General features: G+C 47.8%; 1 pseudogene; it reads right to left on the reverse strand.

Moving 5' to 3' along the window:
- Positions 1 to 5,738: 5,738 nt before the first annotated feature.
- Positions 5,739 to 48,004, reverse strand: LOC147092260 (uncharacterized; annotated as a pseudogene).
- Between the last annotated feature and the right edge of the window lie 24,085 nt (positions 48,005 to 72,089).

Genomic DNA, 72,089 nt, shown 5'->3' on the forward strand with positions numbered 1-72,089 from the left:
GGGAGTAGTGGCGAAAGTTTGTTTTTTGGACTGGAGGAAGTTACACAGTGGTGTTCCCCAGGGGTCGGTTCTAAGATCACTGTTTTCCTTGATATATATTAATGTGGTAAACCACTGTTTGTATTCCTGTTTGTCCTGTTTGTATTCCACTGTGTACATGCCTGGACATGCCTCGGCTGACTCCTCCCACAGGTCCTAGTATAAAGGTGACTGCTCCCCAGCCCTTTGTATCCTGGACCGGTCGACCACGCGAGGCAGACCTCCATTCTGTTGTTAATAAAAGCCTTGAGTTACTCTTCTAACTCTCAGTCTTTTATGAGTAATTGATAGCGCATCAATTTTATTAACAACATTTTTATAATGGAGAAGATCCTCACACCAGCATGCCTGGACTTAGATCATCGGGAGGCGGACTCATCCACCAAGTTTACTCACTGGCTTAAGTGTTTCGAAAAATTCCTGACCGCCTCCGAAGCGATCAAATCGAACGAGGACAAACTGGATGTCCTGACCTCCAAAGTGAACCACTGAGTGTACTCGGTCATCCAAGACGCGACCTCGTACGCGGACGCTATCAAGCTCCTCAAGGACCAGTACACGCGCCCAGTGAACGAAGTGTACGCCAGGCACCTCCTGGGGAGTCGTAAACAACAACCTGGGGAATCGACCGTGGAATACCTTCAGGCACTGTCTTTGCTTGGCCGGGCCTGTGGTTGTAAGGATGCAAAGGCCGCCGTGTACACAGAGGAACTTATCTGGGATGCTTTTGTAGCGGGCCACAGATCCAATTACACCCGACAGCGACTGTTGGAGCAGAGTAACCTCGACCTCAACAAGGCCCCTGAACTCGCACTATCGTTGGATGCAGCCTACCAGGGCATGGATGCCTACTCCTCTGCACCGTGGATGCCGCGGGGAATAACAGCCTGGGACATGGTAGGACCGCCTCATAGCGCCGTGCCACCCCAGCCACACCCCAACAACGGCCCAACTACCGCAGCAGTGTCCCAAGGCCAGACAGCAGTGCCCCAAGGCCAGAAATGCTACTTCTGTGGCCAGGCAAAACACCCCAGAGCGTGCTGCCCGGCGAAAAACGCGATCTGCTCGGGCTGCGGGAAGAAGGGACACAACGCTAGCGTCTGCAGGGCCAAAGCCACCCCGAACCCCAGCAGCGCCGTGTGTGGGCCATGCGGGCCGCCATCTTGGGCCTCCCCGGCCATGTGCGAATCACCGGTACAGCAGCCATTTTGGACGCCTCCAGCCACATGGGGATCATGGACGCCGCCATCTTGGATGACAGCTGGGACGCAGCAGGCCCCCGACACCGCCTCATCTGATACCCGCAGCGACACACCGACCCCTACGCTGGCATCCGTTACACTGGACCAAGCGAGAGCGCACCAACTGGCGAGTTCCACAATGGACATTAAGGTAAATGGTCGCGATACAATCTGCCTTTTTGACTCTGGGAGCACGGAGAGCTTCATCCACCCCGACACGGTGCGGCGTTGCTCTCTCCCAGTCCTGCCTGCGCAACAGCGGATTTCTATGGCCTCCGAGTCCCAGTCGGCGGACATCGGCGGCTACTGCGTGGTGACACTCGTAGTAGATGGGACCGTGTAAGATCATTTTAAACTTCTGGTCCTGCCTGACCTCTGTGCTGCCGTCCTGCTGGGGTTAGATTTTCAGTGTCACCTTAAAAGTGTTACGATGGTGTACGGTGAACCCCTACCTCCACTCACAGTCCGCAGCCAGCAGCTTCCAAATTGCCTGCCGCGCACCAGGTGCAACCTCTCCACACACAGAGTCACTCCCCCACCACTGTTTGCTAACCTCACCCCCGACTGTAAGCCCATCGCCACAAAGAGCAGGCGATACAGTGCCGGGGACAGGGTTTTCATTAAAACCGAAGTGGAGCGGCTCCTGAAAGAAGGGATTATTGAGGACAGCACCAGCCCCTGGCGAGCCAAGGTTGTGGTCGTTAAGACCGGCGAGAAGCAGCGCCTGGTCATCGACTACAGCCAGACAATAAAACGCTACACCCTGCTGGACGCCTACCCACTCCCCCGTATAGCTGATATGGTCAACCAGATCGCGCAGTACCGCGTCTTCTCGACCATTGACCTGAAATCAGCGTACCACCAGCTCCCCATCCGCCCTGAGGACCGCCAGTACACTGCCTTTGAGGCAAACGGCCGCCTCTATCACTTCCTTAGGGTTCCCTTCGGCGTCACCAACGGGGTCTCCGTCTTCCAAAGGGAGATGGACTGGATGGTAGACCAAAATGCGTTGCAGGCCACTTTCCCATATCTGGACAATGTGACCATCTGCGGCCGTGACTTGCAGGACCATGACGCAAACCTCGAAAAATTCCTCCGCACCGCCCAACTCCTAAACCTGACATATAACAAGGAGAAGTGCATATTCCGCACAAACCGCCTCGCCATCCTTGGCTGTGTTGTGGAACACGGAGTCATCGGCCCCGACCCCGACCGGATGCGTCCCCTTATGGAACTTCCACTGCCCCACTGCCTCAAGGCCCTGAAGAGGTGCCTAGGGTTTTTCTCCTATTACGCCCAGTGGGTCCCCTACTATGCGGACAAGGCCCGTCCACTGATCAAGTCCACCTCTTTTCCCTTGACGGCAGAGGCCCGCTTAGCCTTCCACCGTATCAAGGAGGACATTGCCAAAGCCACCATGCACGCAGTGGACGAATGCATCCCCTTCCAGGTGGAAAGCGATGCGTCCGACTTTGCCCTGGCCGCTACCCTGAATCAGGCGGGGAGACCCGTGGCCTTCTTTTCACGAACCCTCCAAGGCCCGGAGACCAAACACTCCGCTGTTGAGAAGGAGGCCCAGGCGATTGTGGAGGCTGTGCGTCATTGGAGGCACTACCTGGCCGGAAAACGATTTACCCTGCTCACTGACCAGCGTTCAGTTGCTTTTATGTTTAACAACAAGCAGAGGGGCAAAATCAAAAATGACAAGATCTTGAGGTGGGGAATCGAAATTTCCACCTTCAACTACGAGATCTTGTACCGGCCCGGGAAGCTAAATGAACCCCTGGATGCGCTATCGCGTGGCACCTGCGCCAGCGCGCAGATCGATAGACTGCGGGCCCTCCACAATGACCTCTGCCACCCGGGGGTCACCAGGTTCTTCCGCCTCATAAAGGCCCGCAACCTGCCTTACTCTATTGAGGAGGTCAGGACCATGACCAGGAACTGCCAAGTCTGCGCTGAGTGCAAACCGCACTTTTATAGACCAGACAGGGCCCACCTGATAAAAGCCACTCGCCCCTTCGAGCGCCTGAGCGTTGATTATATAGGGCCTCTCCCCTCCTCCGACCGCAATGTGTACTTCCTCAATATTATTGATGAGTACTCCCGTTTCCCGTTCGCCTTCCCCTGCCCGGACATGACCAGTGCCACAGTCATTAAATGTCTGAACAACCTCTTCACCCTGTTCGGCTTCCCCAGCTATATCCATAGCGACCGGGGCTCATCGTTTATGAGCGACGAACTCCGTCAGTACCTGCTAACTAGGGGTATTGCCACAAGCAGGACCACCAGTTACAACCCTCGGGGGAACGGACAGGTGGAAAGAGAAAATGCGACAGTTTGGAAGGCCGTCCTGCTAGCCTTAAAGTCTAGGGGCCTTCCAACCTCCCGATGGCAGGATGTGCTCCCCGATGCGCTCCACTCTATTCGGTCACTGCTCTGCACTGCCACTAACGCCACCCCTCATGAGAAAATGTTTGTCTTCCCAAGGAAGTCCACATCGGGGACATCGCTACCGCCATGGCTGACGTCCCCAGGGCCGGTCCTACTGAGAAGACACGTGCCGACCCATAAAACGGACCCCCTGGTCGAGAGGGTCGACCTCCTCCACGCCAACCCCCAGTTTACTTACATCGCATACCCGGACGGGCGGGAGGACACAGTCTCCATAAGAGACCTTGCACCCTCGGGGGCCGCAGTAACCCACTACCCACTACCACCCCTCCCCACGATCCGATATCCAGCCCCAGCAGACGGCAGGCCTTGGCCCCGCGACCCGCTCGACATCTACGAGGACGACACGCCTGTGCCACAGCCTACGCTGGACTCGACGCCGGAAGCTTCACTACCCCTGCCGTCGCCACGCCGATCACAGTGGCAGACATGACCTCCGGAGAGACTCCAATACATTAACATTTAATACACTTCTCCCCGCCGGACTCAATTTTAAACAAGGGGTGAATGTGGTAAACCACTGTTTGTATTCCTGTTTGTCCTGTTTGTATTCCACTGTGTACATGCCTGGACATGCCTCGCATGACTCCTCCCACAGATCCTAGTATAAAGGTGACTGCTCCCCAGCCCTTCGTATCCTGGACCGGTCGACCACGCGAGGCAGACCTCCATTCTGTTGTTAATAAAAGCCTTTAGTTACTCTTCTAACTCTCAGTCTTTTATGAGTAATTGATAGCGCATCAATTAATGACTTGGATTTGGGTATACAGGGCACAAGTTCAAAATTTGCAGGTGACCCAAAACCTGGAATAAAATCAACAATGAGGAGGATAGTGATAGACTTCAAGAGGAGAGCAGAAAAGCTGGTGGAATGGACGGATGCATAGCAGATGGAAATGTAATGCAGGAAAGTGTGAAGTGGTACATGTTGGTAGGAAGAACGAGGAGAGACAATATAAACTAAAGGGTACAATTCTAAGGGGCTGCAACATCCTGGGGTTATACGTGCTCAAATCGTTGAAGGTGGCAGGGCAGGTTGAGAAAGCAATTAAAAAAGTATTCAGGATCCTGGGCTTCATAAATAGAGGCACAGAGCACAAAAGCAAGGAAGTTATGATGAAACTTTATAAAATACTGGTCCGAGATCGACTGGAGTATTGTGTTCAATTCCTGGCACCACACTTTAGGAAGGATGTGGAGGCCTTGGAGAACGTTCACAGTAGGTTAATAAGAATGGTTCCAGGGATGAGTGATATAATTTACATGGATAGGCCGGAGAAGCTGGGGTTGTTCTCCTTAGAGCAGAGAAGATTTAATATAGGTGTTCAAAATCATGAGGGTTCTAGACAGAGTAGATAGCGAGTAACTGTTCTCATTATTGGACGCGTCGAGAACCAGAGGACAAACATTTAAGGTGACTGGCAGAAGAACCAAAGGCCACAGGCGGAAAAACTTTTATACGCAGTGAGTGGTTAGGATCTGGAATGCATTGCCTGTAATGGTGGTCGAGGCAGATTCAATCGTGGCTTTTAAAAGGAATTGGATATGTATGTAAAGGTAAAAACTGCAGGGCCTAGAGTAAGTGCGAGGGAGTGGGTCTAGCTGAAGTGCTCTTGCAGCGAGCAAGCACGGGATCGACGGGACAAATGGCCTCCCAATGTAACGTAACCCTTCAATGATACGATGATTCTGTGATTCAACAGCTTAATCCCAGTTTGCCGGGAACGTTCATCACTTTCTAGGAAGAGGGGATATCCCCAGACCAGGAATACACACAGGGGAGTATGGAGCAGCTGAGGGAGGGAGGAGGTGAACTCAGACAAGGAATACACACAGGGAGTTTGGAGCAGGCGAGGGAGGGTGAGGATGGCCCCAGGTTTAGAATACACTCAGGGGGGGTTGGAGCAGGTGAGGGGGGGGAGGAGAAGTCCCCAGGCAAGGTATATACACAGGCGGATTTGAAGCAGGGGAGGGAGGAAGTGGAGTGGATGGGGAAGGAGTCCATCACACGTCAGAATTGCTCCTTTGGTGTGAGCTGTGGATAGAAGAGATCTGTTTCACCGGGTGATGCTCTTGGGCCAGCCCTGTGTATGGCCTGCGAGTGGGATCAGTGTTTATGATTATATCAAACTGCAGTGATATTCTCAACAAATATTAAGGATTCAAATCAAAAAACAGGTCCCTGGAAAGATCCTGAACAAAGCAGTCCGAAACTGGACAGCATTAGTCCGGATAACATGAGAATATGCAGAAAGACAGGGCATACAAGAGTGATATACCAACCTGTCAAAGGCATAGAGGAGGAGCTCCAACCTGCAGTCTACAAACTGCTCACTTGGCTGGGCGAGTCCCAATGTGGAGTATGTCTCGGTTGGTGGGTCTTTGGGTGGGGTGGTCTCTGGGTGGTGTGGTATTGGGTGGGTGTGTCTCTGGGTGGGTTGCATCTCGATTAGTTGGACCCTGGACAAGTGGATCACTGGGTGGGGTAATATTTGGATTGGTGGGTCCCAGGGTGGTTTCTGTCTCGATTGGTGGGTAGCTGGGTGGGTGGGATTCTGTGTTGTCTGGTGTTTGGATGGTGGTCAAGTTTGGGAGACACAAGGGTGGATGAGCCCCAATTAAAATCATCCCCCTCTCTGGAGGAAAAACCTCTCAGTCTTGTTTCTCCTGTGTGTCATCAACTTCTTTCTTGTCACTCAATCATTTCTTCTTCAGTTCCTCTGGTTTATAACGGGGATTGGATGGTATATAGTGTTGCAGAGAGATTGCCTGTAAATCTGAGTGAGAGAGAGGGAGCCTGGACACGTTCTGTTTCTTTAATAACTGTACTTTGTTTTACTCAATTTAGTTTTGCCATCTAGTGCCGATTATATTTGAAAATTGCCATGAAAAGATACAGGAAATGAACATTTGGGCAAGAGGACTATTGGACAAGATCCTCGCCAGGAGGAGCCTTTCCGTTCCTCCTCCAGCAGGGACTGGCCGAGATCTCCTCCAGAGGCGACTTACTGAGACCTTCTGCAGAGGGGACTGACCAAGACCTCCTCCAGAGGGGACTGACTGAGACCTCCTCCAGAGACGACTGACTGAGACCTCCTCCAGAGAGGACTGACCAAGGCCTTCTCCAGAGGGAGCTGAGCGAGACCTCTTCCAGAGGAAAATGAACGAGGCCTCCTCCAGAGGGGACTGACCGAGACTTCCTCCAGAGGGGGCTGAGCGAGACCTCGTCCAGAGGAGAATGAACGCGGCCTCCTCCTGATGGGACTGACTGAGACGTCCTCCAGAGGGGACTGACCACGACCTCCTCCAGAGGGGACTGACTGAGACCTCCTCCAGAGGGGACTGACCGAGACATCCTCCAGAGGGGACTGACCGAGACCTCTTCCAGAGGAGAATGAACGAGGCCTCCTCCAAAGGTGACTGACCAAAACCTCCTCCAGAGGGGACTGACGGAGACCTCCTCCAGAGGGGATTGACCGAGACCTCCTCCACAGGGAACTAACCGAGACCTCCTCCAGAGGGAACTGAGCGAGACCTCTTCCAGAGGAGAATGAACGAGGCCTCCTCCAGAGGGGACTGACCGAGACCTCCTCAAGAGGGGACTGACCGAGACCTCCTCCAGAGGGGACTGACCGAGACTTCCTCCAGAGGGGGCTGAGCGAGACCTCCTCCAGAGAGAACTGACCGAGACTTCCTCCAGAGGGGGCTGAGCGAGACCTCTTCCAGAGGAGAATGAACGAGGCCTCTTCCAGACGGGACTGACCGAGACATCCTCCAGAGGGGACTGACCACGACATCCTCCAGAGGGGACTGACTGAGACCTCCTCCAGAGGGGACTGACAGAGACCTCCTTCCGAGGGGACTGACCGAGACCTCTTCCAGAGCAGAATGAACGAGGCCTCCTCCAAAGGTGACTGACCGAAACCTCCTCCAGAGGGGACTGATGGAGACCTCCTCCACTGGGGATTGACCGAGACCTCCTCCAAAGGGGACTGACCGAGATCTCCTCCAGAGGGGACTGACTGTGTACTCCTCCAGAGGGGACTGACCGAGACCTCCTCCAGAGGTTGTAAATATAGTAGGAATATAGTTGGGTGATTGTCTTGTGAACTCGCTGCTGTTTCCTGTCGCTTTGTTTAAAGAAGGGACCCAGTGCCAAACCGAGGATCCAGCAGTAGGAAGGATTGTAGCACATGGTGTACAGGATCTCGTTCTCCTCCACGTGTTTATAAACAGCTGTTGCCACCGTGTGATCTTCAAAAAACGTGTTGAAATATTCCTTCCGCTCTTTACCAACAAATCGCAGGATTTCAGCCTTGAAACTGATCTCAGCTTTTTCCAATAAATGTAATGCAGTGGGCGGCTAGTCACTAGCACTGAACATCCTGGGAACAGTTTATGCTGTATTAAACTGTACACAATGTCAGACACCTCACACCAGTCTTCGGGATCTGTGCACATGTGCTGAGGTTCTGTATTTCTCCGATTGTCAGCAAAATCGATCCTGTACTTGAATTCATCCAGACCATCGAATATGAACAGCAAACTCTCTGGGTTCTTCCAGACCTCTCCCAGAAAATTTCCAAAGTAACGATACAGATCCAGGATCAGATTCCTCAGGTTTATTCTACAGTTAATAGCGTTCAAATCCCGCAATTTAAAGCTGTAACCAAATTGAAAGTGTGGTTATATTTTCCCAGTGGCCCAGTCATGAACAATCTTTTTCGTACCATTGTTGTTTTTCCAATCCCTGGCACTCCGCTCACTGCTGCTGAACTCCCAGATTTGATTTTTCTCGGGGAACAACTGCCCTGGCACAATTGATCAGATCGAATTTTCTCCAGTTCTCTCCTGAAATGTTTCTCACTCCAGTCTTCTTTGTCTCGGCCTCTTGCCAGCAGTTCATATTCTACAAGTGTCCGATCTTGAACAGTAGAATTGAGCGTTAGCTCAGCGTATCGATCAACCAGCCTGAAAATCTTAACATTCTCCTTTATTAGGATAGTGTTCACTCTCAGTGTTTCAGTTTGTACCCAGCGTGTTTCCTTGTGTTTCTGTTGAACATCTTCAATTAAAACAGCCAGAACTTTCTTCCTAATGTTAATTGATTTGACTTAAAAGCAATTGCTTAATCCGATTTCAATATTCAGTAAACTGTTGCGAAATATAATTCACAGCTTCAACAGAGGTGTGCGTAGAAATTAAAACTCAGCTAATGGAAACAGCGCTTGAAAATGAACAATGGCCTATAAAAGTTTTATTAGCAAATAACCAAGGATGATGGCGTGCAGTTATGTGGAGGGTCTCGAAACACCGGAGCTGTTCTCCTTACAGCATAGAAGATTAAGAGGAGATTTGATAGGTGTTCGAAATAAGGTAGTTTTTTGATAGATTAAATTAGGAGAAACTGTTTCCAGCAGCAGTAGGGTCGGTAAGCAGAGGACACAGTTTGGACGTGATTGATAAAAGAATCAGAGGTGAAAATGTTTTAATGCAGTGAGTTATGATGATCTGGAATGCACTGCAAGAAAGGGTGGTGGTAACAGGTTCAAAACTAAGATTCAAAAGGGAATTGTATGACTACTTTAAGGGGAAAATACAGGGCTATCTGGAAAGAGTAGGGGACTGGGTCTAATTGGAGAGCTCTCCAAAGAGCTGGCAGAGGCACGATGGGCCAAATGTCCTCCTTTTCTGCTGTATCATACTATGATACTTCTATAAAAAGTTCTACTATTATTGTATCAGGCCGTGTGCAGGTTATCTGGATTATTGTGTTCACTGGGAGAGGGGCAGATTGGACAGTAGTTCCACTGTTATTGTATTAGAGCGTTTGCAGGATGTCTTGGATATTGTGTGAAGTTCTAGTCAGCTGACCACAGGAAGCGTGTTTTTGCAACATTGAATTTACTGAGGAGAATTAGAAATATGGATATAAGTGCCAGGAGTTAAGACAGGGGAAAGTGCATGAGAGTTGGATATGTATTGTTTGTGGGATGAGATATAAGATGTTGACATATTGATCCAAACATTGAACGGAATGCATTAAACTAATGAAGGAAAGAGACTCACAGACAACAAGTATTTAATAATGGATCAAGTGAAATTCTGAAGTGAGGATTGAGAAGGGAAATTGGGGTGAAATTTTTCATCCGAAGGTAACAGAGAGGGGTTTGTTTGCCAGGGAAGGACACGGAAGGGGCAGTGTAAGTGGGGTCCAGAGATTATTGAACGTGTTCATGTGGATATACTGAGAGGAGCAGTAGCTGGGCTGCATAAGAGCATAAGAAATAGGAGCATGAGTAGGCTATTCGTCCCCTCGAGACGGCTCTGCCATTCAATAAGATCATGGCTGATATGATCTTGGCATCAACTCCACTTTCCTGCCTGTTCCCCATAGTCCTTGACTCTCCTGTAGCTCATATAACTTTTTATCTCAGCCTTGAATATATTCACTCACTCAGCCGCCACAGCTCTGTGGGGTAGGGAATTCCAAAGATTCACGACCCTCTGAGAGGAGAAATTCCTTCTCATGTCCGTCTTAAATGGGCGACCCCTTATTCTGAAACTATGTCCGCTAGCTCTGGATTCTCGCACGAGAGGACACATCCTCTCAGCATCTACCCTGTCAAGCCGCCTCAGAATCTTATATTTTACAATAAGCTCACCACTCATTCTTCTAAACCCCAATGAGAATAGACCCAACCTGCACAACCTTTTCTCATAAGGCAAACCTTTCATCTCAGGAATCAACACAATGAACATTCGCTGAACACCCGCCAATGCAAGTGTATCCTTCTTTAAATAAGGTGACCAAAACTGTACGCAGTACTCCAGGTGATCTCTCACCAACGCCCTGTACAGATGTAGCAAGATGTCCCAAGTTTTATACTCCATCCCCCTAGCAATAAAGGCCAACATTCCATTTGCCTTCCTAATTACTTGCTGCACCTGCATGCTAAGCTTTTGTGTCTCATTTACGAGGACACCCAAATCGTTCTGTACCACATCATCCTGTATTCTCTTTCCATTGAAGTAAGATGTTGTAGGAACGGAGGTTCCTATCTGAATAAGGTATTCGACTCGATGAATCTAATCAACAGGTTTTAATGAACAACGAAGTTAACAGGGAAACTATAGGAGAAACGGTACACAGGTCTACTCAGCTTGCTGGGCACTCGACGACTACTGGAAGATTCTGGAAGCTGACGTCATGACGTCATCGCGTGTTTCGCGCAACTGGCGGTCATGTGATCGGCGTCATGATGTCATCACGTGAAGTGCAGGAAAACACAATACAGTACAGTTAACAGGCAGTTTAATGGTGCAGTCCGCAGCTGCACTACACTGTAGTTAAAGGGATTATTACTAATTGTTCTGAGACCCTTGGTGGCTCTGCCACAATGTTGATTTTCTATTATTCCTACCAAAGTGTATAACCTCACATTTTCCACATTATACTCCATCTGCTAATTTTCCCATTCATTAACCTATCTATATCCCTTTGCTGCCCCTTTGTAACCTGCTCACATCTTGCTTTCCCACCTATATTTATATCGTCAGCAAATTCGGCTACACAACACTTGGCCGCTTCATCCAAGTCATTATTATAGATTGTAAATAGTTTAAGCCCCAGCACTGATCCCTGAGGCACCCCGCTAGTTACAGTTTGCCAACCTGAAAATGACCCATTTATCCTGACTCTCGGTTTTCTGTTAGGTAGCCAATATTCTATCCATGCTAATATTTTACCCCCAACAGAGTGAGCACTTATCTTGTGCAACAATCTTTTATGTGGCACCTTATCGAATGCCTTTTTGAATTCCAAATACAATCATCTACTGGTTCCACTTGAACCACCCTGCTCGTTACATCCTCCAAGAACACCAATAAATTTGTGAAACATGATTTCGCTTTCATAAAACTATATTGACTCTGCTTGATTATATTATGATTTTCTAAATGTCGTGCTACTATTCGCTTTATAATGGATTCCAGCATTTTCCCTATGACAGATGTTAAGCTAACAGGCCTATAATTTCCTGCTTTCTGTCTCCCTCCTTTCCTGAATAGGGGCGTTACATTTGCGGTTTACAATCCACTGGGAACTTTCCAGAATCATATGAATTTTGGAATATTACAACCAGTGCATCCACTATCACTGCAGCCACCTGTTTTAAAACCATAAGATGCAGGCCATCAGGTCCACGGGGCTTGACAGCCTTCAATCCCATTAGTTTGTCTCGCACATTGTCTCTGGTTAGAGTGATTGTTTTGAAGTTCCTCCCTCCCTTTTGCCCCTTGATTATGTACTATTATTGGGATGCTTTTAGTATCTTCTACAGTGAAGACCGAAACTAAATATGTGTTCAAAGTCTCAACCATTTCCTTGTTCCCCATTATTAATTCCCCAGTCTCATCCTCTAAGGGACTAACGTTTACTTTAGCTACTCTCTTCCTTTTTTATATATTTGTAGAATCTCTTACTGTGTGTTTTTACATTTCTTGCTAGTTTACACTCATAATCTATTTTCTCCCTCTTCATAATTCTTTCGTCATCCTTTGCTGGTTTCGGTAAAATTCCCAATCATCTGGCCATGCATTATTCTTCACAACATTGCATGCCTTTTCTTAGTTAGCCACGGATGGCTTATCTCTCTGGTCGATTATTTCTTTCAAAGTGGAATATACATTTCTTGATCGTTATGAAATATCTCTTTAAATGTCTACCACTGCCTAACTTCCGTTTTTGTCCCTCTGTCCTTTCCTCTCTCTCTCTCTCCTTCCCTCTCTCTCTCTGTCTCTCCTTCCCTCTCTCTCTCTGTCTCTCCTTCCCTCTCTCTCTCTGTCTCTCTCTCCTTCCCTCTCTTTCTCTCGCTCTCCTTCCCTCTCTGTCTCTCTCTCTCCTTCCCTCTCTCTCTCTGTCTCTCCTTCCCTCTCTCTCTCTCTCTTCTTCCCTCTCTCTCTCTGTCTCTCACTCCTTTCCTCTCTTTCTCTCGCTCTCCTTCACTCTCTGTCTCTCCCTCTCCTTCCCTCTCTCTCTCTGTCTCTCTCTCCATCCCTCTCTGTCTCGCTCTCCTTCCCTCTCTGTCTCTCTCACCTTCCCTCTCTCACTCTCTCTCTCTCCTTCCCTCTCTGTCTCTGTCTCCTTCCCTCTCTCTCACTCTCTCTCCTTCCCTCTCTCTGTCTCTCCGTTTCTCTCTGCTTCCCTCTCTCTCTCTCTCACCTTCCCTCTATCTCTCTCTCTCTCCCCTTCCCTCTCTCTCACTCCTTCCCTCTCTGTCTCTCTCTCCCCTTCCCTCTCTCTCTCTCTCTCCTTCCCTCTCTCTGTCTCTCTCTCCTTCCCTCTCGCTCTCTCTCTCTCTCCTTCCCTCTCCCTCTCTCTCTCCTTCCCTCTCTCTCTCTGTCTCTCTCTCCTTCCCTCTCCAAACGGGGCGATACCGAATTTCTAGCCCTCTACCTCTCTCTCCCCCCAATGTCTCTCTCTCTCCCCATCTCTTTATCTCTCTCTCTGTCTCGCAGTCTCTCTCTCTCTGTCTGCCAGTCTCTCTATCTCTTCCCCAGTCTCTCTCTCTCTCCCCCCAGTTTCTCTCTCTCTCCCCGTCTCTCTCTCTCTCCCCTCAGTCTTTCTCTATCTCTCTCTCTCTATCTCCCTGCCTCTCTCTCTCCCCCAGTCTCCCAGTCTCTCTCTCTCTACTCCAGATTATCCCTCCTCCAGTCTCTCTGTCCCAGTCTCTCGCTCTCTCCGTCTCTCTCTCTCCTCCTGTCTCTCCCTCCTCCAGTCTCTCTCTCTCCCCCCAATCTCTCTCTCCCCCCAATCTCTCTCTCGCTCCCCGTCTCTCTATCTTTCTCTCTCTGTTTCCCAGTGTCTCTCTATCTCTCTCCCTCCTCCAGTCTCTCTCTCTCCCCCAATCTCTCTCTCGCTCCCCGTCTCTCTATCTTTCTCTCTCTGTCTCCCAGTGTCTCTCAATCTCTCTCCCTCCTCCAGTCTCTCTCTCTCTCCCCCCATTCTCTCTCTCACTCCCCGTCTCTCTATCTTTCTCTGTCTGTCTCCCAGTGTCTCTCTATCTCTCTCTCTCCCCAGTCTCTCACTCCCTTCCCCGTTGTGATGAAATATTTCCATTCATCACTGCCTGTGACTGAGATCGGTTTCAGTGTCATTTCCCTTCCCCCAGACCTCATTGTATTGTGTACTGGAATGTGCTGTATTGTATACTGGAATGTGCTGGAATGTGCTGTGTGTAGGGCTCCGCCCATACCTGGCCCCGTTTGTAAGCTAGCTTCAGTCTAGCCCCAATCTCCAGAAGGACGACATCTCTCTCGCTTACGTGTTTCATTCTAAGTTAATAAAAGCCTTGTTTTGTTCTGCTACCTTCGAGTCTCGGAATTATTGAGGCACATCAATTTTATTAACTTATTTTTTCAACACTATGGATCAACTGCTGAAACCCGAACGTTTGGATTTGGATCAACATGCTCCGGACGCATCAGCACGCTTCGGACACTGGTTTGAGTGTATGGAATTCTTCCTGGACAATTCCGCAGCCGTCAAAGACGCGACTGACGCTGCAAGGATGAGACTCGGAATTCTGCGGAATTGTGTAGGCCACCGGGTTTACCACCTCATCCAAGACGCCGAGACGTACCTGGCCGCCTGCAACATCTTAAAGGCGCATTACCAGCAGCCTACGAATGAGGTGTATGCTAAGCACCTGCTCGCCACCCGCGCACAGCGACCTGGGGAATCGGTGGAGGAGTTCCTAAGCACCCTGAAAATGCTTGGCAAAGACTGCAAGTGCCGAGATGTAAAAGCCGCGGTGTACACTGACGAGCTTGTTCGCGATGCCTTCATCACAGGCCTCAGCTCCACTTACATCCGGCAAAGACTGCTGGAAAAAACAGGGTTGGACCTGAAACAGGCTGCGGACACCGCGCGATCCCTGGATGTGGCCCAGAGAAACTCGGACGCCTACTCTTCAGCCCGCGCCGTCCACGCCACCACGTGTGCACCGAGGGCGCCGCCATCTTGGAAGGCTTCTTCCCCGCCAGACAGCCCGACACCTGCTGGGCCCCGCTCTCCCCCCAGAAGCCCTACGACAGCCACGACGCGTCAGGGACCCAACTGCTACCTCTGCGGGCAGCCAAAGCACACCAGAAACCTGTGCCCGGCGAAAGGCACCACCTGCTTTAAGTGCGGTAAGAAGGGGCACTTCGGGAAGGTGTGCAGAGGGAACCCCGCTGGAAAAGCCGCCGCCGCGTGTGCGCCGTGTGAGCGGCCATCTTGGACGCCATCTTGCCCGACCTCGTGGGGTCCGCCATCTTGTGAGCAGACAGCGTGGACGCCATCTTGTATCGATCAGGGCCCTCCAGTGGCATCGGTCACAATGGACCAGACCAGGCCGCACCCGCTATCCAGATCAATGGTGGACATCGAGGTAAACGGGTGCCGGGTTAAATGCTTAATTGACAGTGGAAGCACGGAGAGATTTATCCACCCAGAACTGGCACAACAACTCTCCCTAAAGGTGGTCCCTACTCAGGGTACCATCTCTATGGCTGACAAAACCCAAACATCGACCATTCTGGGTTACTGCACGGTACAATTGTGCGTTAACGGAACTGTATATGATAATTTTAAGGTATTAATCATGAAGAACCTATGTGCGAGCGTGATCTTGGGCCTGGATTTCCAGTGCAACCACCAAAGCATCACGCTCAAGTACGGTGGGTCCCAGCCGCCCCTCACAGTGTGCGGTCTGACTCCCCTGAAGGTAAAGCCGCCTTCGCTATTCGCGAACCTTACCCCTAACTGCCGGCCAATAGCGACCAAAAGCAGGAGGTACAGCCGGGAGGACAGGCAGTTTATCGCGACCGAGGTAGACAGGCTCCTGAAAGAGCGCATTATTGAATGCAGCAACAGCCCGTGGCGCGCCCAAGTGGTAGTGGTAAGGGGTAGCGAGAAGAAACGGATGGTGATCGACTATAGTCAAACGATCAACAGGTACACCCTACTAGACGCCTACTCGCTACCCCGCATATCAGAAATGGTGAACCAAATCGCCCAATACCGGGTGTTCTCCACCATCGACCTCAAGTCAGCGTACCACCAGCTCCCCATCAGACCAGAGGACCACCCGTACACTGCCTTCGAGGCGAACGGACGCCTCTACCAATTCCTCAGAGTCCCCTTTGGGGTGACGAATGGGGTCTCGGTCTTCCAGAGGGAGATGGACCGCATGGTCGATGACCACCACTTGCAGGCAACCTTCCCCTACCTCGACAACATCACCATCTGCGGTCACAACCAGCAGGATCACGACTCGAACCTCGAGAGGTTCCTGAAAACCGCACAAAAACTCAACCTCACCTACAACGAGGACAAGTGCGTTTACAACACCACGCGCCTCTGCATACTAGGCAGCGTGGTGGAGAATGGGGAAATCGGACCAGACCCCGACCGATTGCGCCCCCTACGGGAGCTGCCCCTGCCCAACACTCCCAAAGCCCTGAAAAGATGCCTGGGGTTATTTTTTATTATTCCCAATGGGTCCCCAACTACTCCGACAAAGCCCGCCCCCTCTTGAAAGCATCCTCTTTCCCGCTCTCTGCTGAGGCCCACACCGCCTTCAAAAGCATTAAGCAGGATATTGAGCGGGCCACGCTACAGGCAGTGGACGAGAACACTCCATTTCAAGTGGAAAGTGATGCGTCTGACTTCGCCTTGGCGGCCACCCTCAACCAGGCGGGGCGGCCCGTAGCTTTCTTCTCGAGGACCCTCCAAGGGCCCGAGATCAGACACTCCTCCGTGGAAAAGGATGCCCAAGCCATCGTGGAGGCAGTGCGCCACTGGCGCCACTACTTAGCCGGCAAACACTTCACCCTACTTACAGACCAGCGGTCGGTAGCGTTTATGTTCAATAATAAACAGAGGGGGAAGATTAAAAATGATAAGATTCTTAGGTGGCGGATCGAGCTCTCCACCTTCGAGTACGACATCATTTACCGGCCAGGGGCCCTTAACGAATCCCCTGACGCCCTCTCACGAGGGATGTGTGCCAGCGCCACCGGGAATCGGCTACAGACCCTCCACAACGACCTCTGCCACCCAGGGGTCACGCTGCTGTTCCACTTCATAAAGTCTCGTAACTTACCCAACTCGATTGAGGAAGTTCGGTCCCTGACCAGGAACTGCCGCACTTGCGCTGAGTGCAAGCCTCGGTTCTACCGCCCAGATAGAGCCCACTTAATCAAAGCAACACGGCCCTTTGAGCGGCTCAGCTTAGATTTCAAGGGCCCCCTCCCGTCCGTCGACCGCAATGTTTACTTCCTGAACATTGTGGACGAATACTCCCGGTTCCCATTCGCCTTCCCCTGCCCAGACATGACCAGCGCCACGGTCATTAAATGCCTCAACAGCCTGTTCTGCCTGTTCGGTATGCCGAGCTACATCCATACGGATAGGGGGGCGTCCTTCATGAGTGAAGAGCTACGCCAGTACATGCTGTCCAGGGGGATCGCCACGAGCCGTACCACCAGCTACAACCCCCGGGGTAACGGCCAAGTGGAGCGAGAGAATGGGACAGTATGGAAAGCAGTCACTCTAGCTCTAAGGACCAAGGGCCTCCCTATCTGCTGCTGGCAGGAAGTCCTCTCGGATGTGCTCCATTCAATACGGTCGCTATTGTGTACGGCCACTAATACCACGCCTCATGAACGAATGTTTGTCTTTCTCCGGAAATCCACCTCAGGCGTATCCATGCCATCATGGCTCTCCACCCCAGGTCCGGTACTCGTGCAAAGGCATGTGAGGGGCCACCAGACGGACCCTCTCGTGGAGCCAGTACACCTACTCCACGCCAACCCCCAATACGCATATGTCCGGCACGCCGACGGAAGGGAGGACACCGTGTGCATAAAAGATGTCGCCCCAGCCGGCATCGACAACAACCACGGCAATAGCGGCAACGACGATCACAGCAACTCTTACCCACGCACTACTCTTTCATCACCCCCGGAAGAACAACGACCAACGGCACCCCCAGCAACTACCCCTTCAACAACCCTGGCGGCACACCCGGCAGAGACCCAGGAGGCTACCGGGGACACCCAGCCAACACCCACGGCACCGCAACATCCACGTCGGTCGCAGAGGACTATCAAACCCCCGAACAGACTAAATCTATAGAAGGGGTGAATGTGATGAAATATTTCCATTCATCACTGCCTGTGACTGAGATCGGTTTCAGTGTCATTTTCCCTTCCCCCAGACCTCATTGTATTGTGTACTGGAATGTGCTGTATTGTATACTGGAATGTGCTGGAATGTGCTGTGTGTAGGGCTCCGCCCATACCTGCCCCGTTTATAAGCGAGCTTCAGTCTAGCCCCAATCTCCCGAAGGACGACATCTCTCTCGCTTACGTGTTTCTTTATAAGTTAATAAAAGCCTTGTTTTGTTCTGCTACCTTCGAGTCTCGGAATTATTGAGGCACATCACCCGTATCTCTCTCTCTCTCTCTCTCTCCCTCCCAGTCTCTCTCTCTCTCCCCCGTCTCTCTCCCCCAGTCTCTCTTTCTCTCTCCCCAGTCTTTCTCTCTCTAACCAGTCTCTCTCCTCTCTCTCCCGCCGTCTCTCTCTCTCTCCCCAGTCTCTCTCCTCTCTCTCCCCCCAATCTCTCTACTCTCTCTCTCCCTCTCCCAACTCTCTCTCTCTCCCCCAGTCTCTCTCTCTCCCCCTGAGTCGCTCTCTCTCTCCCCCTCTGTCTCTCTCTCTCTCGCTCCCAGTCTCTCTCTCTCCCCCCCCAGTCACTCTCTCTCTCCCCCAGTCTCTCTCTCTCTCCCGAAGACTCTCTCTCGCTCCTCCAGACTCTTTCTCCCGCAGTCGCTCTCTCCCCCAGTCTCTCTCTCCCCCCATTCTCTCTCTCTCTCCCCTCCAGTCTCTCTCACCCCCAGTCTCTCTCTCACCCCTGTCTCACTCTCTCTCCCCCCCACTCTCTCCTTCTCCCCCCAGTCTCTCTCTCTCTCTCCCACTCTCTCCCTCTCCCTCCACTCTCTCCCGCTCCCCCCAAGTCTCGCTCTCTCTCTCTCCCCATCTCTCTCTCTCTCCCCTCAGTCGCTCTCTCTCTCACCCCCACCCCTCCCCCCGGTCTCTCTCTCTCCCCCCCAGTCTCTCTCTCGCGCTCTCTCCCCCAGTCTCTCTCTCTCTCTCCCCGTCTCTCTCCCCCAGTCTCTCTCTCTCTCCCCCTCAGTCTCTCTCCCTCTCTCTATCTCCCCATTCTCTCTCTCTCACCCCTGTCTCTCTCCTCTCTCTCCCGCAGTCTCTCTACTCTCCCTCTCTCTCCCCGTCTCTCTCTCTCACCCCCAGTCTCTCTTTCTACCCCTCAGTCGCGCTCTCTCTCCCCCCTCAGTCTCTCTCTCTCTATCTCCCCAGTCTCTCTCTCTCCCCAGTCTATGCCTCTCTCTCTCTCTCCATCTCTCTCTCTCTCCCCCCTCAGTCGCTCTCTCTCTCCCCCTCAGTCTCTCTCTCTCTCTCTCTCTCTCTCTATCTCAACATTCTCTCTCTCTCTCCCCAGTCTCTCTCTTCTTTCTCCCCCAGTCTCTCTACTCTCTCTCTCTCCTGTCTCTCTCTCTCTCCCCCAGTCCCTCTCTCTCCCCCTCAGTCGCTATCACTCTCCCCTCAGTCTCTCTCTATATCTCCCCAGTCTCTCTCTCTCTCTATCTCCCATTCTCCCTCTCTCTCCCTCTCTCCCCCAGTCACTCTACTCTTTCTCTCTCCCCGTCTCTCTCTCTCCCCCCAGTCACTCTCTCTCCTTCCCTCTCTGTCTCTGTCTGTCTCTCTCTCCCTACCCCCTCTCTCTCTCCTTCCCTCTCTCTCTCTGTCTCTCTCTCCTTCCCTCTCTCTCTCTCTCCTTCCCTCTCTCTGTCTCTCTCTCCTCCCTATCTCTCTCTGTCTCCTTCCCTCTCCCTCCCCTCTCTCCCTCCCCTCTCTCCCCCTCCCCCTCTCCTCCCTCCCCCACTCCCCCACCTCCCCCCTTCTCCACCCCCTCCCATCCCTACAACCCTCTCCCTCCCTCCCCTACCCCACCTTCCCTCCCCCCTCCCCTCCCCCTCCCTCCACCCCGCTCCCCCCTCCTGATCCCCACCTCCCCCCCTTCCTCCCCCTTCCCCTTCATCCCCCTTCCCCTTCCCCCCAGTCGCTCTCTCTCTTCCACCCAGTCTCTCGCTCTCTCTCTTCCCCCCAGTCTCTCGCTCACTCTCTTCCCTCAGTCTCTCGCTCTCTCTCTTCCCCCCAGTCTCTCTCTCTCTCTCCCCGTCTATTTCCCCCAGTCTCACTTTCTCTCTCCCCCAGTCTCTCTCTATCTCTCTCCCTCCAATCCCTCTACTCTCTCTCTCTCTCTCCCGTCTCTCTCTCTCCCCAGTCTCTCTCTCTCCCCCTGAGTCGCTCTCTCTCTCCCCCTCAGTCTCTCTCTCTCTATCGCCCCAGTCTCTCTCTCTCTCTCTCCCCGTCTCTCTCGCCCCCTCAACCGCTCTCTCTCTCGCCCCAGTCTCACTCTCTCTTTCCCAATCTCCCCCTCGCCACCCCAGTCACTCTCTCTCTGCCCCAGTCTCTATCTCTCTCCCCCAGTCTCTCTCTCGCTCTTCCAGTCTCTCTGTGATGAAATATATTCCATTCATCACTGCCTGTTTTCTGTGTCTTGTAACTGCCTGCTTTCTGTGTCTTTTCCCTTCCCCCAGTCCTCATGTATTATGTATTGGAATGTGCTGGAATTGGTTGTGTGCAGGGCTCCGCCCATACCTGGCTCCTTTGTAATCTAAGTCAGTCGGGCATCAGCCTCCTGAAGGAAGGCATCTCTCTAGTTTACGTGTGTTATGTTCTAAGTTAATAAAAGCCTTACTTTTGTTCTGCTAACTTCGAGTCTCGGAATAATTGAGGCACATCAATTTTATTAACTTAAATTTTCAACACTATGGATCAACTCCTGAAACCCGAACGTTTGGATTTGGATCAACATGCTCCGGACGCATCAGATGCTTCGGACACTGGTTTGACTGTATGGAATTCTTCCTGGACAATTCCGCAGCCGTCAAAGACGCTACGGACACTGCGAAGATGAGACTCGGAATGCTACGGAATTGGGTAAGCCACCGGGTTTACCCCCTCATCCAAGAAGCCGATACGTACCTGGCCGCCTGCAAAATCTTAAAGGCGCATTACCAGCAGCCTACGAATGAGGTGTATGCTAGGCATCTACTCGCTACTCGTGCACAGCGACCTGGGGAATCGGTGGAGGAGTTCCTAAGCATTCTGAAAAAGCTTGGCAAGGACTGTAAGTGCCGAGATGTAAAAGCCGCAGTGTACACCGACGAGCTTGTTCGCGATGCCTTTATCACAGGCCTCAGCTCCACTCACATCCGTCAAAGACTGCTGGAAAAAACGGAGTTGGACCTGAAACAGGCTGCGGACACCGCGCGGTCCCTGGAGATGGCCCAGAGAAACTCGGACGCCTACTCTTCAGCCCGCGCCGCCCACGCCGCCACGTGTGCGCCGAGGGCGCCGCCATCTTGGAAGGCATCTTCCCCGCCCGGCAGCCCGACACCGGCGGGGCCCAGCTCTCCCCCCAGAAGCCCTACGACAGCCGCAACGCGTCAAGGACCCAACTGCTACTTCTGCGGGCAGCCAAAGCACACCAGAAACCTGTGCCCGGCGAAAGGCACCACCTGCTTTAAGTGCGGTAAGAAGGGGCACTTCGGGAAGGTGTGCAGAGGGAAACCCGCCGGAAAACAAACCGCCGGAAAACCCGCCACCGCCGCGTGTGCGCCGTGGGAGCGGCCGTCTTGGACGCCATCTCGCCCGACCTCGTGGGGTCCGCCATCTTATGAGCAGACAGCGTGGACGCCATCTTGTCTCGATCAGGGCCCTACAGTGGCATCGGTCACAGTGGACCAGACCAGGCCGCACCCGCTATCCAAATCAATGGTGGACATCGAGCTAAACGGGTGCCGGGTTAAATGCTTAATTGACAGTGGAAGCACGGAGAGTTTTATCCACCCTGAACTGGCACAACAACTGTCCCTAAAGGTGGTCCCTGCTCAGGGTACCATCTCTATGGCCGATAAAGCCCAGACATCGACCATTCTGGGTTACTGCACGGTACAATTGTGTGTTAACGGAACTGTGTATGATAATTTTAAAGTATTAATCATGAAGAATCTATGTGCGAGCGTGATCTTGGGTTTGGATTTCCAGTGCAACCACCAAAGCATCACGCTCAAGTACGGTGGGTCCCAGACGCCCCTCACAGTGTGCGGTCTGGCTACTCTGAAGGTAAAGCCGCCTTCGCTATTCGCGAACCTTACCCCTAACTCCCGGCCAATAGCGACCAAAAGCAGGAGGTACAGCTGGGAGGACAGGTGGTTTATCACGACCGAGGTAGACAGGCTCCTGAAAGAGCGCATTATTCAACGCAGCAACAGCCCGTGGCGCGCCCAAGTGGTAGTGGTAAGGGGTAGCGAGAAGAAACGGATGGTGATCGACTATAGTCAAACGATCAACAGGTACACCCTACGAGACGCCTACCCGCTACCCCGCATATCAGAAATGGTGAACCAAATCGACCAATACCGGGTGTTCTCCACCATCGACCTCAAGTCAGCATACCACCAGCTCCCTATCAGACCAGAGGACCGCCCGTACACCGCCTTCGAGGCGAACGGACGCCTCTACCAATTCCTCAGAGTCCCCTTTGGGGTGACGAACGGGGTCTCGGTCTTTCAGAGGGAGATGGATCGCATGGTCGATGACCACCACTTGCAGGCAACCTTCACCTACCTCGACAACGTTACCATCTGCGGTCACAACCAGCAGGATCACGACTCGAACCTCGAGAGGTTCCTGAAAACCGCACAAAAACTCAACCTCACCTATAACGAGGACAAGTGCATTTTAAACACCACGCGCCTCTGCATACTGGGCAGCGTGGTGGAGAATGGGGTAATCGGACCAGACCCCGACCGATTGCGGCCCCTATGGGAGCTGCCCCTGCCCAACACTCCCAAAGCCCTGAAAAGGTGCCTGGGGTTATTTTCTTACTATTCCCAATGGGTCCCCAACTACTCCGACAAAGCCCGCCCCCTCTTGAAAGCATCCTCTTTTCCGCTCTCTGCTGCGGCCCACGCCGCCTTCAAAAGCATTAAGCAGGATATTGAGCGGGCCACGCTACAGGCAGTGGAGGAGAACACTCCATTTCAAGTGGAAAGTGATGCATCCGACTTTGCCTTGGCGGCCACCCTCAACCAGGCAGGGCGGCCCGTAGCTTTCTTCTCGAGGACCCTCCAAGGGCCCGAGATCAGACACTCCTCCGTGGAAAAGGAGGCCCAAGCCATCGTGGAGGCAGTGCGCCACTGGCGCCACTACCTAGCCGGCAAACGCTTCACCCTACTTACCGACCAGCGGTCGGTAGCGTTTATGTTCAACAATAAACAGAGGGGGAAGATTAAAAATGATAAGATTCTTATGTGGCGGATCGAGCTCTCCACTTTCGAGTACGACATCATTTACCGGCCAGGGGCCCTTAACGAATCCCCTGACGCCCTCTCACGAGGGATGTGTGCCAGCGCCACCGAGGATCGGCTACAGACCCTCCACAACGACCTCTGCCACCCAGGGGTCACGCGGCTGTTCCACTTCATAAAGTCCCGTAACTTACCCTGCTCGATTGAGGAAGTTCGGTCTCTGACCAGGAACTACCGCACTTGCGCTGAGTGCAAGCCTCGGTTCTACCGCCCAGATAGAGCCCACTTAATCAAAGCTACACGGCCCTTCGAGCGGCTCAGCTTAGATTTCAAGGGCCCCCTCCCGTCCGTCGACCGCAACGTTTACTTCCTGAACATTGTGGACGAATACTCCCGTTTCCCATTCGCCTTCCCCTGCCCAGACATGACCAGCGCCACGGTCATTAAATGCCTCAACAGCCTGTTCTGCCTGTTCGGTATGCCGAGCTATATCCACACGGATAGGGGGGCGTCCTTCATGAGTGAGGAGCTACGCCAGTACATGCTGTCCAAGGGGATCGCCACGAGCCGTACCACCAGCTACAACCCCCGGGGTAATGGCCAGGTGGAGCGAGAGAACGGGACAGTGTGGAAAGCAGTCACTCTAGCTCTAAGGACCAAGGGCCTCCCTATCTCCCGCTGGCAGGAAGTCCTCTCGGATGTGCTCCATTCGATACGGTCGCTATTGTGTACCGCCACTAATGCCACGCCTCATGAACGAATGTTTGTCTTTCCTCGGAAATCCACCTCAGGCATATCCATGCCGTCATGGCTCTCCACCCCAGGCCCGGTACTCGTGCGAAGGCATGTGAGGGGCCACAAGACGGACCCTCTCGTGGAGCCAGTACACCTACTCCACGCCAACCCCCAATACGGATATGTCCGGCACGCCGACGGAAGGGAGGACACCGTGTCCATAAAAGACGTCGCCCCAGCCGGCATCGACAACAACCACGGCAATAGCAGCGACGACGATCACAGCAACCCTTACCCACCCACTACTCTTTCATCACCCCCGGAAGAACATCGTCCAACGGCACCCCCACCAACTACCCCTTCAACAACCCCGGCGGCACCCCCGGCAGAGACCCAGGAGGCTACCGGGGACACCCGGCCGACACCCGCGGCACCACAACAGCCACGTCGGTCGCAGAGGACTATCAAACCCCCGAACAGACTAAATCTAAAGAAGGGGTGAATGTGATGAAATATATTCCATTCATCACTGCCTGTTTTCTGTGTCTTGTAACTGCCTGCTTTCTGTGTCTTTTCCCTTCCCCCAGTCCTCATGTATTATGTATTGGAATGTGCTGGAATTGGTTGTGTGCAGGGCTCCGCCCATACCTGGCTCCTTTGTAATCTAAGTCAGTCGTGCATCAGCCTCCTGAAGGAAGGCATCTCTGTAGTTTACGTGTGTTATGTTCTAAGTTAATAAAAACCTTACTTTTGTTCTGCTAACTTCGAGTCTCGGAATAATTGAGGCACATCACTCTCTCTCCCCCAGTCTCTCTCTCCCACCAGTCTCTCTCTCTCTCCCCTCCAGTCTCACTCTCCCCGTCTCTCTCTCCCCCAGTCTCCCTCTCTCTCTCTCCTACACTCTCTCCCTCTCCCCCCAGTCTCTATCTCTCTCCCCCCCACTCTCTCCCTCTCCCTCCACTCTCTCCCTCTCCCCCCAAGTCTCTCTCTCTCTCTCCCCATCTCTCTCTCTCTCCCCTCAGTCGCTCTCTCTCTCTCTCTCCCCCAGTTTCTCTCTCTCTCCCCGTCTCTCTCTCTTTCCCCTCTGTCTCTCTCGATCTCTCTCTCAATCTCTATCTACCTGTCTCTCTCTCTCCTCCAGTCTCCCAGTCTCTCTCTCTCCTCCAGATTTTCCCTCCTCCAGTCTCTCTGTCCCAGTCTCTCTCTCTCTCTGTCTCTATCTGTCCTCCAAGCTCTCCCACCTCCAGTCTCTCTCTCTCTCCCCCCCAATCTCTCTCTCGCTCCCCGTCTCTCTATATCTCTCTCTCTGTCTCCCAGTGTCTCTCTGTCTCTCTCTCTCCCCAGTCTCTCTCTCCCTTCCTCCGTCTCTCTCTCTCTCTCTCTCTCTCCCCAATCTCTCTCTCTCTCTCCCCGTCTCTCTCCCCCAGTCTCTCTCTCTCTCCCCAGTCTCTCTCCTCTCTCTCCCCCAGTCTCTCTCTCTCTCTCCCGTCTCTCTCTCTCTCCCCCAGTCTCTCTCTCTCCCCCTGAGTCGCTCTCTCTCTCCCCCTCAGTCTCTCTTCCTCTCTCTCCCAGTCTCTCTCTCTCCCCCCCAGTCACTCTCTCTCTCCCGCAGTCTCTCTCTCGCTCCTCCAGTCTCTCTCTCCCCCAGTCTCTCTCTCCCCCAGTCTCTCTCTCCCCCCAGTCTCTCTCTCTCTCCCCTCCAGTCTCTCTCTCCCCAGTCTCTCTCTCCCCCAAGTCTCTCTCTCTCTCCCTCCACTTTCTCCCTCTCCCCCCAAGTCTCTCTCTCTCTCTCTCTCTCCCCATCTCTCTCTCTCTCCCCTCAGTCGCTCTCTCTCTCAACCCCACCCCCGCAGTCTCTCTCTCACCCCCCAGTCTCTCTCTCGCGCTCTCTCCCCAGTCTCTCTCTCTCTCTCCCCGTCTCTCTCCCCCAGTCTCTCTCTCTCTCCCCCTCAGTCTCTCTCTCTCTCTCTATCTCCCCATTCTCTCTCTCTCTCCCCTGTCTCTCTCCTCTCTCTCCCCCCAGTCTCTCTAGTCTCTCTCTCTCCCCGTTTCTATCTCTCTCCCCCAGTCTCTCTCTCTCCCCCTCAGTCGCACTCTCTCTCCCCCCTCAGTCTCTCTCTCTCTATCTCCCCAGTATCTCTCTCTCCCCCAGTCTGTCCCTCTATCACTCTTCCCGTCTCTCTCTCTCTCCCCCCTCTGTCGCTCCCTCTCTCCCCCTCAGTCTATCTCTGTCTCTCTCTCTATCTCACCATTCTCTCTCTCTCGCCCCAGTCTCTCTCTTCTCTCTCCCCCCAGTCTCTCTACTCTCTCTCTCCCCTGTCTCACTCTCTCTCCCCCAGTCTCTCTCTCTCCCCCTCAGTCGCTATCTCTCTCCCCTCAGTCTCTATCTCTAAAACTCCCCAGTCTCTCTCTCTCTCTCTACCTCCCCGTATCTCTCTCTCCCTCTCTCCCCCAGTCACTCTACTCTTTCTGTCTCCCCGTCTCACTCTCTCTCCCCCCAGTCTCTCTCTCTCCTTCCCTCTCTGTCTCTGTCTGTCTCTCTCTCCTTCCCCCCTCTCCCTCTCTCCTTCCCTCTCTCTCTCTGACTCTCTCTCCTTCCCTCTCTCTCTCCTTCCCTCTCTCTGTCTCTCTCTCCTTCCTCTCTCTCTCTTCCCCCCAGTCACACTCTCTCTTCCCCCCAGTTGCTCTCTCTCTTCCCCCCAGTCGCTCTCTCTCTTCCCCCTAGTCGCTCTCTCTCTTCCCCCCAGTCGCTCTCTCTCTTCCCCCCAGTCGCTCTCTCTCTCTCTTCCAACAACAACATGCCGGGAACCACCAGCTAGTCTATATATATAAAAGGAGAGTGTTGTCTGTCCGTCTGTCTGTCCATCTGTCCATCTGTTTGTACCTCTGTCTGTCTGTCCTCTATACACTCAAAAGCTTTAGAACGTACGTTACATATATTATATCAAAAGAAAGCTGATGATCAGGAGAGTGTCATAGGCGTATTTACTTTTTAGTCGGACAAAAATTGTTCGGACAGGTTACAAAAAACGTTCAAAAGTCCACTCATTAGCGGTTGACCAATCCTTCCACTCATTAGCGTTGAGTGACGTGATGGTTGACCAATCCTACAGTTCAGTGACCTGATGGTTCACCAATCGGCGCATCACGTGCGGGACCTAATCGTGCAGCCTCCCGAAATGTAGCCACCATTTTTTTCCCTACTTTTCCTCAACAGCGAGCGGGGCAGCTGCATCAGCCTGCCGGAGCATGAGGTGAGTTGGGGTCACTCAGGCCGGGCCTCACAACCGCTCAGCCCGAGACACAAAGCGGGGTAGTGGCAGCGGGCGGCCGTGAACCGTGCCGCCCGAGACACAGAGCGGGGTAGCAGCAGCGGCCGGCCGTCAACCGCGCGGCCCTTTAAACTGCCCTGGCAATGCAGTCCCCCCCCCAGCTAGTATACTTATAAAACTCCTTGGGATTTTCCTTTATTTTGCCCGCCGGTGTCTTTTCATGCCCTCTCTTTGCTCTCCTAATTTATTTTTTATGTATCCCCCTGCACTTTCTATACTCCTCTAGGGCTTCCACTGTTTTTAGTCCTTTGTATCTTCCAAAGCCTCCCTTTTTTCCTAAACCATTCTTGTATATCCCTTGACATCCAGGGTTCCCTGAGTTTGTTGGTACCACCCTTCACCTTTACAGGGAAATGTTGGCTTTGTATTCTCTCTATTCCCTTTCTGAATATCTTCCACTGCTCTGATGTGGATTTTCCTACAAGTCGCTGATCCCAGTCAACTTTGTTCAGATCCTGCCTTATCATATTAAAATCGGCCTTCCCCCATTTTAGACCCTTTATTTCTGGTCGTTCTTTGCCCTTTTCCATGACTACCTTATATCTCACCGAATTATGGTCAGTCACTTTACTACCACTTGCCCGGCTACATTCACTAGAATGAGGTCCAGTACCACCCCCTCTCTTGTAGGACTTTCTACATGCTGGCTCAAAAAGCTCTCCTGGATGTACTTTAAGAATTCAGCACCCTCTAAGTCTTTCACAATCTGGCTATCGCAGTTAATATTGGGGAATTTGAAATCCCGTACATGTATTACTCTATTATTTCTACACTTACCTGAGATATCTCTACATATCTCTTCCTCTATCTCCCCCTGACTGTTTGGGGGCCTATAGTACACTCCCAACAAAGTGCTTGCCCCCTTTTAGTTTTTAATTTCTACCCATATGGCATCATTAGAGGGACCTGCTAAGATGGCATCCCTGCTTACAGCCGTAATTGACTCCTTGATTAATATTGCAACAGCCCCTCATCATTTACACCCCCCTCTGTCTCGCCTGAAGATTTCATACCCCGGAATATTGACCTGCCAGTCCTGCCGTTCCCTCAACCATGCCTCTGTGATTGCAACAATATCATACTCCCATGTGTTCATCAACACCTTCGATTGATCTGCCTTACTCGCAAGACTCCTTGCATTAAAATAAATGCCATCCAGCCTTGCCATACATCATTGTGCCGTTACATTTTTGCTCTGCCTTCCAGGCTGACTTGTTTTTTCCTCTATATTTGGCTGTGCATCACCCCCTACTTTAGCTCCACTTCATATTCCTTCCCCCCGCCAAGTTCGTTTAACCCTCACCCCAAAACGTACCAGCAAACCTCCCCACAAGGATGCTGGTCCCGTTTTGGTTCAGGTGAAACCCGTCCGACTTGGACAGGTTTCACCTACCCCAGAAGCAGACCCAGTGATCCAGGAAACTAAAACACTCACTCCTGCATCAATTCATTAGCCAAGCATTCATCTGCTCTATCCTCTTATTCCTATTCTCATGAGCACGTGGCACCGGGAGTAATCCAGAGATTACAACCTTTGAGGTCCTGCTTTTTAATCTGCTACCTAGCTCCCTAAATTCTTGTTGCAGGAGCTCATCCCTCTTTCTACCCATGTCGTTGGTACCAATGTGAACCACGACCTCTGACTGTTCGCCCCCCCCTTCAGAATGCCCTGCAGCCGTTCAGTGATATCGTTGACCCTGGCACCAGGGAGGCAACATACCATCCTGGAGTCATGTCTGCGGCCACAGAAAAGTGTATCTGTTCCCATTACGATGGAATCCCCTATCACTGTTGCTCGCCCACACTTTTTCCTCCCCCCCTGTTCAGCTGAGCCACTCGTAGTGGCAAGGAATTGACTCTTGCTGCATTCCCCTGGGAAACCATCTCCCCCATCAGTATCCAAAACGAAATTTTTTTTGGAGAGGCAGACGGACCCAGGGGACTCCTGCACTACCTTCCTAGTTCTTTTATTCTGTCTGGCGTTCACCTATTTCCTGCCTGCCTGTGCACTCCTTACCTGCATTGTGACCACCTCGTTAAACATGCTATCTGTAAAGTCTGTGGGTTGTGCAGTTAATTACGACACAGACTTCAGGAGTAACATACAACAGGACTTTACTATTCGAAGGTCAGGGCGAATCTGCCCTATAAATCATGCCACAGCACTTATATACCGGTGTGGTCACCGTCGGTATTACCGTATACAGAAGCCAAACAAGTAGTGCCACACCTAAAATAGTTCTCTTAAAGGTGAACGGTTACATACAATAGTCTCTTAAAGGTAGACGGTTACATACACTACAATCCTCCCTTTTTAGCTTACAACATACGTATTCCCCATTAAACATAACATATATTCAACTTCATGTAAAACAATTTACAGATATGGTCTCTGCGGAAAACAGTTCACAGGTTCAGTCTCTGTGGGAACAGTTCACAGATTCAGGCTCTGGTCTTGACTCGGTCCGAACAACATCTCTGTGGTGTAGCCGGTTCACATTGCTAGCGTGACTCATCCAATAGTCTTTCCCTTGACGTAACAGCTTGAACTTCCATCCTGCTGAACCAGCAGTGCTGACTTTTACACACAGCTGGACTGCCTTAGTAATTTTTCCCTACTTTCCCCTTAGAAGTGATAATGATTTAGATGGTTATCATCTTCGGCTTCGTCTTTTCCTTTTTTGCTTCTTGGAGACTCTCGGGGCTCCCTTATCAGCTGCCAGCTGTAGCGCCACCATCTCCCTATGTTCCTTAGACTTTAAGTGCTTCATCCTGATTTCTGCACTTTGGGAGTTTTCATCACAAGCTGGGCAGACCAAGTCCTCGTAATATTCTGTGTCACTCAACAGGTCATGGTAATATTCGGTGTCATCCTGAGCTAGTCTAGCGAGAGGGCCTGCTACTTCTTCCTTACCCAACTGGACGTTAGCTGACTGTTGTTCCCTCCCTAGACATCTTTCCTGAAGAGACTTATTTATGCGTTCATATTCATCCCACTCTTCCTGGGTTTCCTGCAAATCCTTCACTAATGACTTCAATACTTCCCCTTCCATCGGAGATTGATTGATCGGGCTATTCAATCCTTCTACTGGAGCCTCTGTTTCAACATTCTGTTGTTCCCATTGACGTGATTCAGCGTACTTTTGGCATCCCAGTAAAATCCGTGTTGCACCCTCAGCTATATCCGTAACTTTTGAGAGCTCCGAACTCCTTCCCTCTGAAGATTGAAGCTCGTGTTCAGATTGTTCCCATTGCAGGGTCTTGTCCCTCAACATATGAAGGAGTTGGCTGACTGTTAACTCTTCCACGGGAACACTGTGAATCAGAGTCTTCTCCATTTCATCCACCTTTTCCTCCAATGCTTTCACCTTCTTTTCCTCTTGTACTTTGGCTTTCAGCGCTCGGAGAAGTTGTGCCATGATGCTCTCTAGCTCTTGTGCCATGATACTCTCTGGCTCATGTCTTACAGTCTCTGTGTTTCTTACAGTTTCCTTTTCTTCCACTGAAAGGATTCCCAGTTGACTCTGTTCTTCAAGTTGTTGAAGCTCGGTCATTGCCGCCTCATATTTGTCTTGGGTTTCCTTCAGTAATTTCCTGAGTTCTTGGACATCTTGCCTTTCATGTTCTGCCATGTCTTTCACCTCTAATTTCTCATCTATGGATGGAACTTCTACCGATGAGTCTGTCTTGGCCTTGAGCTCATCAAGAATTTCCTGCAGCCTTTGGACTTCTTGCTCATTTTCAACCTTTAGTTGCTCATATGCTTCTACTGAAACTAGCTTTTCGGAGGTTGCCGAGTTAACCCCCTCCAGAATTGTAGCCTGGGCCTGTTCATACTGTTCTTTCAACTTCTCACACTCTGCTTGTAAGGAGTCGTAGAGAAGAACTGGAATAAAATCCTGGCTTCCTGAAGATTCCTCTTCATTTGCTTCTTTCGCAATTTTCTGTTGGAGTTCAGCCAAGGCTGCTATGCTATCTGCCTCTCGAAGTCTCACTGCCATCAAATCTTCTTTATTCTTGCAGTCTATCTCAGCCATTTTCCCTTTACTTTCATTTAACTGAGTGAGTAGTCCCTTATTCTGGGCTGAGAGATATTGCACCTTCGCCTGTAGACCATTGCACTCCTTCTCTGCTCGACATAGCTAGTTACTGCTGATTTGGTTCTGTGTTTCAAGTTCCAACATCCTTTGCTTAGCTTCTTTCAGTTTCGCCCCTATAAGCTCCTCTTGCAACATGGCCACATTATTCTCATCAGGTAAAGAAGCGTTTCTCTTTTCTATGCCCAAGGTATTTTTCTGCATCTCTTTAAGTGCACACTGCGATTCAGCTTCTCTTAACCTTGCCTGCACTAGCTCCGTCTCCAATTGCAGAACAAAATCCTCAGTGTAGCGTGGGTTGCCTTTATGCTGTATCTCTAGATCATGCAAATATTCTAACTCCTGAACATCATAAGGGAGATGTGATCGGTAATTGGTCACGATGGCTCTATGGTCGCTCTCTGCTTGAGCCAACAGGTTCTGTTGTCTTTCCAGACTCTCCCATTCGGTGTCATAGAACTTTTTCATTGTTTTCATCTCTTGTACGAGACGGTAACTCAATTGTTCTAATTGTTGTCGTACTTTGAGATAACGTTGAGTTCGAGCCCGGTGTTCCTCCGTAATGCATATGTCTGTAACTTGAACAGACTCAAAATTCTCTGTCTTTATACACGCCATCGTTTTTCCAACCTTAGTCAGTGAGTTCATATTAACCTTGTTTTTCATACTTGGGCTGGACTTATCGTCTTCCGACTCAGAGTCTGAGCTGCTTGTCTGCACCGAGTCCTCACTCGTCATTGCTTGTAGGTAGTGCCATTCCATGTCTATTTTCTTGATCCACTCCCGTCCTAGAAGTGGTGGTCCTCCCTCAGGTAATACGTATAAGTTCATTCTTGGGTGTTCTTTACCCCTATCTCTCACCTTGACTCTTATCTTTCCCATGGGGTATACATTATGCCCCATGTATGTCTGCAATACGAACTTGGTATCTCTTAAGGGTATATGTGAGAAGAGCCGGTGGTAATCCCTTCGATTTATGACTGATACAGCTGATCCAGTGTCCAACTCCATTTTCACTTGGATTCCAGCTATTTTTAGCATGACCCAGATAGTTTGTAGGTCAGCTTCCTTACTCACATTATGAATTCTCAGACTACCCAGCTCCTGGCCGTTTGGGTCTGAGTCTGAATTCTGTTCGTCTGAACTCTTCTCAGCCACCTTGTGTACCTTGTTGTACTTTTCCTGTGATGGCTTCCTTTGGTTGTTGGTCTTCTTCCCTGACCGGCATACCTTAGCGATGTGACCCAGTTTGCCACATTTCCTACATTCCTGGTTCTTAAACCAGCATTGGTTCTGATCGTGTGTTGTCTTCCCACAGCGATAGCATTTTGTTATACTCGAGGTAATTTGGTCCACACCGAGTGCCGCTGCCTTTAGCTGCATTTCCGCAGTTCCTTTCGCTGCGGCTTCGTGCGATGCTGCTATAAGGACAGCCCTGTCAAGTGTAAGGTCGTTCTCTTCGAGTAATCGCTTTTGCGTCCCTTCCTTGGACAGTCCGCATACAAACTTGTCTCACAATGCCTCTGTCAGATTCCCTTCAAACTGGCAGTATTTCGCTAGTCTACGCAGTTCGACCAAGTATTCCGCGTTGCTTTCGTCTTTCCGTTGCGTTCTCGCATAGAATTTGAATCGTTCAGCCAACATCAACGGTGTGGGGTTCAAGTGATCCTTCAGAACAGCCACTATCTCATCGAAAGTCTGATCCACCGGTTTAGCTGGTGATAGTAGATGCTTCAAGAGCCCGTATGTCTTTGCGCCCATCGAGTTTAGCAAGGTTGTAGCTTTGTCGTCTTCTTCTATTTTGTTGGCCTCACAATAGATCTCAATTCGTTCCACATATGTGGCCCAGTCTTCTATCTCCGAATTAAAATCGTTGATGTTACCATGCTTAGGCATCTTCCTCTCTTTGGGAACAACACAAGTATTTCTTTAAATTATTATTTCTTTTTTTTTCTAAGATGGCGGTTTTCCGGCGAAACTGGCGGTTTCCCGCTCTTATCTTCTCTCCCCGCCCACTTCAATGGCGGTTTCCTGCTTCTGTCTTCTTCCCCGCCTAATGGCGGCTTCCCGCATTTCTTCCCTGGCGGGAGGGGTACACTTTCCCCACGGGCGACGGCCGCTGGCTTTCAGGTTCACAGCCTGCCCGTCGGCTTCAAGGCTTTCCCTTTTAAAAAAATTTTTTTAGGCAGGGCGACCGGCTCTGGGTACCCCGTTGACGGCGAAGAGGTTCAGCCACTGGGCTGGCTCTTGCACAGTTCCCCTTGCTCGGCTCTGTCTCCCTCCCGCTCGCTCGGCTCTACCAGCGCTGGGTACACCCCGTTAATGGAGGACAGTTCAGCCGCTGGACTGGCTCTCGCACAGTTCCCCTTGCTCGGCTCTGCCTCTCTCCCGCTCGCTCGGCTCTACCAGCGCTGGTTACACCCCGTTGACGGAGGACAGTTCAGCCGCTGGACTGGCTCTCGCGCAGTCTCTCTTGGTCGGCTCTGCCTCTCCCGCTCGCTCGGACCCCAATCGCGCCTCCCAGCCCTCTCGCAGTCCGGTGCTTCTCTCCCCGGCTGCGGCTGAGTTTCTCTCTTACCGCGCCTACGCTCCCGGTCGCAGCGCTTCGTGGCTTCGGTCACCGCCCGGCTTTTCCCGCCGGTCGCGGTCTCTCACGACGCCGTTGGACCCGACTTTTTGTCCGGCTCCTTTTCCCCCTCGACCGTGGTCGAGTGCCTAGCCCTTATCCTCCGGCTATTCTTTTCACTTTCCCTTACTCACAGTCACCATGGCAGCAGGGACAGTCAGTGCCTGTTGCTGATGGAAGTATTGTCGCTAAAGTCTTCCTCCTTTCTATTGCTGCAGCCTTGAGTTTTCTCCCAGCCGAATGATGAGGGCGGTTGCCTCTTTTCGACGCTCTTTCGTTGCTTTGAAAATATTGTTGCCACAGGGTACGATCGGACTCGTCGCCACTGTAAAATCTGTGGGTTGTGCAGTTAATTACGACACAGGCTTCAGGAGTAACATACAACAGGACTTTACTATTCGAAGGTCAGGGCGAATCTGCCCTATAAATCATGCCACAGCACTTATATACCGGTGTGGTCACCATCGGTATTACCGTATACAGAAGCCAAACAAGTAGTGCCACACCTAAAATAGTTCTCTTGAAGGTGAACGGTTACATACAATAGTCTCTTAAAGGTAGACGGTTACATACACTGCACTATCCACGAATATCTCAGCTTCATGGATGCTCCACAGTGACTCCAGCCGCAGCTCCAGCTCCGAACAGCGGATTTCGAGTAGCTTCAATTGGACACACTTCCTGCACATGTGTTCACCCTGGACACCTATAGTGTCCCTGACTACCCACATAGCACAGGAGGAGAACTCCTCGCAGCTGAGCTGCCCTACCATGCACTATTGTTTACTTACTCAATTTTCTTCCATTAAATTAAAGAATATTATATACACCATGGACCTTACTTCCATTTAATCATTACTTACTCTTAGCAAGAGACCTTACTTTGACTTTAACGACTGGACTGTAAAAATTCTCACCAGATCAAACTTAGCAATCAGCTCATTCCCTGGTTGTGATGTCACATTAGCGGTTTCGCAGTTGTTGTTTGACTGCTTCCGCTCTCAGGCTCTTTCCTTGCAGAAAATGTCTGATTATTCTGCTAGCCTTTCTATATCATGTTGCAGTAGCTTGATATCATGATCACTGCTCGCCGCACCCCCAAGTTTGCTGTCATCGGCAAACTTAGAAATTATACTCTGTATTCGAATATCCAGGTCATTTAACAAAAAAGCAGTGACCCCAGCACTGATCCTTGGGGAACACCACTGTCTACCATCCTCCAGTTTGAAATGCAGCCATTTACAACAACTCGCTGTTTCCTGGCCTTAATCTAATTCCTTATCCATGCAGGCAGTGACTCACACTATTCCATGATCCACAATTTTGTTAACCAACCTTCTATGTGGTGCTTTGTCAAATACATGTAGACAACATGCATTCCATTCCCTACATCAATCATCGCTGTTACTTCATCAATCAATTCAATTAGATTACTCAAACAAGATTTGCATTATACAAATCCGTGTTGGTTCTCCTTAATTATCATGAACCTCCCCAAGTGCCCGTTAATTTATTCTTTCTTTTTTGCTTCTAAACCTTTACCTACCACTGATGTAAAACTGACCAGCCTGTAGTTACTAGGATTGTCCTTGCACACTTTCTTGAACAATGGTGTCAGATTTGCCAATTTTAAATTATCAGGTACCTCCCCTGCATCTAGGGAAGATTGGAAAGTTATGGCAAGCACTCCCACTATCTCCTCCCCAATTTCACTTAGCAACCTGGGATGCAAACTATCTGGGCCAGGCGACTTGTATAAGTATACCCAACCTTTCTAGTACATCCTGTCTATCAATTTTCGCAGCTTCCATTGCTTCTACTTTTTCCACTTCTACTGATATTTTGTCAGCATTCACCTCCTTTGTAAACACCGATACAAAGTACTCATTGAGTAATCTGGCCTTGTCCTGCGCCTCTAAGCACATACCTCCTTCTTTGTCTCCAATAGGCCCCGCCCCACCTCTTACAACAATCTTACTGTTTACATGATTGCAGAGTATTTTTAGCTTCCCTTTTATGTTTCCCGCCATTCTATATAGATTTTCAAAAGGGATTCGGTAAGGAGCCACACAAGAGTTTATAGCACAAAATTAGGACTCATGGGATTGGGGGTAATATATTAGCATGGAGCGAGGATTGATTAACGGAGAGTAAACAGAAATTAGGACTTTTTCAGGTTGGCAGACTGTAACTAGCGGCGTAACGCAAGGCTCAGTGCTTGGGCCTCAGCTACTCATAATTTGTATCTATGACTTATTTGATAGGACTGAGTGTACCGCATCCACGTTTGCTGATGATCCAAAGTTAGGTACGGAAGTAAGCTGTGAGCAGAATGCAAAGTGGCTGCAGAGAGATATAGGGGCAGAAATTAGGATCGGGGGCTTACCACGCGTGCAAGCCCCCGATGTGCACTTACCCAATGCGCCGGCCATTGAGCTTCAGGGACGCCTGGAAATCTTGTTTTAAGATCATGACTCCCGGGCAGCATCTGACGTCATGCCGCCCAGGAGTGCAGCCAGCGCGAAGCCTGGAGCGTGCAGTCCAAGTGAGACACGCCCCTTGAGGTCTCAGCTTAATAGGACACGCCCCCAATGTCTCTCACAAGCTGCAAAGCATTCTTACATGCAGAGCAGCATTTTAAATAGGTTTTTGGTATTTTTATGAAGCTTTTGGTAACTTTTATAAACTTTTACATTATTTTGAAGAATCTGAAGTAGTTTTAAACAGAATTAAAGCAACTTAAAGATTTTTAGAAGCACTGAAAGCAGTGTTTCCATTCCATTTATTAGATTAGCAACATCGTCGTCGTACGTGTCTTCACACTGTTCCCTTTGGGGAACTGTATGAAGTGGTGGAAGGATTTATGGCCGTGATTAATTCTCCATCGTGAACGTAACCATCTTTGTACCAGCCATTAGGGTGGTTAGTTCTATGGCAGGAGGGTTTTACGGGCTCACACAACCTATACGACGGGGGTGGGGGGCACCCACACCCGCGGACGCAAGTATCCCGCTGGATGTCCACCCAGAATTTATAGTTGGAGCTCCAACTGCACTTGCCGGGACTGTCTGGAGCGGGGTTCGAAACTCTACCCCGTCTGGCCCGGCGGCAGGGATCCTACCACTATGCCAAAGGCCCACTCTGATTAACAACGTGAAATGGCTGGAATGAGCACAATTCACGGCACTAAAAGAACTCACAATTGAACTGATGATGACCTCAGCAATCTCCTCAACGAGGTGGAGGCGCAACGCCTGCTCATCATTGGTAATGAGAAGTCCAAGGCACTGCTAAAAGGACAGATGATAGCTTGGTCTTTCAAGTGACAGCATAGGGCTCCAGTCACGGGGAGGGAAAGGCGCAGGAAAAGTATGGGTGTCACCTTTTGCGTGGAGTGGGCCTTTTGCATAGCGGTAAGCATCCCCGCCGCTGGGCCAGAAGGAGTAAGGTTTCAAACCCCGCTCCAGACAGTCCTGACAAGTGGAGTCGGAGTTCCAACTATAAATTCTGGGTGGACATCGAGCGGGATACTTGCGTCCGCGGGTGTGGGTGGCACCCCCACCCCTCAGATGGGTTGTGGGAGCCGGGAAAACCCTCACACCATAGGACTAACCACCCTAATGGCTGGTATGAAGATGGTTATGGTCACGGAAGAAGCGTTAACGTGGCCAGAAATCCTTCCACCACTTCATACAGTTCCTGAAAGGGAACAGTGTGAGGATACATACGACGATGACCTCTTGCGCAATGCACCTTCTTGGACCCTCAGTAGCAGATGCGAGGGGGCAAATGATGCAATTGTTAAATTTTTCATTTTATTGACATGTAAAATGGTGTGTTTTCTGTTTTCATTGAAATGTTTATCTGTGACTGAAAGGATATGTAACCTTTTCCTTTAAACAGTGCAGCCTGTAGTCAGTTTGAAAAAAGTTAGCAACGTTTACTGGAGCCAAAGTATTTTAACAACAACTTTTTGAAAATTACAACATAGCTTGTTTCCACCTTGAATGTCTGTATTGCACTAAGAAAGCAGAAAAAGTCACTTTAAAATGTTAACACATTTTTTTCTGAACTATTCATGTTTAGAATTGTTTGAAAAGCAGGGAATAGCTAGTTAACATTTTAAAGTTATAAACTGTCTACATCAAAACTGACCCTGAAAATTGTTTTAGGATGCAATAAAAGTTCACTGCTTCACTTTAAATTGTGTCTGCTCCTTTCTTTGCCTTGAGGGTGGAGGGGGAGGTACAAGGCGCCATTAGCTCGTGAAGGTGTTGGCTACTAGCAGTTCCCGGGCATTTTTCTCGCTCACAGGCCTCCTGCTTACACAGACGTCCTTGCAAGGAAGAAATGGAAAGAGTTGTTAAAGTAATTTTAATGAAGTGACTGGCTAGAAAATCACCCCGGCCTATGGCAGGAGAAACGCGTTATCGTCTTGGTAATACATCATACCCACCTGATCAATTTCACAGCCCGAGATGATTTTCCAATAAGTTACTTTCTCTCAAAGTCATAATTAAATACATATATTCATACACATAAGTAAAGGAATATATACATACATACATATACGTAAAGGAATGTATACGGACATACATACATAATTACTTACTGATGAAAAGTTTTTTTTTTAAATGTTGGAATTGTTACATTATTCATTTTAGAACAGTCATTTTCATATTTAATAAACACAGCAAATTCAATTCACACAGCCACAATTGCTCCTTCTACCCACAGTACTGAAAACCCATTTTAAAAAAAATATATACTTTAAAACTTACCTCATCATTTCTTAAAATAACTTTCCTCCCTTTCCCAAACAAAAATATTGCCTTTCAGAAGCTCCACGATAAAATATATCTTCCTCCGCAGCCTCTGGAGCAACTTTACTCATGCTTTTTTCATGTGTAAGTTGCAAGGACTTAACCTCACTGAATCCATGAATGAAATCGATGAAGTTCACTGCGCATGCGCTGCCTGTGCAGTCGCACGCGCTGTGCATCTGAACCCCTTCGTTCAGAGGACAGGAAATGCCGGTTTTCCCCACATGCGCTGTGCATGCTGAAAACCGGCATTTCCTCCGGCCAGACGCGTGAGTACCCCGACCGCACTCACGCATTTGGAACGGAATCACTGGGCCATAGAGTAGGCTGACTGAGTGAGCAAGAACCTGGCAAATGGAATAAAATGCGTGGAAGTGTGAAGTTATCCCCTTATGTCGGAACAACAAAAAAGCTGACTATTTTTGAATGGTGAGAGACTGGGATATGTTTGCATTCATTGGTATTTTTGCGTACCTGTACATGTATCACAGAAAGTTAACAGGCAGGTACAGCAATCAAATAATAAAGCAAATTAAGTTAGCTTTTGTTACAAATGAATTAGTATATAAGAGTAAGGAAGTCTTACTGCAGTTAGACAGGACATTTGTGAGGCCACACCTGGAGCACTGTGTATAGCTTTGTCCTTAATTAAGAAAAGACATACCAGCCTCAGAGAGAGTACAACGAAGGTTCACTTCTCTGTTTCCTGGGATGAGGGGATTGCTCTATGAGGAGAGAGTCAGTAGACTAGGCCTGTATTCTCTTGAGTTTAGAAGAATGTGATGTCATCTAATTGAGACATATAAAGTTCTTAAGCGGCTTAACAGGGTTAATGCTGGGAAAATGATTCTGCTGGCTGGGGAATCTAGAACACGGTGTCACAGTCTCAGCATTAGGGGTCGGCGATTAGTACTTTGATGAGGAGACATTTCTTCACTCAGAGGGCGGTGAATCTTTAGAACAGTCCATCTCAGGTAACTATGGTTGCTCAGTCGCTGAGATCGATATTTTTTTGGGAACTAATTGCTTTAAGAGATATGGGGCTTATGCAGCAAGGTGGAGATGAGGTAAACAATCAGCCATGATCTTGTTGAATTGCCGAGCAGGCTCACTGGACCAAATGGCCTCCCCCAGCTCCCATTTCCTATGTCTGTATGATCCTGCCAGGAAGCTGAGCGATTTCAGTTTACCGAGATCCTGCAGGTGTGTACGTAGCTGGATTAACGTGTGTAATACAACAACTGCAAATTTATCAATTATTCCAAAATCGCAGGGCATTGGACCTTAACTTTAAGCAGAACAGTCGAACATTAATCACAAATCCAAATGAAGTTGAATTGTTTCCCCAGCCTTTGAACTTCTGATTCCCGGATTCTGACAATCTCGAAACAAACGGCTGCATTCAAACATTGAGATTCTCAGGAGTGAATTAAACTGATTGAAATCTCTATGTCATCACTTACTATTCAGGTGACTGGATACTTGAGATAAACCTCGTTCGATGTTCATGTAATCAAATGGATCTGAACCTGTTTAAATCAATTAACTATTTCAGATCTGTACAATATTTTAATAAAATCTGCATTGCTTAAATCAGCGATTGAATTCCGCATGTGATTTTTCCATACCAAGTTTCTGTATTTCTTTCAGTATTTTATTTAGCTTTGGTAACTTGTGGCACATATTCACAAAGATTTACCAAATCACCCTTTGGGGCCGACAGCCTTTCTCCATCACCAGAATTACGAGAAGTTTGGAACTCTCCACCCGGCTTCCCTTCTCCATGAGCTCAGTGATTTCCTGTAAAGAATAATAATGCATACATTGAGGAATGGAGTGAAAGACAAACACTGAGATTGACAAGGAAAGGATATGCTTTGTGATGGGATCTCTCAGTTATTGGAGCACAGAAAGCAGCCACAGGGCCGGGTACTGATCCATTCTCAACAAGGACTGAATATCCTGTAAACATCATCATTCACTCATTCATGGCCATTGTATGAGATAAAATTAATATGGAAATCAAGAATATATCTCTAGGAGAGTGAGGAATCACTGACAATCTGCACTAGTGTTAATGCCATGCGTTTTCTCTCCCTCAGTGTCCAACATGACATCAGATTACTAAATGACAATAAGATACACCTGTTTCTCACACATCTTTCCTGCGTTTACAGTTCGAACAATGGAGCCAAGACAAAGTAGGATAAAGTAGCAGAGGTGACACAAATCTAGAACAAATGTACGTCTTAAGGAGTAAAGGGAAGTGGGTAGGCCAATGGAGTGAATTCCAGAGCGTAGGGCCTAAGACAACTGAACGCTCGACCTCCAGTGTTAGTGTAAAGGAAGCGGGTGCACAAGAGGCTAGAGTCAGAGGAACAGAGAATTCCAAATGGCACGGGATGGTAGTAGGCCTGGAGTGAGTTAAAGAGATAGTGCGGGGCGAGGCCATGAAGAGATTTAAACAGAAGGGTGGGAATTTGAAATTGGAGGAATTCTAGAACCAGGAGCCACAATGTGTGAGTGAGCACAAATATGATATCAGAGCAGGACCCGGGGGGTGACAGGGTACAGGCAGCAGAATTTTGGACCAGCTGAAGATTACAGAGGGTGGTGTTGGGAGGGCATCCAGGGGAGCATTGGAATACTCGAGTCTGGACTTGACAAAGGCATGGATGAGTGCTCAGCAGGAGGTGGGCTGAGGCATTGGTGGAGGTGGGAAATGTTACATAGAAACATAGAGATAGGAACAGGAGTAGGCCATTCGGCCCTTTGAGCCTGCTCCGCCATTCAATGAGATCATGGCTGATCTTCGTCTGAGATCATAGCTGATCTTACCAGTTCAGTACCGCGTCCCCGCCTTTTCTCCGTAACCCTTAATCCCCTTAGCCTTCAGAAATATATCCAATTCTCTCTTGAAAATATTTATTGAATTAGCCTTCACAGCCCTCTGTGGCAGGGAATTCCACAGGCTCACCACTCTTTGAGTGAAGAAATTCTTCCTCATCTCTGTTTTAAATGATTTGCCCGCTATTTTTAGACTGTGGCCCCTGGTTCTGTGCTCCCCTGCCATTGGAAACATTCTCTCTGAATTCAGCCTGTCCAGGCCTGCCATAATTTTATATGTTTCGATGAGATCCCCTCTCAATCTTCTAAACTCCAGTGAGTACAAGCCCAAACTATTCAATCTCTCCTCGTAGGTCATTCCCGCCATTCCAGGTATCAGCCTGGTGAATCGCCGCTGCACACTTTCCATGGCAAGAACATCCTTCCGCAGATGGGGCGACCAAAACTGTACACAATACTCCAGATGCGGTCTCACCAGCACCTTGTACAGCTGTAGTAAGGTATCCCTATTCCTATACTCGAACCCCCTTGATATGAAGGCCAACATACCATTTGCCTTCTTAATCGCCTGTTGCACCTGCATGCTCTCCTTCAGTGACTGGTGCACAAGAACACCCAGGTCCCTCTGCACTTCCCCATCTCCCAATCTATTGCCATTTAGATAATAATCCACCCTCCTGTTTTTACCCCCAAAGTGGATAACCTCGCATTTATCCACATTATAGTGCATCTGCCACGTATCCGCCCATTCCCCCAACCTGTCCAAATCGCACTGTAGCCTCCTGACATCCTCATCAGAGCCCACCCATCCTCCTAGTTTAGTGTCGTCAGCGAATTTGGAAATATTGCATCCAATTCCCTGATCCAGATCATTTATATATATTGTGAACAGCTGGGGTCCCAGGACAGATCCTTGCGGCACCCCGCTGGTCACTGCCTGCCACTCCGAAAACGAGCCGTTTATTCCAACTCTCTGTTTTCTATCCGCCAGCCAGTTCTCTATCCACGTTAATACTTTGCCCCCAATCCCATGAGCCTTAATTTTGCATGATAATCTTTTGTGTGGAACCTTATCGAAGGCTTTCTGGAAGTCAAGGTACACCACATCCACTGGCTCTCCCCCATCTATTTTACCAGTTACTTCCTCAAAAAATTCCAGCAGATTAGTCCAACACGATTTACCCTTTGTAAATCCATGTTGACTCTGTCCGATTCTTTCCCCATTTGTCAAGTGCTCCGCTATTTTATCCTTAATAATGGACTCTAGCATTTTGCCCACAACCGATGTAAGGCTTACTGGTCTATAATTCCCTGCTTTTTCTCTACCCCCCTTTTTAAATATTGGGGTAACATTAGCTACCCTCCAATCCACGGGAACTGTTCCCGAGTCAATGGAGTTCCGGAAGATGATCCTTAGAGCATCTGCTATCTCCAGGGCCACCTCCTTAAGTACCCTAGGGTGTAGTTTATCAGGCCCCGGGGATTTGTCGGCCTTCAGTCCCCTCAACTTACCCAACACCATATCCCTAGAGATACTAATTTCTGTCAGCTCCTCCCTCTCATTAGTCCCTATGTTTGTCGATATTCCTGGGAGGTTATTTGTGTCCTCCTTTGTGAATACAGAACCAAAGTATGAGTTTAATTGGTCTGCCATTTCCTTATTCTCCATTATATATTCTCCCGAATCGGACTGCAAGGGACCGACTTGGGATTTTACCAGTCTTTTCCTCCTGATATACCGATAAAAGCTTTTGCAGTCTGTCTTTATGTTTGCTGCAAGTTTACTTTCGTATTCTATTTTCCCCTTCCTGATTAATCCCTTTGTCCTCTTTTGCTGTATCCTGTACTGCCCCCAATCTTCCGGTCTGGTGCTTTTTTTTGCCAGTTGATATGCCCTTTTTTTTGATTTTATGCTGTCCCTAATTTCCCTCGTTATCCACGGTTGGGTCACCTTTTTAGGTTTATTTTTATGCCAAACCGGTATAAACATGTTCTGGAATTCTTCCATTCTATCTTTGAATGCTTGCCATTGTCTATCCACTGTCAATCCCCCCAGAAACACCACCCAATCAATCTTACCCAATTCCCGTCTCATACCCTCGTAATTCCCTTTATTTAAGTTCTGGACCTTAGTCTCTGATTCAATTTCCTCACTCTCCATCTCGACTGAGAGCTCGATCATATTATGATCGCTCTGACCCAAGGGGCCTCGTACAAGAAGATTGCTGATAAGTCCCTTCTCATTGCACAATACCCAGTCTAAAATGGCCTGATCTCGAGTCGGCTCCTCGACATATTGGTCCAGATAACCGTCCCGAAAACATTCCAGGAATTCCTCCTCCTCAGAATTTTTACTAATTTGGGTAGTCCAATCAATATGTAAATTAAAGTCACCCATGATGACAGCTGTGATCTTATCGCACGCTTCCCTAATTTCCCTTTTTATGCCTTCCCTCACCTCCATATTACTATTTGGAGGCCTATATATCACATCCACTAACGTTTTCCTCCCCTTGCTATTTCTCATTTCTACCCATACGGATTCCGTTTCATCCGAGTTAATATCCTTCCTTTCCATTGCATTAATCCCCTCCTTTACCAGCAATGCTACCCCACCTCCCCTACCTTTTTGCCGATCCTTCCTAAATATTGTATATCCCTGGATGTTAAGTTCCCAGCCTTGCCCACCCTGCAGCCACGTTTCTGTAATCCCAATCAAATCATACTTGTTTACCTCTATTTCCACAACTAATTCATCCACCTTGTTCCTAATGCTTCTAGCATTAAGATACAAAGCCTTCAGGCTTGCTTTTTTCACACTCTCATTATGAATTAGTTTGGCCCTTTGTGTTTCTCTCCTTTGCTTATTGCTTCTCACCTTTCTACCATCTATTTCTAACTTCATATGACTTCCCTCTTTTCCACTACCTAGGTTCCCATCCCCCTGCCAAATTAGTTTAAATCCTCCCGAACCGCCCTAGAAAATATTACCCCGAGGACATCGGCTCCCTCACAGTTCAGGTGTAGACCGTCCCCTTGGTACAGGTCACTCCTCCCCAAGAACTGGTTCCAATGCCTCAAGAATTTAAATCCCTCTCCCTTGCACCACTGCTCAAGCCACGTATTTAGCTTATCTATCTTACTCTCTCTAAACTTATTAGCTCGTGGCACTGGTAGCAATCCAGAGATTACTACCTTTGATGTCCTACTTTTCAATTTAGCTCCTAACTCCCTAAATTCAGCTTGTAGGACCTCCTCCCTCTTTTTACCTACATCGTTGGTACCTACATGTACCACGACAACTGGCTGATCCCCCTCCCCCTTCAGAATGCTCTGCACCCGCTCCGAGACATCCTTGACCCTTGCACCAGGGAGGCAACATACCATCTTGGAGTCTCGGTCTCGGCCACAGAAACTCCTATCTATCCCCCTTACAATTGAATCCCCTATCACTATAGCCCTATCCCTCTTTTTCCCGCCCTTCTGTGCAGCAGAGCCAGTCATGGTGCCCTGAACCTGGCTGCTGGTGCCTTCCCCTGATAAGTCATCTCCTTCAACAGTACCCAAAACGGTAAACCTGTTTTGGAGGGAGATGACCGCAGGTGACTCCTGCACTACCTTCCTGCCTTTACCCTGCCTTTTGGTCACCCATTTACTGTCTGAGCTAGCCTTTACCTGCGGTGTGACCAACTCACTGAATGTGCTATCCACAACATCCTCAGCATCGCGTATGCTCCAGAGTGAGTCCATTCGCAGCTCCAGCGCCGCCATGCGGTCTGCTAGGAGCTGCAGCTGGACACACTTCCTGCACACATAGTTGTCAGGGACAGTGTCCCTGATTTCCCACATGGCACAGGAGAAGCATGACACGGGTCCGAGCTGCCCTTCCATGACTTAACCCTTACAAAGTTACAGAGATAGTCTGTGATTTTTGTGATGGAGCCTATTTGGTGTCGGGAGTACAGCTTCAGGCTGGACGATGAGATTGTGGATTGTCTGGTTCAGCCTCAGACATGGCTGGGGATCGACTGGCATGGAGAAGGGGTTGGTGCTGGGGTTAGAAGACGATGGATTCAGTCTTTGCCGTGTTGAACTGGAGGAAATTACAAACGCAGAATCGCAAAAAAACATAAAATCTAAACAGTAAATTAATATAAAAATTCGCAACTATTAATATTTCACCTCTCTGTCATTCCAACTTTATCTAGAATGGAACAGAAATCTATCAATTACTATTAATTGAAGTCAATGGGAATCGGGTGAAACTCTCCACTGGCTCGAGTCATACCTAATACAAAGGAAGATGGTTGTGGCAGTTGGACTTCAATCACCACAGCCCCACGACATCGCTGCAGAATTTCCTCAGGGCAGTGTCCTAGGACCAAACATCTTCAGCTGCTTCATCAATGACCTTCCTTCCAACATAAGGTCACAAGTGTGAATGTTCGCTGATGAATGCGCAGTGTACAGTTCCAATCACAACTCCCCAGATAATGAGGCTGTCCATGCCCGCATAGAGCAAGACCAGGCCGCGATTCAGGCTTGGGCTGATAATTGGCTGTTTACATTTTCACCACACAAGTACCAGACAATAACTATCTCCAGCAAGTTAGATCTAACGACCGCCCCTTGATATTCAACTGAATTACCATCGCCTAATCCCCAACCATCAATATGCTGGAGGTCACCTTTGACCAGAAATATAACTGGACTAGCCACATAAATTCTGTGGCAACAAGAACAAGTATGCTGCTGCGACTGTCTCACCTGATGACTCCCCAAAGCCTTTCCACCATCTACAAGGCACACGTCAGTAGTGTGATGGAATAATCTTCATTTGGCTGGATGAATGCAGCTCGAACAACACTCAATAAGCTCGACACCATCCAGGACAAAGCAGCCCGCTTGATTGGCACCACATTCAACACATTATACATTCACTCCCTCCACCACCGGTGCACCATGGCTGCAGTGTGTACCATCTACAAGATGCACTGCCACAACTCACCAAGGCTTATTCGGCAGCACCTCCCAATTCTGTTACACTAACTCCTGTATGTTGTCTCTGGGCTCTCCTTTCCCCAACTAAAATAGTTTCCCTTTGTTTTCAGTCCACACAAGAGTTATACCTGAACCATTCCCCTGTCCTTTGTACAGAAACTGCCGGATCCGCTGGTTATTTTCTGCTCTTCGCATCATCGTTTCAGATACACAATATTTGCAGTTTGGTTTTTATATTTCCTATTTTGCCAGTTGTTATTCTGTAATTTTCTACGATTTCAAGATTTGATATTGAAACAATTCTCAGTGCAGTGAGGAAAGTAAATGAATTTTTGAGATAATCCCAGTACGTTGTAAATCATTGGTCTGACCACACTTCGAATACTGTGCACAGTTCTGCTTGCCTCAATAATAAAGATTGTCGCAACTATTGAAGAGATGAAAATAAGTGATTTACAGGTTGGAGGGGTTGGATTAGGAGGAGCTTTTGAGTAAATTGGGCATGTTCACACTGGACAAGTGAAGGTGGATGATGATATTATTGCTGTTTCACTTTGTCAAATATAGTAGAGACATAAGACACGACCTGTGCTTGAAGTAGGGTAAATTCAAAAATACTGTGTGGAATCAATATTTCAGTGAGTGATTGGTCAATCTGGGGAACAGGCTCCCTAGGAAAGTGCAGGAAGTAGTTTTCATTGAATCATTAAAGGGCAAATTAGATAGATTTATTTCTGAAAATAGCAGTTTGGGATGTAGTATATGAATAATTTGCGATATGATATGTGTTAAGGGCAGCATGGTTGGGAGGTACATGTGTCTTTGGTTCTGTTGTTCCCAAAGCACTCCACCACTGGGGGTTTCCTCACCACATGTCTGTGTCTGTTGTAGACTAATTGATAGAGATCGATTAGCCAACAACTCCATTATCATTGTAGCACTCGCCTACAAGGATGGTGGAAGGGGGATTAAATAGACTTTGGTCTTGTCTCATCTGGTAATTTCTTTGATCCTCTGTTAGGACATTCTGTCAATTCTCTGAGGTTAGAATATTCTAACCTCATTCAGTGTCCCTCCCACTTACTGGATACCCTTGTCCACTGAAATGGTCCACGCCTGTTAAAAAGAGACTGAGTCCCTCCACACCTTCTTCAACCGCCTGTTCCAGTCTGGTCCGGTAGAATTTTGTCAACTGGAACAGCTGGTAATCGTCGCACTTTGCCAAGTATTCTGTGATTGTCGAGTTCGCATCTGTGAACAGAAATGGCCACTTTATCAAAACCTTCTGAAAACCGATATACATCGCACATGCTACATTCCATCGATCTGTATAGTCACTTCTTGTGCAGAAGTATTGCAAATTTGTCAAACACGAACTGTGTTTCCAGAGGGAGCGGGTGGGCGGGGAATATTGTTGAAGCAGCTACGATGGAGGAGCCAATGTATGTTAGTGAGCACAGAGGTGAGCGGTGAAATTGGCTTTGTACAAATTAGGACATGGGTAGCCGAACTTTGGATAACCACAAGATTACATAGGTTAGCTTACGTAGGGTAGAACAGCCAGGATTGTCAAGTCTAGAGATAACAAATGCATGGATAAGGGTTTCAGCAGTGGATGAGCTGAGGCAGGGGTGGAGAGGGTCGATGCTACGGAGGTGAAATATATGGTCTGAGTTGTGCCGTGGATATGTGGTTGGAAGCTCATTTTAGGGTCAAATGTGACACCGAGGTTGCGAAAGGTGTGGTTCAGCCTCAGAACGATTTTACAGAGAGGGATGGAGTCAATGGCTAGGGAACTGCATTTGTGGTGGGGAGCGAAATCAAATGCTTCGCTCTTCCAAATATATAATTGGAGAAAATTTCTGCTCATCTAGTACTGAATGTCAGACAAGACGTCTGAAAATTTAGAGACTGTGGAGTGGGCGAGAGAATTGATGGCAAGTTAGAGCTGTATGTCATCAGCATATATGTGGAAACTGGTGCTGTGCTTTCATATAATGTTGCCAAGGGGCAGCATGTAGATCAGTACTACGACAGTCCCAAGGATAGATCCTTGGAGAAACACCAGTGGTAACAATGCGGGAGCGGGAAGAGAAGCCATTGCTGGTGCTTCGCTGGCTACGGTAAGTAAGATTGGAACCAGTTGAATGCAGTCTCACCCAGCTGGACGGCGGAGAGTTGTTGGAGGGGGATGGAGTGATCAAACGTGTCAAAAACTGCAGACAAGTATAGAAGGACGAGTAGGGATCGCTTACCTTTCTCTGAGTCACACAGGATGTCATTTGTGCCTTAGGGTGCTGTTTCCGTACCCTGGCAGGGGTGGAAACCTGATTGGATGGATTCAAACATAGTGTTGCAGGAAAGATTGGTACGGATTTGGGAGACGACAAACGTTCAAGAACTTTGGAGAGGAACGGGAGGTTGGAGATGGGGCGCTAGTTTGGAAGGTTGGCGGGGTCAAGAGTTATTTTTGGAGGAGAGGGGTGATGATGGCAGACTGAGGGAGAGGGGGACAGTGCCTAAGGGGAGAGAACCATTAACAATGTCAGCTAACATGGGAACCAGAAAAAGGAAGTTGAGTGGTCAGCAGTTTGGTATGAATAGGATTGAGGAATTAACTTTAGGGAAAATCATAAAGATGGAGATCGAAAGAGATTTGGATATCCGCGTGCATAGTTCCTTAAAGGTACATGAGCAATGCCATTAAGTGATAGCTAGACAAAATAAGGTATCGGTGTGTATCCATAGGACACCTGATTATAAGACGAGTTAGACTGTTTTGTCCTTGCACAAAACCTTCATCAGGCCGCACTTAGAATACTGTGTCCAGATTTCGTCTCCTCACATGGTCGGTGTTATTGAGGATTTGGAAGCGGTGCAGAGGAGGGGCTTTAGACTAATTCCCAGTCATAGCATCTTAGTTATCATGATAGGCTAAATGAGTTGCGAATGTGCACTTTAGAGAAGCGTATACTTCTGATTGAGTATTAAAAGATAATGAAGGGAATAGATTAGGTCCACGAATTACGTTCTAAAGAGCATTTTCACAGAAATCACAGAAACCCCACAGTGCAGATAGAAGCCATTTCGGCCCATCGAGCCTGCACTGACACATATCCCACCCGATCCCCGTAACCCCTACACCAACACATATCCCACCCTATCCCTGTAACCCCACGTATTTAATCCCCCTAACACTAAGGGTCAATTTATCATAGCCAATCAACCTAACCCGCACATCTTTGGACTGTGGGAGGAAACCGGAGCACCCGGAGAAAACCCACGCAAACACGGGGAGAATGTGCAAACTCCACACAGACAGTCGCCCGAGGCCGGATTCGAACCCGGGTCTCTGGCGCTGTGAGGCAACAGTGCTAACCACTATGCCACCGTGCTGGAGGAGGAGTGCAAGGTACAGAGATTTAGAAGTTTAGGAAGGACATTGCAGAGATGAGGGCCTAGTCAGCTGAAGGTACGACCGCCAATGGAGGGACGAAGGAAGTGGTGGATGCATGGAAGGCCAGAATTTGAGCAGCACAGAGATCTTGGAGGCTTGCATTGCTGGATAAGGTTACAGTGATCGTGAAATACGTGGTCATGTACGGATTTGAGATAAGGATTAGCCAGTAAGCAATGTAGTTTAGCGAGTACATGGGTGCTGGTTGAACGGGACTTGGTGCACGTTAGAATATAGGCCACAGAGTTTTTTAATAAAATGAAAATCACCGAGGATGGTAGGTAGGATATGGCCAGGAGTCCGGTCCCCTCTGCAAAACCAGTCACTACGCCAGGATTATCCTGAAAAGCAAAAATAACCCCGACTTAATTTCTCCACTAGCAACCGCCTACATAAAACAATCTCCTCTGCCCTCGCAACCCTCACCTCCAACCACAAATGCGAGCAGCTCACAGACATCTTTGTCACTAAGATTGAAACCATCCATTCAAATGCCTCTGCTGCCTCCCCTCCTTTCTTGCCCACCAACCCAATCCTGCACCAGTCTCCCCCTGCCCTAGCCCTGAAAGCAAGTCTTTCTCTGATTTATCTTCTTTCTCCTATAATGCCATTTCCGAGCTGGTCCTGTCATGTTCCCTTAACCCCATTCCCACTAGACTGCTGACCACCCAATTTCCTGTGCTAGCCCTCATGCTAGCTGACGTTGTCAATGGTTCCCTCTCCTCAGCTACTGTCCCTCCTTTTCAGGCCCAATATAATTGTCACTCACCAAGGAACTCTCCCTTGTGTAGGATACTAAATAACATAACAGGAAAAAGAGCTGAAGAATGCAGAAGTCAGTATTAATGACTTTATTTATGAGAATGTTTTCTGTGTAATAGAGAATAATTAATGTTCTAGATTAAGTTGTTAGAATTTCGCACGGAATGTGAAGCAAGTAGGAGATGCTAGGATAATGCAATTTAAGAAGCATTGGAGAATTTGTGTTAGAATTATAGCCAATTTGGAGCCGAAATGCCTATGTTTCAGCAGTTATCATTATTTTAAAAATTGTCTTCTCGTCTACAGAAACGAAGCCACAGTCCAGTGAGCATGGAGTGGATGAGGTGCGACATTGACATTTACTGGTGTCGTAGTTCATGACACGTTACAATACTCTACGAATTGATAGGTTTAGAGCGAGTCACCTGACATTGTCCACCCATGTGTATAAATAGGATTACTTTCAGTAATCCTTTATATTCTGTGCTGAGTACTAGCATTGTTTCCTCTATAGTTCTCACACTCTGAGGAATATCCTACTAGTAAGAGTACGGATGTAAAAGTTGTACTTTCTGTCTAGGTTAATAAAGTCAACAAGTTGATTTTCTCTGGAATCCAAACCAATATAATTTGGATTAATATTCTTGCACCAAGTAACACATTCACCTCATTACTTACCTCCCTTTCCTCTTAAGTTTATGACTGTGTTATCACCTCCCAAATGCATGCGCATGTTTCCTGCAACTTCCTGTTTTAATCAGGTTTCCATTGTTGCTGCAACAGGATGGCATTCCCTGTGTCTGTATGTGATGTGGTGGATTTTCGCTCCTCGACATCTCTGCAGCCTTTCACATGGTAGAACACAACATCCTCCTACAACTCCTCTCCTCCACTGTCCAGTTCTGTGAGATTGCCCTCACTTGGTTTCACTCTTACGCATCCAATCTCCAGCAATATCTTCTCTTCCTCCCCATGTGCAATTACGCAGAAGTCCCCAAATGATCTATCCTCGCTGCTCCTTTTCCTCGTCTACATGCTGCACCTTGTGGCATCATCCACAGAGATGGGATCACTTTCCACATGGACACTCACACTCCGTTCTTTGCGTTGTCAGATTGCTTCTCTAATATGCGGTCTTGGATGAGCTACAACTTCTTTCAGTGAAACATTGGGAAAACCAAAGCTTCCTTCTTCAGCCCCCGCTCTAAAATACTTAAACTTGCCACAGAACCTATCCCTGTCCGAGGTCACTACCTCACACTGAACCAAATAGTTTGCAACCTTGGCATCCCAATCGAAACCTAGCCACGTGTCTGATTCCATGTCCTCTCCATCACAAGGACTGTCTGATTTCGCCTCCAGAGTTGAGAGGCCCCGCCCCTACTTCAGTCATTTTACTGCTGGAACATATCTCCAATCACCTGTTACCTCCAGAGTCGACTGTACCAAAGCTCTGTTGATTAGCTATCCATCACCCACCCACCATAAACTTCAGCTACTTAGCAACTCTTCTGCCCGTGTCCTATCCCAAATATCACCCTTATCCTTGTTGACCTAACACGGCTGCCGTTCGCCCAAAGCCTCCATTGAATCTTCCAAGCTCGTCTTTAAATCCCCTCATAGCTTTCCTCCATTTCTATTGCTGTCAGCTCATCCGGCACAACAACCTTCACCCCCAAATCACCCGTTTTCCTGCACCTAACATTGTGTGCTTTGTCCACCCTTTTCCCCACTATTGGCAGCCGTGCCTTCAGTCGCTGAGCCCGCCCACCATGTGGATTTCAGCTCACCGGCTGACCATTGTGGCTGCTGATAGAGGAAGGTCACCTGGAAGAGCCTGCTGAGTCCGCCAAGGTGCAACTTCAAATGAAGCAAGTTCTAGCCGGAAGAGGCTGTTACCCCGCAGGATGTGTTTGGTTTTCACGTGGGATCCCTTTGGTATTAGGAGAGATTGCCATGCTGCAGCTTGGAGAAATGTCACAGAGGACTTTGGCACTTTGCTGGGCTTGGTACAACAACAAGCCTCCATTTAAGTTGCACCATTAATGTAGACAACTGCCACAAGGCGTTTCACAGAGGCTTATATTTAAAAAAAAGACAGCAAGACTGCGAAGGACTTGTTATGAAGGGTTGGAATAACTTGTTCAAAAGTGGGTTTAAAGAAGGGTTTTAAAGAAGGGGGAGGTGGAGAGGTTGAGAGGTTTAAATGCCAATTGCAAAGTGTAGGTTGTGGGTGGCTGAAGGCGGATGGAGCCATGTTGTATGGCAGGAGAAAGTTACAGAGATTTGAATGGATTCAAGCAAAAAATGAGAATTTTTCATTTTTCAGCGATAGAGACCGCGAAGAGACAGACGCAACATTCCTCTGGTGAGAACCAGCGATAGAATAGTAAGAAGGGCAGCACGCAACAGGCACATTAGATTCAAGTAGTTAATCCATCCTTTCTCCCCTCAGATTGCACACTGACTGAGTATGTATTTGCAGCATTTTCTGCCAGAGTGGAGCACAGTGCACTGCGCTCCATGTGGAGCTCTGCGTGCACTGCCGTACAGATGGTTGCCACAACGTCAGTAAACATTCAGTAAATTTTCGTGCTGAGGGGGAAGAAATATTCACTCCATTCCCCGGAGCTATAGGCAGAAATTTTTCGGCCAATCGTAGGTTACAGTGAATGTGGTGTTGATAAAGGGCTAGTTGCACACAATGGGCTGAGAATAGCTTTTTGTTGAGTGTTCAATCACTGTCTTAAAGACGACCGATGCAGTCACCAGGGGCAAAAAAAGAGAAAGATTTAAATTTATGTTGAACCTTTCACGAGCACGGGACGTCCCAAAGCACTTTACAGCCAATGAAGTAGCTTTTTGAAGTGTGGCCTCTGTTGTAGTATAGGAAACGCGGCAGCCAATTTTTGCACAGCAAGTTCCCACAACGAACAATCTACTAAATACCAAATAATCTGCTTTTGGTGATGTTGAATGAGGGATAAACACTGGCTTGGAAACCGGGGATAACTCCGTTACTCTTCAAAATAGTGCCATGAGATCATTTACACTTACCTGGGAGCAGACGGGGCCTCGATGAAATGACTCATTCAAAAGTTGGCTCCTCTGACCATGCAGCCCTCGCTCAGTACTAATCTGGTTTGTCAGCTTAGAGTTTTGTTTTCTAGCCTCGGGAGCGGGACTTGAAAACCCACAGCCTTCTGACTCAGCGGCTTGAGTGTTATAAACCGAGCCAAAGCTGAGCCAAGGAGCAGTTACAAATAATTGAAACTTTCACCCTTCAGAGCGCAAAAACTAGAAACAATGATGGTGCATTTTCTTAATTAAAGTGTAGCTTGCAAAAGCTCTTCTAATACATTTTCCATGACTGCACAAACCACTCTGGGTAGAGCTATATCGTGTATAAGTAAAACAGGTTTATTAAGCATTAAACATGCAGTACAAAGAAGTAATGCTAACAAGGCGATAGTCTTTCGTCCGCCCGCCATTTATGAGAGCTCTTCCATATGTACCAAAAGAGGTACACCACCCCGTTTATTATTGCCACTACAAGTACTCCCACTAAGAGTACCAGCCATGGCTCCTATTCCCAGGTCTGATAATGCATTCCCCAATCCCCACTCTCCGCATATGGTATACCTCTGGGTAATCCATTTCTATTCCCGTGCTTCCGTAATTGTGACCAGTGTGTCCATTGCCCTACGCTATTCATATTATTGATTTGATCCCGTGGTGGGCCCACAACGGACCATCCCGTAATTGTACCTTCGAGCAGTCACATTGCCCGGCCAGTCATATGTTCATACGGAGTTAATCCTGTTGTCCAGTTAGGGGTTGCCCTTTGTCTCATCAAGATAGCAGGTAGTAGTTCAGCCCAAGCCTGTCCGGTTTCTTGGATGGCTTTTGACAAGGCTATCTTTATTGTCCAATTCATCCGTTCTACCATTCCCGAACTCTGCGGGTGGTAGGGGATGTGAAGTTTTTGTTTAATGCCCAATATAGTGCATAGTACTTTCATCACCTGTCCTGTGAAATGGGTTCTCTGATCTGAGTCTATTTGAGTGGTGATGCCCCAGCGGGGAATCACCTCCTCGGCTAAAATTCTGGCTACTGTGGTTGTGGTGTTGTTTCGGGTGGCAAATGCTTCCACCCACCGGGTGAACAATCTATCATCACTAGACAGTACTTTCTTCTGCGAGGGTTTGGCAGTGTTCCCGTAAAATCAATTTGGATATTCTCCCACAGTCATTGTGGCCGTGGTTGATGAGCCATTCTTATTTTAATGGCCTTTCCTGGATTATGTTTGGCACATGTAATGAAATGCTGAAAATATTTAGCAATGTCTCATCCCAAGCCTGGCCACCACCAATCCCTAGTGACCTACTGATCGTGGCATTTCGCCCTGCATGGCTAATGCCGTGATGTTATTCCATGAGTGTTTTTCGTAAACACCTGCAGGCCGCCAACCTTCCATCCTTTCTCCCAATTGGGCTGAGGTATCCTAGTGCATCTTATATCTGCATTTTAAATTGGTCATACGCAGTTTGTCGGATGTCCCGAGCTGCATTATTGGTGGGACACCATGTCCCATCCTTTGTCCCATCTGGTAGGGCATTCCACTTGTCTCGGGGACATTTAACCCGTACCAGTTGGTGGACATCTTTGTCATGCATGTCATACATTTCCTGCAAATTTTCAAAACTCAATATTTTTACTCCAGGGCTTCAGGTTACCCAGAGATCTCATGATCTCCTGCTTTTCTGGAGGACTGAATGCCTTATATCTATGTTTGTTATTTGCTGCCTGTGCTCCTTGTGTCACCGTCAAAGGTGCAAATGCGAGGCATTCTTCCTCCTCACTATATCATCCTCTCCTTCCTCCGTTTCATTATATGGAGGAGGTGCTGGAGCGGTAGGTGTACATAATCGGGGACCAAAGAGTCCCTTCTCACTCTGACTCACCTGAAGTTCTCTTAGTTATTTTTAATTTCTGCTCCAGCTGTTTTAATTCCTCTATCTTTGGTTTCAGTTTGAGGGTACACTGTTAAAGCTGTCGTACTATTAATACACCGGCCTTTTGGGTACGTTTGTTTTCCTCTTTTTTGCCTCCAAGCCTTCTGAACGGCGGGGTCCCGATTTGGGCCACATCCGTCTTTTAAAATGTTGTCGATTAAGCCCTTCCTGTCGTCTGCATAGAATCTAGTAAGGGTTTCTTCCTCACCCCAGTCTAATCCTTTCCCCGACGCCATCTTGTGGACTGACTTTTCCCAGATTTACATACAACGTCTACTTGAGTTTATGTCCATTCGGCCTCTACACAACACTTAAATCCTATCCCAAAATGTATCCTGTGTTCTGACCTTCCCCGGTTACATACAACTTCTACTTCTGTTTATGTCCGTTCGGCCTCTCCACGTGACTTAAACCCTATCCCAATCCCGGGATCACGATCCTGTGATTAACATATGTTCTCTACGTCGTTGCATTCTGGCCTTTACATGCGCCTTACGTCCTCTTAATTCCAGCTCAGTCTGCTAGCTGTTCGAGATAACTAAGCGCCCTTGTCCGTGTCGACTCGGCTCGTCTTACTTTTTTCTACTAATTGTTCGGTTTTACTTTGTAACACACATAACTGATATACTAACATTACTCTGGCTTTCTTTGCCTTCTTCTGTTTCTGTTTCTCCCACCAATTGTTTTTCTCCTTGGGGACAACTGAAGGATCCCACCCATCTTGAATCACTTTGTCTATTAAGCCCTTCTGGTCATCTGCATAGAACCTACTAAGAGACCCTTCCAGCCCCCATTCAAGGTCTTTCCCCGACGCCATTATGTGATCTGACCTTCCCTCACTTCCTCTGCGAATGAGTCTCTTCAAGTGGGCCTACTTCTATTATGCCATTTATTGATCGCAATGGGATCATCCCTCAATTGTCACACCAGTTCATGTGTATCACACATTCACTCACAGGTTTCCACCGTCACCTTGTCCTCTCGGTGTTCCCTTCGACCAATTAAATCTTGGCTATCACGTGGGGCATTTGCCCTCTTAATTCCGGCTCAAGCTAGGCGATTGAGATAATTTATGACAATTATAGCGATGGAGACACTCATTTCTCTTACACACCACTTAAACCTGTCTCCAAATATAATCCTCCTAATATTCTCAATTATGAGAAACAAAAGACTGGATACAAAATTCACGCAGTTTAACTACCATCTTTTATCGCAGAGACAATGTCCCTTCCAATACTATAATTTATGCATAAATTAAGACCATGCTCACTCTAAGTCTAGGTGTGTCTCTTTTAACAATTCACAGGCTCTGCACGATTCGGATACTCGCTCCGTAGACAGACAGGTGTCCGCCTGGATCACATAATATTCTGGGTAGTATTCCAAATCTACTCACCCGCTCCTGTCCTCTTGGTCACTGTCCGTCTACGTTTTGATGTAACCTGCCGACTACGCCAAATGTTGTGGCGAAAAATAATACTACAATAAATTTCACACACTAGCCTGTCAAGGATAAAGAGTCAATCAGTTTATTAAGATTGAAATAGTCCAACAGTCTCCCACACAACAACGAACAATTTTGACAGACAAATAGTTAGAGACAAACAAAAGGTACCTATGGGGGCTGATCAGGGAGACAACTTAGAGCTCTGCAGCTCTTTCCCTGGCTGTCTCTTCGATCACTTACAAATCTCAGTATTTATGTCTCCAAACCACAATGAGTCATACTTTCATGTGACCTTTCTTCAAATTATATCAAATGTTTATACAATGGAACCACCAGGTGCTCATCTTGTGACTTGCCTTATCTCCCAACGGCCAGTATCAAACAAGCGAGCCCTTTGACCTGTTCTTTTTCAATCATCTTAGGTCCCTTTTGGTCCTGTGTGCTCAGTATAAATGCATTTCGCCTGCTATTGTGAGGCAGAAGTTCCTTGGCCATTTATCCTTACCCATGATGCCATGCTGCTCCTAAGTATGATTTCTAAAATTCCACTACACAGGTGTATAGTAGTAAGCATATTAGTTTTATGAGTTGGGCTATGACTAGTACATGGGAAGTTGTTCTAATCCAAGGAGAAATGTCCATATTTTTTCCTATATCCCACTAGTGGGTCTGAATCTCAATGTCTGGAATTTCCTGAGCTATGTCTTTATTTCCTTGCACCAACGTATAATAATGGCGTTGAGAGGTGCTCACTTTACTTATTAGCTCGGTTAATACTTCAGGTAACTTAGGGATGTCATATCCGAATCTTGTGACATAATCGTCTAGATTTATTTTTAAATCATCTTCTACTTGTAGTTCTTTTTGGCCATGTGAGGCTTTTACAAGGAGAATTCTTCCTCCAATTACCGTAGTCTTTGTAAGGGTAATACAGTAGGTCCCTGATGTTATTGAACATTCAAGTGTTCCATGAATATAGGAGTTTTCTAAAGCGGTAAAACAATACCTCCCTTCTCGTACTTAGGTTGTTTTACTTCTTACATCTGAGGGGCCTGTCACGTCCATGGTAGAGTTTCACCTTTCTTCATTCCAACCATATCCACGGGTACCCTTGTAAAGTTCATATAAACTGCATGGACAGACAAAGGCATCATCATTTGTATTGCATCCCTGGAGTTTTGGTTCAATCAATGTTCGCTTTCCTAATTGTACTAACCATTGATATGCCGTGAGAAATCGGGTAATAGTATTCTCTTGTAGTACCCCTATATTTTCTATCCTAAATAAGGGGTTAGTCCTAGTTCGATCCATTAGATTATGAATTTGTAGTATAAGTTGCATCAACCTTTGACTCCCTACAACATGGCATTCGTATTTGACAGGGTGGATCCTAATCAAGCTCCTGATCTTACGTAGTTCTGCATCATCGCAATAACTGGATAGCCCTGATAAGTGTTTGTTAGTGACCCAAGTGGAGAGGCGTCCCTTATTGATGGTCTGAAGGTTTTCCCTAGTTTGTTGAATCAGCCAATTCCCATACATAACGCTTCTATCATTATGGGCTGCTTGATCAGAGGTATTTCTGTTTTCTTTAATCAGATCATTAATTATTTTGGCATGATCCTCTATTTGGTGTATGATGTCCCGTAGGTTTATGGTCATTACCTGATGCTCCCTTAGCTCCTCGCTTGATATGTTGTTTTCCCTACTAAATATCTCCTTCAACTTTTCCCTTACCTCTTTTCTGTCGACTCTTTCCCTGGCTGCTCTCTTTAGTGGTGCTAATCTCGTGACGGAAGGTCCCTTCTGTTTTCCCTATACTTATAGAAAAGTTCACCTTTTCCCAGTACTGATTAAAAACCTGCTGCAGCATTCTCTGAGTTCGTTGTGCTGTTTTGTCAGGGCACCAGCTTGGCAGTGTTAGTTCTGTTAAATTAAGATAACATGGGCCATTTCAGGTATTACCTAATGATACACTGCTTTGTAGGTGGGTATAATTACAAGACCGTTCCCAGGTCCTGGTGTTAGTTGGGGACATTGCTCCTCAGGTACACCCTTTCGTGGTTCTGAATTACTTGCTTTCTCATAGGATATAGACATAACCATCGTCCCTTACACATCCAGTTATTGCATTTTCGAATTCAATAATGCTGTTATATTTATTCCCAAAATCCCTATAATTTCCCCAATTCTTAAAAATCATCATAAAGGGTTTATGTGCTCCCACGCTGATCTCTATATTGTCTCTGAGAATCTCATATCTTGCTGAGGTAATCTTTACATCATATTCGGGAATAGGAGGCCAATCCGAATCCTGATTCGACCCAATACAAGAATACTGGCTGGTATGTTTCTTCCACAACCGAGGCCAGCATAATTGTATATATCCCTTACTTTCCGAAGCTACTGGTCCCGGATTTGATTGTTGTACCTGTTCCCAGATTCCATTCGTTTTCTTCAGGAATTTCCAAACATTTGGCCTTTCCTGTTCCTTATGCCGCACCTGATAAACCCATCATATTCTTCTTTTATTTCCCAAACATAAACCTTTTCTTGTAATGTGCCACAACCCGTTATGTCTGGTGTTGTTATATTATCTTTTGCACTATTTCTGATCCAAAATGGAACATCCCCCTCATATGTCTCGGATGACCTGTTATAGTTCTTTGATTGTTTATGTCCGCCAAAATTTCGAGGTTCCGTTCCATAGATGGGGAGTAGGGCACATTTGCCTCCTTCTTCCAGTGTACAGATGTTAATGGTAATGTCAAAAGCTTTTTTTACATTCGGAGAGCTCACTGCACACCCAATTATCAGTATCAGCATACAGAGCCATATATTTAACCTATGGGTAAACCAAAATGTAACATCTTAATTCTTAACAGATTTCATCTGATTGATATGGAACCATTACAGTTGAGGTTCTTCCTTCGGACCATATGGGCCATTCAATAGATACACAGCTGGAATTAATGTATCTACTATGATATGAGGGCCCGTCTATTTTATCCCGAATGAGTTTTTTTTGGAGAGAAATGTTGCAACATTACTCGGTCTCCAACATCATACTCAAATGGTTTTATCCTATTATCATAATATCTCTTGATTTGTTCACGCAATTTGCCTATGTTAATGGCCACCAGCTTGCTCAACTCGTCCATATGATCTATCAAGGTTTGTAACCGTTTTTGGTTATATGGTTGTAGTTTAAATGGTGTGCTATTTCCCAATATTACATGTCCTGGTATCCGCATTTGTCTCCCAGTCAAAGCTTTATATGGACATACCCTCGTAGTCCCGTGTGGGGTAGAGCATATTGTCATTAGGCATAAAGGCAACATGTCAGTCCACTGAGAGGGCTGTTCTGTACACAACGTCTGCAATTTAGTCTTTAAAGATCGATTTCCCCTCTCCACAATCCCTTATGATTGTGGATGGTGCGCAATGTGCAATTTATGTTATATCTGTAACATTTCTTGCAGAGTTCTGTAAACTGCCCCCGTAAAGTGTGAACCCTGATCGCTATCCACTTGTAATGGCAATCCCTACCTACAGAACACCTCTCTTAGGAGAATCCGAGCTGCGTTGTATGCTGTGTTATGTCTCGTGGGAAAAGCCTTTAACCATTTAGTGAACTGATCGATTATCACAAATGCGTACTCATAGTTTCCCTTGGATTTTGTTAGTGGTCCAATAATTCAATCTGTAAGTGTGTCCATCGTCCCTCAGGATGGTGCTGTGACCTAAGTAAAGCGCGATTTGAACATGAATGTGGGTTTGTCTGTAAGCATGGCAGGCAGCGATTAACATATTGTTCCACATACTGTTCCATAACAGGCCACCAGCAAACAGGTAATAACTCTTGTAGTGTAGAGGCCGCTGAGTAATGTCCCGCCGTTGGGTGAAAATGAAGGAGAGCTAGAATTTCCTCCTTTAACTGAGGTGGAATACAAACTACTAGACCTCTCTCTTTATTTCTGATCATTGGTAGGGGTGGGTATTTATGTACAACGTGTTGCATTACAGTGGAGTCTACCCATAGGGTGGGTGCTGGTAGTGGGCATCACTGTTAATGCCTGTGCAAAAGGAGCATATGAATCCTCTTTGGCCAAAAGATTAATGGTTTTAGTCTTAGTCACCGTTCCCTCTACGGGTGTCTGAGTATCATTCATCACCCACCAAGGTAGCAACTTTCCGTTCATGACCGCCTCCTTAGCAAAGCGATCGTCCATTTGATTACCTCGGGAATGGGGGGATGAATCTTTCTGATGTGCTGCTACCTTACCCACGTGACAAGGGGCGACTCGTTCCTGGAGCACTTTCCATAGCTTACGGAGGAGACCAGAATGTAATAAAGATTTACCAGCTGATGAGCAAAACTCATTTGTATTATAGAGGGGAAGAGCCATAACAATGTTGCAAACGTAACTGCTGTCGGACCAGATATTTGTTTCATGAATAGTCATCTAATGTACAGCTAGAATGAGAGCAATCAGTTCTACCTGTTGTGAGGAGTGGGCGGGAACTTAAAATCCCTCTGACCAATTGGACACATCCAGTTCGAGGGTGTCGCTCTACATAGTATGATGACCCGTCAACGTACACATTTCGTGCACCCGGTATGGCATTAGCCTTTACTGGGTTTGGTTCCATATCTAGCACTGGTAATGGACACTGGTGTGGGCTTCCCTCATAGGTGAACATAAGGGGTAACAGCATGGTTCGTTTAGGCGTGATGTCCAGGTCACGCTGTAACTATTCGAGTGTCCATTTACTTATTCACTGATACCTTGGTCTCACTTGGTATTAACAGCAGATTAAGGTGCGAGTGTGGTGAATGCAAAATTACTTTCTGCAGTCCGGTAATGTAGGTGAAATGAATGACTGCCCAAAATGTGGCCAACAGGTGACATTCACACGCTGAGAATGTACTTTCCACCCTTCGTAGTATACGTGAGGCATACGCGATAGGGCTTAATGTCTCACTGATTGCCTGTTTCTGACTCAAAACGGCAGTTAGGTTGGTAGGGGTGGAGCCTACTTCAAGTTTAAAGGGCTGACCGTGATCTGGGTAGATGAGAGCAGTTGACTGTATCGTGACTTGTTTCAAAGCACTAACCGCATCAGTATGGTAGTCTCCCGATACGGGTTGTATCTCTTCCGTATCACTCTTTAAAAGATCATACAAATGTTTAGCCAAGTCTTCAAAGTTCGGAATAATATTTCGCTGGTATCTGATGGAACCTAACAAGGATCACAATGCAGTCTTTGAGACTGGTAATGGGAGTTGATGAATAGTCCCTATCTTCTTGTGGTCCGGACTAAGGCCAGACTCTGAAATTTTTACTCCCAGAAAGGTAACCTCATCTTTTTCCAGCTGAACCTTTTTAGGATTAAATTTCATCCCTGCCTTTTGTACTAGTCCTATCAGCTCATTTAGGATTTCTAGGTGTTCTTCCATTGTTTCAGTAGCCTAAAGTAGATCATCAACATACTGTAGAAGGGTTGAAGGTTTACAAAAGTCTTCAACTGTTCGTGCCATATACTGATGAAAGATCGATGGTGTGTTATGAAAGCCTTGCGGTAGACACATAAATGTGTAGCCCTGCCCTTCGAACGTGAAATCAAATTTGTACTGGTCTTCCTGAGCAACTGGAATACTCCAAAAACCATTCCCTATATCTAAGGATGAGAAGACAGTGGCCTTGGGGGGTATGGCTGTCAGTAGCAAAGGGGCTTGACTAACAGACGGGCTTTGAAATGGGGCAGCTTTATTTAAGGCACACTAATAAATAGTAAGCTTCCAAGATTCATCCAGCTTCCTAACTGGCCATGCAGGGGAATTGGTAACAAAACAACCATTGCGCAGTACTCCCTTTGCTTCCAATGAGACAATGGCTGTTCGCAAATACAGAATACTTTCTCGGGGAATTGGAAATTGTTTCCATGCACGATGGGGTGGCCCATTAATTTGCACCTCCCATTCCATCCTCCCGCAGCCGTGCTTAGATTTAGCAAAGGCTGCTGCATGTTTAGTCATTAAGGAGTTAACAGCAGACAGAGAATGTGTCGGCAGTGCTAACTGCTCAGGCTTCTTTATAGCAAACACCGAATGAGCGTCTGAGATTTGCACTACATCTCCCGGTTTAGACTCAACCCATAATCAATTGTGATTGTAATCTATAATGGCTGTCATTCCCCTTAGGGTATCATTCCCAAGTATCCCCATTCTGTTTGTCATACACATGTACAATGGATCGGTAATTTTTACGGGGAATTCCTCGAGGGAAATATTAAGTTCCTCCCCTGGACATACGCGTGCATGTGCCCCGGTGACTCCCGTTATGACAAAGCTACTTATGTCTATATCCAGTTGGCGTTCCGGGCCCGGGGAATGAAGGATTGTAACAGATGACCCAGTGTCTATTAGCATAGTCTACTATCGGCCCCCAGGCAGCAAAGCTGAGACAACTGGTCGACCATGGCTGTCTCGTCTGAACCCCACTTCAGACCAGACCGGTGGGCCAGATCCCGTCATTGTGGGCCATTGGGTTTGTGCAGCGGTGGGGGTGGGAATAATGAACTCATAGCGGGAGTCGGATTCAAACTCATAGTTGGGGCCACAGGACTCCCCGACATCAGGGTTCCTGTAAGTGCCTGCATCATACATGACATTCTTTCAATACGTGTGGCCATTTCCTCCAGCCTGCTATCCACGGGAGGAGGTGAACGGGAAGGACCAAATCGCGGGCAATTATTGTTACTCCTCACATCTCCCGACCCTGTTTGTCTAGGACTTCGGCAAGCGTTGGCGAAGCATCCCATCTTTCCGCCGCTGTGACACATGAACGATTATCTACGGGGATTTGATACTAGAGAAGCCTGGGGTCCCTCAACGGGTGTTTCTGTTGTTGATGCCTGGACCTGAGTTTAGCATAAACTCCTGCCCCCACCACTGCACAAACCCAATGACCCATAGGGGTATTCCATGTTCTGGAAAGATAGGCAAAAAGGAAAAGGAGGTGGGGTAGCATTGCTGGTTCAAGAGGAGATTAACACAATTGAAAGGAAGGATATTAGCTCTGCTGATGTGGAATCTGTATGGGTATAACTGAGAAATACCAAGTGGCAGAAAACGTTAGTGGGAGTGGTATATAGACCTCCAAACAGTAATGCGGAGTTCGGGGATGACATTAAATGGGAAATTAGAGAAGTGTGCAATAAGGGCACAGCAGTTATCATGGGTGGCTTTAATCTACATTTAGATTGGGCTAACCAAATTAGTAATAATACTGTGGAGGAGGTATTCCTGGAGTGTATACGGGATGGTTTCCTGGACCAATATGTCGAGGAACCAACTAGAGATCAGGCCATCTTAGACTGGGTATTATGTAATGAGAAAGGATTAATTAGCAATACTGAAGTGCAATGCCCCTTGGGTCGAAGCAATCATATTATCGTAGAATTCATCATTAAGATGGAGAGTGAAATAGTTGACTCAGAGACTAGGGTCCTGAAGTTAAATAAAGGAGACTACGATGGTATGAGGTGCGAGTTGGGTAGGATTGATTGGGGAATGTCACTCAAAGTGTTGACGGTGGATGGGCAATGGCAAACATTAAAAGATTGCATGGATGGACTACATAATTTGTTCATCCCAGTTTGGCATAAAAATAAAACAAAAAAGGTGACTCAACCGTGGTTAACAAGGGGAATTAGGGATAGCATAAGATCCAAGGAGAGGACATATAAATTGGCCAGAAAAAGAAGCAAACCTGAGGATTTGGAGCAGATTATGATTCAACAAAGGAGGACAAATGGATTAATTAAGAGGGGGGAAATAGAGTATGAGAGTATGCTTTCAGGGAACATAAAAATTTTATAGATATGTGAAGAGAAAAAGGTTGGTGAAGTCAAGCGTAGGTCACTTGCAGTCAGAATCAGGGGAATTTATAATGGGGAACAATGAAATGGCAGTCCAATTAAATGCATATTTTGATTCTGTCTTCACAATGGAGGACACAAATAACCTCCCAAAGATGTCGGGGAATATAGGTTCTAATGAAAGGGAGGAACTGATAGAAATCAGTATTTGTAGGTAAATGGTTTTAGGAAAATTGATGAGATTGAAGGGCGATAAATCCCCAGGGCCTGATAATCTAAATCCTAGGGTATGAAGGAAGTGACCCTAGAAATACTAGATGCATTGCTGGTCATCTTCAAAAATTCGATAGACTCTGTAACAGTACCCATGGATTGGCGGGCAGGTAAAGTTACCCCACTGTTCAAAAAGGATATTAGAGAGAAAACGGGTAATTACAGACCAATAGGCCTGACATTGGTAGTGGGGAAAATGCTAGAGTCCATTATAAATGATGTTATAGCAGAGCAGTTGGAAAAAAGAGACTGGATTGGTAAAAGTCAACATGGATTTACAAAAGGTAAATCGTGCTTGACTAATCTACTGGAATATTTTGAGGATGTAACTGGTAAAATAGATAAGGGAGAACCAATGGATGTGGTGTATTTGGACTTTCAAAAGGCTTTCAATAAGGTCCTGCATAAGAGATTAGCGGGTAAAATTAAGGCACAAGGGTTTGAGGGCAAGGTATTGACTTGGATAGAGAACTGGTTGGCAGACAGAAAGCAAAGAGTTGGAATAAACGGCTCTTTTTCCGAGTGGCAGGCAGTGACTAGTGGGGTACCACAGGGATCTGTCCTTGTACCCCAGCTGTTCACAGTATATATTAATGATCTGGAAGAGGGAACTAGATGTAATATCTCCAAATTTGCAGACGACACAAAGCTGGGTGGGCGTGTGTGCTGTGAGGAGGATGCCGAGAAACTCCAGTATGATTTGGCCTGGTTGGGTGACTGGGCAGAAGCATGGCAGATGCAATATAACGGGCATAAATGCGAGGTTATCCACTTTCGTGTCAAAAACAGGAAGGCAGAATATTATCTGAATGGCAATAGATTGGGAGAAAGGGAAGTGCAACGAGACCTGGGCGCCCTTTTGCACCAGTCACTGAAAGTAAGCATGCAGGTGCAGCAGGTGGTTAAGAAGGCAAATGGTATATTGGCCTTCGTTGCGAGAGGGTTTGATTACAGGAACAAGGATGTATTGCTGCAGTTGTACAGGGACTTGGTAAGACCACATCTTGAGTATTGTGTGCAGTTTTGGTCGCCTTATCTGAGGAAGAATGTTCTTGCCATGGAAGGAGTGCAGCGAAGATTAACCAGGCTGATACCTGGGATGGCAGGAATGACGTATGAGGAGAGATTGGGTCGATTGGGCTTGTACTCGCTGGAGTTTAGAAGAATGAGAGGGGATCTCATTGAAACTTATAAAATTCTAACAGAACTAGACAGACTAGATGCAGGAAGGATGTTCCCGATGGTTGGTGATTCCAGAACCAGGGGTCACAGTCTAAGGAAAAGGGGTAAGCCAATTAGGACAGAGATGAGGAGTAATTTCTTCACCCAGAGAGTGGTGAACCTGTGGAATAATCTACCAAAGAAGGCAGTAGAGGCCAATTCAATAAATATATTCAAGAAGGAGTTGGATATATTTCTTAAGGCTAAAGGGATCAAGGGATATGGAGAGAAGGCAGGAACAGTGTACTGAATTTGGATGATCAGCCATGATCTCATTGAATGGCGGAGCAGGCTCGAGGGGCCGAATGGCCTACTCCTGCTCCTATTTTCTATGTTTCTTCTATGTAAACTCATGCAGAAGGTATTCTCTTAAAAGGGTTGTCCATTGCAAGTTGTGGCTGAACGTGTGCCCTAAGGCTGCTCGCAGAGAGGTCTGAATATTCTTTCAATATATTTTCTTAAATAACGCTTCATCCTTCCCGTTGAATGCATCAGCATTGGGGCGTGCTTGCATCATTTAATAAATACTGTACAACTGATCTCCGAAAGCAGCAGGGTTCTCATGGAGCCCTTGTTGGGTTTGGTTTAATTTCAGGACCAAATCAATAGTATTCAAGTCAAAAGCCGTTTGTATATGTGATTAAGTTATTCAGCGTGTTCCCCACATTAAAGGCCAAGAAGGTGAGAGTAGTCCATATGCCGGAGTCAGGGCAGACAGTTCAACATTCTTCATGTCATTGTCCACAAAATTAGGATGGTAATTCTGGAATGCCACTATACGTTGCCTTAGCGCTATAGGGCATGTTTGTGGGTTAACTGGTCCGAATTGTTGGTCACATGCCTAAAGTTTTGCATAGTTTAGGGGCTGGGACCTTACATAAGTACCTGCCTATAGCATCCCTGGAGGTACCGTTGGTTGTGCTCCTGCTTGTGCCTGGTCCCGCTCAACCGCTGGTGGCGTGTTCGGAATCACTTGGGTGCGAGTCAGGACATTAACTGGAACTCTAACGGGTGCACATTCGTCCGCTGAGGTTTCAATGATATTTTTATTAGCATAGGTTGGTGGTCTTTCAGCCAGATCGATGGCGGCATATGAGACGGGGACCTCACGGGAAGGAAATATCACGGGAGAATATAGCCCCCCGCTTAACCCCTCGCATTGTTTATCATAACTGGTGCGGCGGGGTGGTTGGTCTACTCCCGTGGTTGCCGCTATTACAGCCCGTTGTTTAGCCAACTGATTTCAAACTTTTGTATAGTATTCTGACATTGCTTGAAGTCTAACTCCCTGTGGGGGCGCTGAAGAGCCTCTCTCAGGTTCCCTCGTGAATCATATAGTTGGCTGATCAGACTGTCATTATCTTTTGTTTCGAAGAATTACTGGCTTTTAGCCTCCTCAAAATTCTGTATTGTAGCGCCGGCATGAACGGCATTAATACTCTGCTGTTGTATGATTGCTGTTGCAGCACGGATTTGTCCTTGAAGGACTTCTTGTTTATTGTTTAATTCTACAGCTTCTTTTTCCCATTTTAATTTTTCACCCTGTAACGTTAGATTCTCTTCTCTAAGCCATAGTTTGTCTTTTTCTAATTTAACCTGTTCATCTTCCATCTCTAGGAAGGTTTCTTTAGCTTGTTCTACACAATACACTGCGGCATAGACCATTAGCTGCGCTGCCCTATCCGGCTTCCATTACTTTCCTTAACTTGGCTGTCAATGAACGCCACAACATCCTCGAAAAGTACCTTCCCATCCTTTGTTAGACATTCTTCTAACAACTGTAACTGTGCCTCATCGCACTTCTTCATTAACTTTGCTTTATAATCTAGAAGAAAATTCTCACTCAACATACGTTAAAGAGACACTATCTGTTAGAAAAGCTAACTTTCCACGAGGATATTCGTTGATCAGAGGAAAATCGAAGCGAAAATCCAAACGCTGTTTTATGCACAATAGATCTGGTTTCAGTTAATAATCACAGCCTCACGTTGGCGCCAAACTGTAGCTTCCAAAAGCTCTTATAATAGTTTGTCCTTGACTGCACAAACCACTTTGGGTACAGCTATATTGTGTATAAGTAAAACAGGTGTATTAATCATTAAACATCCAGTACAAAGAAGCAATGCTAACAAGGAGAAAGTCACAGTCTTGTTTGTTTCAGCCTCGGCGTTGCTTCCGAGTGACTGTGGTGCGGTCTCTTTCTTCTCTTGCTATTTTCTCTCGACTGAAGATCCTTCTCTGGTTTCTTGCTGTGTTCTGTCGACTGAAACTTCTTCAAGTCTGGTTCGCGCTGCCTTCAGTGTCAAAATCCGTATCTTTATACACCTTTTTTCCCTCTTCCTACTTGAGTGCAAACAGCGATCCGACACCTGGTACATGTTTTACAACCTTGTTGATCCAACTCGGACTCGCTTTGTGCATACCAAAGGGCCCTTTTAAATTTAGATATTCACTTTCCAAAAACCATTTCCCAAGATGTTGTAAAAACAATTCGTCCATTTTATAGTCGTTATTACTGAGGGGTGCTTCTCTTATCTCTCTCTCTTCTCCAACTCTTTCCTCTTTTCTATCACATTACTGAATACCAACTCCCTGAAAGTCTCCATAAATTAGCATTACATTCCATTACTTCAGTAATTGCAAACAGAGCGAGTTTCAGTCAGGTTACCGCAATTTCCCATCCTGCTTTTTTCTCAGCCATTCGCCATTTTGTAAAGGCTTTTAGGCTTTTAACATACAATATCACATATTATAGTTATAGAAATATGTTTTACTAAATCATACAAATAAACCCTTTCCTGCACCAGGTGGTTCTGGCCTGATTGACTGATGCTGTCCAGCAGGTTTCTTCTGGGACAGAGGCAGCAGTTCCTTAGATTTGGCGGCAGGTTGTTTCCCATTTCATAAAAAATTGCAGAAAGTGAAGCCGCTCTGCCTGGCTTTATCTGGAATGTAATCCAGCGGCCAAAAAGCGGTCCTTAATGTGGATGTTTACAGGGGCAGAAAGCAGACAATAAGCGTCATGTGAGTCTCCCACTGATTTCCGACATGTCGGATTAAATGAAGGCCTGTTGGGAAAGGATGGGGTGAGGTGAAGGGTATTGAGGCCCCTCCTGCACTTTGCTATCCAGCTCTTCAGGTGATCAATGCAATGAGGCCCGCGGACTGGCAATGGTGCACATGGTTATTATAGCACACTGTTACATGAGGCACTGAATCATGTTACCTTGGTTGCTCCAAAGAGTTCACTGAAATTCCTCCGCCTTTCAGTAGCCAAGCAGTGATTGCTGGAGGTGACACTCACTGCCAAGTTCAACCTGCACCCACTGGGCTGGGACCGTACCCTATGCAGGCCTCATGCCCTCACGATAATGAAGCGGGATGGTCCACTGTTGTATTTCACACAGTAAGAACAAGCTGAATAGTCTGTGAGTGTGAGTGCACAGTATGTGAGGAACCAGCATCCCGAGTCTCTGCTGCGATCCAGATAGTTTCACAAACTAAAGCCCACATTTCCCATCCCATTGCTGCAGCGGGTTCGGCACCATATTTCATGTTCCGCCCCAACCCGAGCCGGGATCCTAATATCGGGCGGTAAATGGGCTGTATGCCTCCGCTGGCTATTTGATTGGGAAAACCGGGGAAAGCTCTGCCGGGTTCATGGCGGGGTCACTCAGATTGGTGTAATTTCCGGTCGCAGTGCACTTGGGATGTTTATGAGCCAGGGAATGAAATCCAGTCCCCAGGACAGATGTTTGCCTTTACGCGCTTGGGATTAAAGTGGCGACTACACAGAGCGCACAGATCAAAACAGGGCGAGGAGGATTCACATGGAGCAAGAAAACTCGTGCAAAGTTCCCTCCATTCATTTTTCTCTCTGTGCACCGTACAGGCGATCCGTTACTCCCCAGCGCTATGAGGACTCATCCGCCCTCGGGGTCCTTCCCTGCCGGTGGGTCTGTTTACCTGACTCGGGCAGGTGTGGCCCTCTGACAGCTGCTTCTGCCCCAGTATATATTGTAAGATTGGTAGTTGAGAGCCTTTATTTAGTCCGCTCACCACATCCTCCCAGCCCGAAGGCCGCCGACTAAATGCCCATGTCATTGTATTCCTTGGACTACTGGAAATACTACGATGAGTTTTATGGATCCACTGCCAATGGACTGGGTTCTAATGACTGAATTGGGAACGTTACATCTCCAAATGTGATTGATCAATAAACGTGGACTCGGATGTTAACCACCAGGCGGGGTTTCAGTGTAAACTCTTTCTATCCCCCTGGCCGGTGAAGCGCATGCGCTCTTTATACAGAACAGTCGGATATTCAGCATAACAGTTCGAGCTGGAGCTGGCCTCATCGAAAGGCTGGAGTGTTCTCCACATCTGCATCCTTCCCATCACGCTCCCGTTTGTGGTCAGGACTCGCATTGCTAAAGTGGTCAATCAGGAGGTTATTCTCTTCCAGCAAAGTAGATAAATGCACAGTTGAATATTAAAGTGAGAAGTCTCATTTCCCCCTCTCGTTTTTAGCATTACCGCAAACCTTTTCGGAGCCATCAAATACCGACATCCTTACAGCACAGACAAAATCTGGCCTGACATGGCGAACTCTGTAGGGAGCAGATTTGGATCCATTTGTTGCGAACAGTCACTGAGCTGTCAAGCGCTCTGCCCCATTACTGATTATAGGTGAACACGTTGTGAATCGGGATTGAATTCCTTTCCTGTTCTGAACCAGTAGACTGTGATGATCAGCGATTCAGCACAATTAATGGATTCAGTCCAACCCAACCCCACTGATCATTGTAAATGGGCCGAACCACCTTGGTACATGTGGGTCATGGGACTGGCCAGGGTGTATTGATTATTACAATAGATTGATCGCTGCAGCCCGATCCCACTGATCATTATACATGGACCGCAGATGTATTTACATGTGGCAAAGAGGATTGGCAAGGATGCTCATTGCAACAACAATAACCTTCATTTACATATTGCATTTAACTTAGTAAAACGCCCAAGGTGCTTGAAGTTTGCAGAGTCAGACAAAACAGGATACCGAGCCAAAGAAGGAGATTTTAGGACAGGTGACCAAAAGTTTGGTCAAAGACATAGGGTTTAAGGTTTTTTTTTAGCAGAGATAGGTGGAAAGGTTAAGGGAGCGAATTCCAGAGATTAGGGCCTAGACAGCCGAAGGCATCGCTGCCAAAAGTGGGGAGAAGAAAGTAAGCGGTGTACAAGTGGCCAGAGTTGGATATGGGCAGCAGAGATTTGGGTAAGATTATGTTTATGGAGGGTGGGAGATGGGAGGCCAGACAGGATGATG

The sequence above is a fragment of the Somniosus microcephalus genome, unplaced genomic scaffold (genome assembly GCF_052327205.1).
Source record: "Somniosus microcephalus isolate GS21.2 unplaced genomic scaffold, FLI_Smic_1.0 unresolved_chr2, whole genome shotgun sequence".
NCBI lineage: Eukaryota > Metazoa > Chordata > Chondrichthyes > Squaliformes > Somniosidae > Somniosus > Somniosus microcephalus.